Source organism: Chlamydotis macqueenii, chromosome 13, assembly GCF_036417535.1.
Source record: "Chlamydotis macqueenii isolate bChlMac1 chromosome 13, bChlMac1.mat, whole genome shotgun sequence".
Lineage (NCBI taxonomy): Eukaryota > Metazoa > Chordata > Aves > Otidiformes > Otididae > Chlamydotis > Chlamydotis macqueenii.
In genome coordinates, this window is record NC_141568.1 from 9,657,275 (window position 1) to 9,721,488 (window position 64,214).

At 40.2% G+C, this 64,214-nt stretch overlaps 1 protein-coding gene across 1 annotated transcript; it reads left to right on the forward strand.

Moving 5' to 3' along the window:
* Positions 1 to 15,598: 15,598 nt before the first annotated feature.
* CDH5 (cadherin 5) lies at positions 15,599 to 45,034 on the forward strand. The gene is made up of 12 exons (XM_086758220.1): positions 15,599 to 15,756; positions 31,677 to 31,878; positions 34,176 to 34,464; positions 34,556 to 34,672; positions 35,443 to 35,607; positions 36,030 to 36,217; positions 37,977 to 38,230; positions 38,792 to 38,934; positions 39,741 to 39,865; positions 40,922 to 41,030; positions 41,325 to 41,570; positions 42,379 to 45,034. Exons 2-12 carry the CDS (start codon positions 31,687 to 31,689, stop codon positions 42,870 to 42,872), a joined length of 2,322 nt encoding a protein of 773 aa, XP_086614346.1. The 5' UTR covers positions 15,599 to 15,756; positions 31,677 to 31,686; the 3' UTR covers positions 42,873 to 45,034.
* The last annotated feature ends 19,180 nt before the right edge of the window (positions 45,035 to 64,214 follow it).

Genomic DNA, 64,214 nt, shown 5'->3' on the forward strand with positions numbered 1-64,214 from the left:
TCACTGTCACATTAACAGTAAATCTATCAGTAAAGATGGCAGAGCTACAATGATTTAGCAGTTACCAATCCAGACCATTAGAGCCCTATGAGTAACACCAGCGAGCAGCATTACGAGACCAATTCATAGGTTTTCTCATATGGAAAATTAGTCTCTTGAAATTCCTGACCAGTCACAGCTCATTTGGATCAGTTAGGAGGCTACTCAAAATCAGTCGAGTTACCAGAATGTGGGTCTAGCAAGTGTAAAACATTACTCCATTTTCCAGGTTTTAGGGAGATACATCTTGACACAACTTCTACACAAGATCTGAGTGATCTGCTGGCTGTGTTACTCTTACAGTGCCTAAAGACAGACAATTCTTTTTCAGCATCAGACAGGAAATCCTTCTTAGACTCACCTGCACTAGCAGAGCTGAACTGTTTTCAGTCAGACCACTTCCCTGAACCAACTCAGTGAGCATGGTGACGGGTCAGAGGGGACAAGACATAGGACCAGAGTAGCCCCCACTGAGACCAGTTTAAGCTGCCGTGAAGCTAAATACCTAGAGTGGAAACAGCTGAGGACTGATTTCCCCTTCCACACAGCCCCCAGCAGCTGCTGACTGCAAGCACAGATAATGACTTTCCCATGCTGAGGTCTCACACTAAAGCGTTGAGGAATAAGCTGTTGTACTCTTATTTCTCCCATGGAACTTATTTTACTTTAGCTACATTACAGTCTAAGTTTAAGTTAGTATTAATTAAGAATTACATCTGAATTATAAAAATAGATATTAAGTTATAATTTAAAATCCATTTATTAAAAAATATTTCTTTTTAAATTCTTCATTATTGAAAATTGAAAAACGAGTTTAAGTTCCTCTTGCTGCATTCAGTGCCTGCTCTATTTCATTTGTATGTCTTGTCATTTAGTACCTCTTCATTAAAGGTCTTAAACTGATATGTGCTGTATTTTATGTTAGCATCATTTAGCATATCCTTTAACTCATTGAATGTAATAAAAGCCAAGAACTGAAAATTGAAAAAGTAAGCTAAAAAGTCAGGAGAGCAAAAGACTTAAAAACTCAGGTCAAACTAAGTCCTGGGTTAATCTCTCATCTTTTCAGAAAGCCAGCATAATTCTTAAGTTTATCTGTGCTGTGTTTACCAAAAGACAAGTTCTGCTTGTGGGCAACATACCAAGTGTTTTCTTTAGTTGTCAGGATTTTATACCAGGACTTGAACTGCATGCAGCTTAGAGTTGCATGATATCTGAGGCAAAGACATTACTGACTTTGATTCACCCTTCCAAAGGAGTTGCTTTGAAGTAGTTCAGCAACAACAGGCCTACGTGGGATGCATTCAATTTTTATATTTCTTTTCTAATAAAGGATAATCAAGGAATTCTAAACTTGGTAATTCATCTCTTTTTTTTTTTCTGTAATGTGATTAAGAGAACAGTTTCAATACACACTGGAGTAAATAATACTACTGTGTTTGCTTTAAAATGAAGTATGTATTCGTTGTTACAGCAGTGTGATACAACTTCCAAAAAGCAAAAATTATAAGGAAACAATTCTTATTAAGTCTTTGAAAACGTCAGGAAAGGGAACAACATTGGTTTAATTACTTTGGTTCTGTAAATATTTTTCTATTTCACAGAAACATCTCTGGTAGTAGATGGGGGAGAAACTATTGCTTGTGTTAGATTTTCAGTGACGCCCTTCAGGCCTTGCCCACCTGTCAGGAGACTATTTTAATTTTTTTAACTATCATCCTGACTACACAGCATCTCATACAGAAACAGTGCTTTCTTCTTTTCATATTAAGTGAGCTTAATATTGGACAAAGGTGCAAATTTATCTCCCACAGTCTGATGCTTCAGCTTTGATTGAGCTTCTGAATGTTTCAGGCATGTCAGCCCCTTCTTTTTACAGAAAGGCAACAGCTCCAGTTCCACCATGCCGTATTCGTCCCTTAATTCACTGAAAAGGCTGCAAACACAGGTTTAGCAGATGCTACATGGCCCACATACTTGAAACCATTTTTCCTTGGGCACTGAACATTGTTCTTCAGCCACTGCTAGAACAAGTGAAAAACTCCACGGTCCATTACAAATATCCTGAGCTATTTGATCATTCAGATTAAAAAGCCTCTGAAGATTATACACGAAAACACGCTGCTTTACAGTCGGCTGCTTTAGGCTGTATGCTGTATAAATTTGTGCTCAGTGCACTCTGTGAAAAGCTTTCTCAACAGAAGCCAAAACTCTTGTTTCTATCCGACCTCCCCCAATAATAAGTTTCATGGCTGCTTTGTTTTGTTCAGAAACTGGGTAGCCTCTGGCCACAGATAACCATCCGCTAAGTAACCTTCAATGTTATCCTCTCCAGCTTAAAAAAGTGTGTTTAGGATTGCTCTGGCTTTCAGTTCACATTCTTGCATCCTTCCTGAACTCCTGGCTTCCCAGGGGATTCTGCCTGGTGATGAATACAATGTGTTTTTCCTCTTGTTCTTAAAAGACAATTTATTCATCAGACTAGGTGGGGTACATTTTTCAAGCACTGGAATGAGAGCTGGTCAGCATAAAACAGCATGCATGAAAGATAAAACAAAACAAACAAAAAAAATCAACATTTTCTCTCATGTTGGAGGCCTACTCAGGGAAGGCACCCAGAAATAAAACTGCTCAATATACAGCCTGGGTTAGCACTGGCTACGTAACAAACCCAACTTCATAGACAGAAATTATTACAAGTATTTTCCACAAAACTTTTAAATAGAAAATGACTTTTCTTTTCTCCATATATATCTTCTGCTTCATGGTACCTACACTCATCCTCTTAACTCTCCCATGTAACTGCCAAAGAATAGAAAACGCAGACCAACTTTTGTTACAACTGGAGTCGCACGTGCCGTTGTAAGATACGTCTCACCACTCACTTTTCACACTAGAACAAAAAGGAATTAGGATGCAATTCACACACATCAAATAACAAAACTATTCATAAGATTACTGAGAAAATTTCCTTTTAAAATCAGAGGGAATTAGTAACAGTGTTTGCCTTCACACTCTACAGATATCCATACTTGGTAAAAAGTCCTCCGTCATGGAAGATTTGACTGTTGTAAGTACAGCTATGGCTTTGGGACAGGCCACAAAACTCAAGGAATGTAGTTTTCATCTATAGGGTACTTACTATTGCATGGCATATACGTAAGCAAATTGGCTGGTTTAAAACTCAAGTTGCTCATATATGCAAAATGCCAGAACACATGTTGAATTCAGAGCTAAAAGCACCATTGTACTATAGGCATAGAAAAAAAAAACAACCTAAAAATGAAATCTTTCTATTTCTGTTGATTTTCATGTATCACTAATCTACAGGATCTGTCATTTATTCTACCAGTGCTATCATTTATTTTAATGGGCCAGTCCTAATTACATATTTTTAAAAGCTGTCCTTAAATACAGAAAAAAGACAAAGATGTCACAGCCACAGAAGAGACACTAACAGAGCAGAACACGTCTGCCTGCTGAAGTCAGATCAGCATGCAAGGTGACTACCATGTCTTGAGTCACAACAGGAGGGGATTTGAGATGTAGGCAAGGTGAGATACAACCCTTATCTATTGTAGGAAGCTGATACACACAGCAAAGGGAGTACATTTTACTTTTTTTTAATGGGACTCTTCTTTTTCTTCCTCTAAGATCTCCGATTTCTGAAACTTACTGGCATTAACATACTATACCAACAGAGAAAAACAACTTTCTCCTTTTCCTTAAATTTTGCTTCAAGGAAATAACTAATAGCCAGTTTCTAAAGTGTGAAAAAAAACAATACCAATATAGAAAAGCCTACTTTAAATGTATAGGTTTAACTTTTACAACAATCTATACCTTATTTCAGCTAAAGTCCAAACACAATGTGCTTCCTGTCCCAAGCTTTGTTACACAACGGAAATCCTTTCAACAGAAGCATAAATGGGTCAAAACAATCCAGAATTACTGTATTCAGACAGAAAAAAAAAAAGTTCTCATTCCCACATATTATTCTATTCAAAGAGTATTGGTAGCATTTACTGGCATCCAGATTGCATCTTCCTCTTGCACCATGATACATGTCTTCAATTGAATGCCTTCAAAAAGCTGAGAAATTAGTTGCTAATTTTCTCTTCAATAAAAATCTCCCGGTGCGACCAAGGATGGGGGACATTTCGTAAGTCATCCAATAAGTAAGCACATGTGGCAAATGTCATAGGAAATACTAGCCTGGGGTACTTGAACCCCACAGCACCTCCTGGCAATATCAACCCAATTTCCCTCTGTGATGGACAGTCGGAGGTAGCGACAGAGAGGTCATCAAGGAGAAGAATACCTCACACCTGTCTTCATCTGGTTTATTCTACATTTTGCTCTCATGAGCTTCAGAGATTCTTTGGCCCTACATGTCCCTACAATGATCGTTACACTGGAGAATGAACAAGACACCCTTGATAGTAAGCAGGCCTCCCCTGAAGAGACAGTAAGAGTCTAATACATGTAGAGTATTCATCTTTGCAGCATCATCATTTTAGGTTTTTATTGCTGATGAAGTGCTTTGTGAGTATTTGCATCATTTATATATCTGAAAGTAGCTAACACTACAGAGTTCTAAAATGCATATAACAGAATGCAGAGAAATGTTACCAATCCAATTAAAACCAGAAGTCAGCCTCTGCTTTCCAGAAAATGAAAGCAGCATTTGATTTTAAATGGTAATAAAAGCCTTTAAATTCACCATTGTATTTTGTAGTACTTTAGAAACATACACTTGCAGGTTGTAGCAACCTGCAGTAGTAAAGCCAAAATTCAGATCCCCTCACTCGTGCTAGCGGTACTATTGAGGGAAATGGGACAATTCTTCCCAACACAGGGTTAGTGATGTTATCGTAAAATTGTGGGTCATAGATCAGGATCCAGAATGAAAAATCTAAGCCATTCTTAAAGAGATATGGTCTGCAGAAACTAGGAAATCAACAAGAAATAGTATTTGAGTCATTCACAAACAAATTTGTTTCACGGGGCTTCATCTATATTCACTCGTTGAATTTAAAGTAAGCCCACTTTTAAAACTTAATTAAGCTACAGCTGGGTAAGTCCATAAAAAATGTTACCCTAGTGCCTTCAACCGCTTGCGGGAGTAGAAAAAAGAGCCCTTTGTAGACCAAGACTGAACTGAACTGAAGATTTCAAACCATAAGCTGTCTGCACAATTATCAGCACAACAGGGCCCTGTTTCATCCTGGACATCATCATAAACTTGGTCGCAGCAGGTCTAATTTTTCTTTGTGGTACTGCACACGTTTTTGTAGATAAGTTACCAATGGAGCTAAAAAGAGGTGGTTTAGCCCTCAAACATGTAGCACCTGGACAAGCTCCTACATCACCCTGTAGTAGGGCAGCTTATGGCATTTGTATCCAGACATCCCAGAAAATATTTTTGGCATTGGGTAGGCCATATCTATTCCTGCTGTGAAAAATCAGGAAAGTCACATTCAATCACACCAGATTCCCCAGATTCAATCACAGGCAGGGGGACGGCTCCCTTCTGCTCCTCAGAGGTTTGAAGGGCATGGTTTCCTTTGCAGTACAGAACAATCTGGAGGTGCTACAGAAGAAAGCAGGGCAAGAGAAGCTTGCAGGGCAAAAGGAGCTTCAGGAAGGAGCAGGAGAAGAATATTGAGTGCATGGGAACTCACAAGGAAAAAGGAGGAAATGCAGTGTGCTGGATGGAAAAGGCAGGGGTGAGCAGGGAACTCCTAAACAAAAATGAAAAAAAAAAATGCTCAGCTTTGTGACAGGAACACGTGCAATCACCCAACCATCACCACCTGTTTAGTCCCAGCAATTCCCTTCAAAGCAGCACGCCACATCTCTACAAGCCAAGGAATCTCTGCAGCACCCTAGGCTCTTGGCCACACTTTATCAACAAAGGTGTAAGCAAATAAGGCTGCTCAGCCTAAGGGGCACAACTTTTCCTACAGAAGCCACAAAGTCTCTGACCCTCCAGCAATAAGCAGAATGAAGTAAAGATTGTTCCATCACTAAATTATTTTGGTTACACAAACTGTAGATTTAGGCAGCAAACTATAGTTGTTCATATTTATTAACAAAGGCACGCAGCACAGCAGTCTTGTTTTCTCATATGCTAGTTGGTTTCTTGCTCTGAAAAGCCAAATCAAAACCTGGAATTTCTCATTTCCTGGATCTGTGATGCATTAAGCCACTACTGAATAGTTCAGCTCTGAGACTACAGTTGCTCTTCATTTTCCTCTCTACCTCCAGACTGTCAAGTCAAAGTAAAGTATGGCATTTTTGCAAATATAACCTGAGACACCTGAACTGATTAATCACTGCTAAAGAAGTAAATCCCACTTTCAACTATTATTCAAGTTATTGTAAAAAAGTGTGTTTAAACAACTGTTCTTTACAGCCTCTGTAGAAAGTTATTGTATTTACACTTGTACGACTGTCAGAGATCATCTGCTCCAATAGTGTAAATTGACTCACCATAAAAAGCACTTGCTTTGTTAGGGGTTTCATGTACTGTATTAAATACCTCAGCCTGCCCATAGATGCAGCACCACTGTCAAATCATGCTCAGGTACCCATCATTTTAGTCTCAATTTCACTTCTCTTTAAAAAAAAATCTTCATATCATACTTCGTATTGTAGTGTATTTATTTTTCACCTCCAGATAAGACAGGATAGAAAATCTTTGCCAGGACAGTTAGAGAGTGCTGACATGAAAAAAAAAACACTCTGCAACACACAGATGTGCTTCTCTGTTTTGGAGCTACACAAGCTGTTCCATATGGGGCTGGAGAAGGCACCTTTTACCCGCAGTGAAATCCCGTGCAGCCAGGACTCCCTTCCATTGAACTGAAACGCTCTCCCCAGAGCCAGATCACGTGCATTTTCTCCCTCCACCCAGACGGAAGCCACCAAAAAGCACCACCGCAGCCAATGGCACATTCCAGCTTCTTGACTCACTGCTATTGGGTTAGGGGCTTTTTTGTTTCCAACGAGCCAGATTTTTAAAATCTGCTCATATTTAATGCTTACATTTCAGAACACTTCTGCACTCATTCCTACGTGCAGCCCTAGCTGTGATAACGCTCCACAGGGATGATTAGAAACGGCTCATATTTCATCCGAGCCCCCGTAAACCAACCTTTCTGAAGATGTAAAGGAAACACGTAGAAGGCATTTCTCATTGTACTGCTGTACACCTGCAGATGCCGGCCAAGGTCAGGAGAGGAAACAACAGAATTCATCAAGAAAGCCAGTTCCTTTGTCATCTGAACGCTGGCAGGAAACGCTGGAAGAGTCACAAGAAAGTTTTTCTAATGAGATCTTAGCCCGGTCTAGCAGCAGCCAAATACAGATGATCATTGCAGGTTCTTTACAACTGAAATAGTCTGTTCTACTCTATACAGCTTTGAGGAATCAATGCGCTAACATCTAGCTATTTCAGTCCAACATTCAAACAGGCCAGATCTTCACATTCACAGAGGTTTCTGTGCTTCAGAGCCCAGAAACAGCCACAAAACTCTGGTTTGAAGGGAGGGCAGGGTCAAGGTCTGGGTCAGAGCTGCTTTGGTTGAACTGCCCCACTCTCCAAAGAAGGTCCTGGATTCGGGATCTACTGCTCTGGTTTAACCTCAGGCAGTCTTCAGAGAAGGCTATCAGTTATTCTGCAACACAAATATTAATTACCAGCCATTTTATTTCATAGACTCTTGAAGTACATTTTAAAATATTGCATTTAGTGTGCAAATAATACATAAAAGGGTGGGGTTTTTTAACATCAAGTGGTTTAAAATTATGCTTTCTCTTCAAAACAGATTTTTTAAGTTAAATCAGCATAATTTTCTGCTGCATTAAACCAGTGACAAGTCAAAACAACTGCAAATCTACTTGCAGTAATTAATGAACATTTATCTTTCCTGTTGTTCACTGTAAATATATCTATACACAATAAGTTAATTTAGCAACATATTTTTTCAGAAGCGTGCCCAGGAAGATCGATCCTAATAGGAGTGTTCATGCACAATCTTTGCAAACCAGCAGGATCATTCATTTTTCTACTTCTCTGACTTTCCAAAATTAATGTAAATCCTGAAAAGTCAAAGCAAGGATTTAACTGTCTTAAATTTTCCATTGTGCTTTTAAATATAGATATTCTCTCCTTTGAGATTCTGTTTGGATGTTAGTAGCCAACTCTTATTCTTTTTAATCTCTGTAAAAGTGCGCAGGGATGGGCACGACATAACCATTTGTACCTTCAGGATGAAATATCAGCAAAAGAAAATTGTCCAGGGCAGATATATTTCAGCATGAATCATTAATTCCTAAAGCTTGAGTCTTTTCATTATTCATTACACATTTTTCATCCTGCATTATTCCCTCAGTTAGCAGAGTCGCAACGAGACACTTACAGCTCAGAAGTGTTAGCACGTAACTGGGTACACCAGTCCCATGCCTCCGCACTATCAAACCGAGCAATTCACAGGTGACCAGAAGATTAAAAATTACTTTTCCACTGTATTGCAAAGATCACAGTCACTGAAATTTGGCATTTTATAGACCAAGCCCTTCAACTTCTGTGACTAGTTTGCCTGACTATTTGCAGGGTACTTCTTTATGCCAAAATTACAAACAACAAAACCCAAACACAAGTATTTGTATTACCATCAGATTTGTGCTGTCCCTGTGCTGTTACGAATTAAATGCTATTTTATCAGTTCTAGGGAAGGACTGAAACTTTATATTCCACATTTCACTGCAATGGCTAAATTCAATCTAGTGCAAATCAGAGCAGCTTCACTGCAGAGAAGGAGACAGCATCACAGCAGAGAATGGCCTCCAGTGTTTAAATAACGGAAAATACTGGCTGCTGTTGCCTCCACACGGATGGCTCAGCTTCAAGGGGCTGGAGGAAAAAAATCTATACTGACTGATTTCCAAGCCATTAGGAGTTCTTACACATACATTCACTGGCTAAAAGAGGCACAATGCAGACTGCTGAACAGGAACAATCCATGGGGGACCGTCAGTGATACACTTAAACCATCTGCATTTGCAAAGTGTTTGGCAGCAAAACCAGAAATAAGGCAGCCTAGGTCTGGGGGTATAATAAAGGGATTGCATATAAATGAGTAAAAGTCACTGAACCAATTTACAAGGCATTAGTGCATTGGCTCCCAGACTTCAACCCCTCAGCAAGAATTCTTTCCGAGCAGCTCTCTCCACCCTCCTTCTGGCAAACGCTCAGACAGGCTCAGCCCAGCAGACAGATCCACGAACAGCTTTTACAGAAAGCACACGCACCACCTTCCCTTTTCCCATGTGCTATTTTAACAAAACAAACCCCCAGTGTGAAATCGTGTGCCCTTGGGAAAAGAGTGGCAGCAATCGGAGACTCGGGTCCATCTGATCTCTGTCGCAGAAGCCTGTGGAGCCTCACACACAGTCTCTGCCGTGCAGCCGTGCCTGGACCCCATGTCTCGCGCTTCTCCATCCTCTCACTGGCACCTCATGCATCAATAGCAGGGCGTCACGGCCTCTCTCCCACTCCACAAAACCATATGCCAGAGAGATCTGGCCAGCCCCAAGTGTGATCTGCCAACCAGCTGGGGCTGGTGCACCACGGTGCGAGGGCGGCCACGGCTATGCAGCAGTGAGACAGCGCACGTGTCTGTGCGTGTGTGTGCACCTCACCAGGGCCCAGCAGAGCACGGCTGGGACATGCTCCACCTGCAGCAGCAGCGTACTTCTGCCCACCCCTGCGCGATGAAACTGGGGAAGGGAGGGATGATCCGTGACCCAGTGCAGGAGATGCTAACGTCAATGGCAATGGAGATTTAATCACTGGAGTGAAGGAAGTTCCATGTAAAAAGATAAAAGGAAAATCTAGAGACTTCAAGGGGCATCAAGGAAAGCATTTAAGATATGGGTCATCTCATGTCCTGTAAACACTCAGCGCAGCTTCCCTTCCAGAAACTTGTTTATTCGCAGACTCATCTGGCATGAACAAAGCACTAGTGAGACACATCCCTCCCCTGGCAAGGTTACAAGTGGATAGGGTGCACCAGCATCAAGAGAGAGACTGAGGTGAATGGCACCCCAGCATCACCCTGAAAGCAATTCCAGCTCTGTGACCTACTCTTTGTTGCACCCTATTCTTTTCACCTCAATAACTGCTAAATCTTACTCTCAAGATAGAACTCCTCCTGCACTTGATTAGCTACGTGAATCCCAGCATCACAGAGCTATTTGGGTGCTGCAGCTTTTGGGATGACATCTCTCCGATGTCTGGAAGAGCTACTTGGTATATAGCTTGCAGTTCAAGCAGTAATCTGACTTGTTATCTTCCCTAAGGCTCTCGTAGAAGAGTAAGAGGCAGAAAAATTAAGTTTCTATCCTTTTTGAAAGAAAAATCACCATTATTTCAACCTTTTTTTGAAGTTTATCTAAAATCTTCTTCTGTTTTAGAGCTTCCTAGCAGACATTGAACTTCAGAACAAGCCAAACAGCCAGTGTTGCTGAGGGCAGGGACTGAGATCCACTACTCTTGGCCACCCCACCGCTGAACTCAGGAGCTTGCAGCCAAGTTTCAGCTGGCAACACCCGATCCGTTAACGAGAATGTCATATGAAAGCCAGTATCAGGATGGGTGTGTCAGTTATGTAAATAGTGTAGGAAGAAAAGAGACGAGGCCATATCCCTGCTTCTCTCCAGCTCCCTACTCCTGCCACACTGCACCCCTTACAGAGCAACAAATCGCAGCACAGTCAGGACGTGAGCACAATGCCCGGATAAAGACAAGACAGAGCTCAAACAGAAGGGAAACCTCCCCAGTCCCTCCTGCCCCAGCAGCTCCACAGCACTACCTCTCCATCACCTACTGCAGACTTCAGTTCTCTGTATTTTTTAAAGTAATGCCACAGACATAAAGATTGTTTGCACTGCAAACTTTACCAAAAACTAAGATGAATGTTATGCCTGTCATTTCAGACCTGGCATAACAGAGAGAAAGAAACTCTTCTACACCAAAACATGAGCTTCCCATTTACATCACCAGTCAGAGGTGAGATCTGGGCTGCTTCTACAAAAAAAAACCAGCAGTGTTGATGATGGTAGCGATGTACAAATGAAAGGTAACAATTTTCATCATTTTTGTTTAAGTGGGAGAAGAAAAGACTGTGTTGGTTTGGGTTTCTGTTTTAAGGGACACTTCAATTAAAGCAGATATGTTCTTTGGGTGAAAGAACACCAGTGAAAGACTGGTGAAAGTTTCACTGAATCAAGATTGTTCATCAGAAACATTTCTGGAATTTTTTTTATCAGCTTCACGCTTCTGCATTAGACCTGCTCTTCAAACTCAAATCACAGATCAAGGTCAGTGTGCCTGAGTTAGCCTGCAGGCTTGCTTGTTAAAACCCCTGTGGATTCTGTTTTCAATGAACAAATCAAAGGGATTCATGATTCCTTTCTTTCAGTTCAATGGTGAGGAAGTTTCATTTTACAGCTCCTGCTCAGAGTGCTACTAAGAGTTTTAACACAACATGGGTGCGTTTTCTACCATTTATTCTTTCCTGTCATTTCCAAACAAACAAACAAGATCATCTGCGATTATTCCCTGCTGAACATATTAAACACAAATCCTGCAGTCATTAGTCTTTATGCAGCCAGAAGTCTCATATACGATGACAGATCTGCCCTATTAAGGAGCATAGGATTTAACCTTCCATGAGAGATCCAGTTTAATGAAATGTGTATGGTACAGCCATAACAGTACTCTGGAAAAGAATTTCTAAAAAATGCTATTGCGTGTCCCCAGCAAACATTCAATTCCACCAGCTTTAACTAGAATTCCTCAGCAGTTTTTTTTAAATACACCTTACATTTAAAGAAGTTCAGAGCTACATTATTTTGTTTAACAAACTTGACAAAAGGGAGCTAAGTCAGACTGACTCCAGGATACACACCTCAATCTGACAAAAACGAAACCAGTAACCAAGTGGAAATGACTAAGAGCAGTGCACTGCCCTGATTAACAGTTCCAGAAATAACAACACAACGTTCTGCAGAGATTATGTTTTCTGCATTGAGCAGTAATTGTTATTTTTTAAATATTAAGTAAAGTTTCTTCCAGAGAGGCTTCAGACAACCAACAGATACAACTGCACCTTTAAAATGGGAGGGATTTTACAATTAGCTGAGCTCTTCAAAATTAGAATTTCAGGTTTATTTTTATAACTGAAGGAAAGCTTATGCTCTCCCCTACCATAATTCTTAGCTAGTCATAAAAATACTGACACAAGTATTACTGCTGTGACTGAATTTCAGATCTTGGCAGAACTTCACTTCCAACGTGCCTGTACCGTGCTGGTTTTAGCAAGACAGACTACGAGGTCTGACCTTTATCAACTGTTACAAAAGCACTCTTGAGCTGTACTGCCAAGTGTAAAGCCCTTCTCCAGTGAGTCGAGTATTAGGACGATTGATTTGAGAAATTAAAACTTCATTAATTGCAGCTGTGTCGATAAGTGTCTCTGGTTTTGATGACTGTGCTTATTAAGAAGGGCTTATTTACCACGCGGAATTTCAGCGTAACTAGAATTACTAGCGAAGAAAAAAAAAATCCATGCTCACTCAGTGAAAGGCATGGGGTGTTTTGTCAACTTCGCTGGAATTTATGCTGGTTAGGAAAGCAGTGAACTTGTTCTTACGACGACGGTTTCCATGAATTCTTTGAGGAGAAGTTCACAGACCACTGATCAGATGGGACAGCACACAAGCACTACAGTAAAAAACTGAAACAAGATGTTACCAAAAGCTATTATCATAAGAGTCAGCCTGCTTCGCTGGCTACACAGAAAGTAATGAAATTGGAGGTTCAGATCACCTGACCAATTTCCTCAGCAACAGATAAAACATAATTCTGAAGAAAGATGCAAGATTTAATCTCGCATTTATTCTGTGCAGTTATCAATTCCATTAACTTATACTAACCCACTCACAGGTATCTGTGTATAGTGAGAGCATTCAAATTTAATAGATTTAGCATAGTAAATGAGGGCTCTGTTTCTGCCCATTAAAACACATTATTCCTTTCAGCAGTAGCAAGATGACAGTTATTACTTTAGATTCCCATAAACGTCAAATTCAAGCTATGCACAAGCACCTTGAGCAAAGTTGAGTTTCACTCCCTTCATCCATGAAAGGAATGACTATTTTAAACTTTACTAGCATAAGTAGTCTGGAAGATTGCTCAGACGCCAGCATTTAAATAACACAGGCTAACATTATAAAATTTCATAGAAAGAGATGCTAATCAGAACCAGACACATCTAATGCAGGTGCCACAAAGTCAAAAAATAGCAGCTAATGATTTTCTTTGGGAAAACGCAGGGGAAAAAAGCAAATGACCCAGTAGGGACAGCTGGATATAACAGGGAAGAAAACTTGTATAGCAGTGCTGAACAAACCAATGCAAAAGGCCTGGTGTTCTTTGGAAGAAGGAACAGCAGACAAATACACGCTGCTAGGCAGCACAGCAGTGCAAGTGCCCGAGATAAAGCAGAGGGCGTGGGGTGGTCTCAACCATCACGAGCTTTGCTGCCTGGGGAAGAGGGCTGCAAAGACAGGTTCGTCATCTGGTAAAATCTCAACGGACATTTCCTCATAGCCAGAAATAAGACTTAAAGAATCACTCAGCAGCGATGAAATCTATAAAGCATAATGTGGAAGGTTTTGAACTATTAAATCAGGTTTTTAAAATTTAAATGAAAGTATCTTCCTCAAAGCTTATAAATGGTTTTCAATTATTATATTAAGCTCTGAAACAGAGCATGCTGAAAATGCCTTTAGAAACTTTCCTCGAACTTTTCAGTAGAGATAAAACAAGTCAACTAATATAAAGCTTATTTAGCAGGCATCAAAACAGACCTTGATAATCTAGGCCTCGGGGCATATATATAGAGAACGCAGGGTTTTTTCCTACTCTGAGCAGTGGACGTGAAGGGCTCCCTTATCCTCATCCTTTGTTTAGATTAGCTAAACAGCATGCTTACTCCCAAGTCCATAGATATGAACATCAAAGGCTATGCAACGGTTGTAAATACAGTTGAAGTCATTTGCAAAAGTAAATCATATCTGGGACCGTTGTCTGCTGTGGGTACCAGATTATCACTGAGCTGCATCCTGACCAGATAACTGCAGGTCCCTGGAAAACCCCTATCAACATCCTCCCTGCTCTTCTCTCAGCGATGAGACTGGAACGGCTTATTTTCTTGTAAGGAAACTTAACTCTAGTTGCTCTCCTTACATAAGACTTTGAAAAATGTCTCCTCATTAGTTGCTTAACTTTTCTGAATAATTAATGTATCAAATTTTTTAAAAAGCCATTCATCTTTGCTGTTGTACATCACAAAAATGTGAAACAATCTAATCAACTTCAGCCTTCTAGCAAGCCAGGAAATCAATGCCCTCACCTGTGCTGCACTGTGGTGAGAAATAGCGGCAAGAGTGTACTTAACTGTGGAACATTAAAGTCCTACTTAAGATACATTGAACATTTGCCTACATTTATTATAAGTAGTTCAAAAAAAGTGAGTTTTGAGTTAAGTTACACACTTCTCAGATTTTCTTCTGCACTATTTAGTAAAAAAAATTCTTCTTCCATTTGTACTGTACGATGACAGATACACTTTTTCATTCAGTTTTAACACGCAGGTAGGGGTCAGAAAACGGGTGGTGGCACTGAAGAATGCATCGCAGTCCCCCAGAAGGGTTTGGGTTCTCAGGCGAGGCTGTAGAAAAGCCCACCGGCTCATCAGGGCGGGCTCACTGAACAATACCCTGATTTAAGCTTTATGTCGGTGACAGTATTAGAGACACTGACACCTGCGCTTTGGTGAGCCTTCCCCAGGCTGCCACTGCATAACAGGTCAGCCTCAGGAATGTAAGACTAATGCTGAATCTTTCTCTTCTGTCTGCCCTGAGTGGTCTCGAGACTTAAAACATAATCAAAATGTTACAAACATTTTCTCCTTCTGGAAGGCCCACCTACACTGTCTAGTTTCTTGTTTTTACCTATGGAAAAATACAGTTAAATTTCATTTTCACATCCAGCGTTGACAGAGCTTTACAGGAATCCGGTCTCATTCATACAAGGACTCTAGCTTTTTTGCTTGCAGTTATAAAGATCCTTATAGACAGGACATCTCCAAACTGCTTTGAAAATCCTCTTTGTGCAAAACAGGCATAGTTTGTGCTGATCAAGTATCAGACACTATTTAAAATACCATTCAGACATTGGCTAACTTCTAAAACTCTTTATAAAACAATACTAAATAACATATCAACTTTTGTGTTTCTCTCAAAGCTGATTTCCTTTTATTCAGCTCCCTCATTAGAGTCAGCAACAAATAAGTAGGTATAGCAATAATAAGGTTAAGTTTATCTACTTCCTCCACATTACTAAGACTTGGAACAATAACAGGATGCTGGGATGCCTGGATGCAGGATGAGAAAAGGCTGACACCCAGCTGGAAAAGCTTGGAAACTGGAGAGCTGAACACTCCCAGTGTTGCTTAACGAAAAGAGAAGTGGATTTTTCTACTTGATCTTCATTTTCTGTGTAATGATTAATATTTTGGGATACCGTTGATTCTAGTTTGCCTGATCTGGAAACAAACTGAAGCTCCACCGACTCTGACTCAGGTAAGGGATAAACTGTATTTGCTGTCCCTCAGCTATGAAGTTCACTTCAAAGGTTTTTAACTGCCACCAAAAATCTCTTCTAATGCCTTAAATAATTTAGGAAATACTAGCAGACAGACTTTGAATTTTACACATATGCACAGAATCCTTTGGGCCTAACACTGATGGCACTTAAACCAAATAAAGCACAGACAAGAGCAGAGCTGTTTACAATTGACACTAGAAGAGTAAAATCTCTGGCATTCTTAGGTTATCCAATATATATATTCCAATGTATATATTAGAATATATACAATATTCCCAGATTGTTTAAAAGAAGAGACATTTTATGCTTTTTTTAGTTCTGTTTTGTAGTATTTAGATTATGTTGCCAGTGTTCATTCAAAATGGAGAGGGGACAGAAATGATAATGCAAATTGCACCTGTAAACCCTTCAGGAAAGGATTTCATTTGCAGTGTGGACAGTTAGAGGCTCGGTACTGTTTTGAGTGAGCAGGTGTATGCTGTGCTAGGATTTTATGCGATATGTTTTATCAAAGTGGGAGCTGATTTGGTCTCTGCCTTTGAAATGCTATGGCTTTACTGTGACCAATGCCAAAAGGAGGTAAAAGCCATCATGTATAATAGCCAGCTTTGGCATATCTCTCCTGCTAAGAGATTTGTTTAAGGCTTAGAGGGGAGTTTACATAAACATGTCAGTGACTTGGGCTCTAAATCTCAAGTTTACAGTGGCTCAGGTACTTCAACACCCTAACCCTGGACTTTCAAGTTTTACAGCAATTCTTATTTTAGAAGATCCTTGATCTCAGTCATCCAAAAAGAACCATGTTTTCAGACGAGGTATTTTATAAGCAGTGGCTTGATACAAAAAGTTGGTTGAAAAGACTTTTATCTTTTCCTAAAGATAGTGTAGCAAGTCCCTGAGCTAACAAGTTTGCTGTACAGCTTGCAGAGACAAAGCATTTATGCATAAGAGATGAATTGATCCTGCTTTTTCTGTAAGAACCCTATTCTGCAATAGTGGGATTGTCAGTGTGCTCAGTACCTTACTGTGCTGGTTGTCACGCTGTAATAAAGATAAAGGAAGGAAAGAAATGCAAGGAAAAAAGATATGGAAGAAGATGAATCTGTTCCATTCTTAGCTACTGAAAACATTAAAAGTTGGTTGCTACTGCAGTTAACAAAGGTATAGTTAATCAATGTGTCCCTGCCTTCACTGATTATAAATCATTATATCAGCATTTGTAAAAGCATACAGAATTATAAATGTTCATGTAGGAAAAAAAAATATTAGACAAAAGTAAGGATACTTCAATGATTTACAAAAGCTTCTCATCTTAGGTTAATTTGTGCCTTGTAACAACCACCAATATACCAGAAACAAATCACTGAAATGCTGACTTGTGATTTATCTGTGCTATCTCCAGGAGCTACTTTTTATCCTTAAATAAAGGGTGACCAACAGGAGAAAAGGACACAGGATTAATTTAGCATATGAAAGCCTTAGAACAGTACAGTATACTTCTGAAAAGAATGTGAATTTACAAACAATAAAACAAAAGAATTTGAAAGCAAAAGATAAACTCAATTAACAAATCATTCCCTCTTTGTCCGCAAACCTGGGCTTTATTTTTCAGAGTGCTACAGCTGCATGGCACTGCAACAAGAAGTATTTCACAAAGCTTCGCTCTTTAACATAAGATCATAAAACTGTTTCTTAAACATTTTAAAACAAATGCTAACATTGAAATTATGCTGTGAGATAGCTACAAATCACTCAGCAATCTGCAGCTTGCGCAGTGCTAGATGCAGGGCCCGGTGCTGAAGAGGCAGCTTAGGCAGAAGTTCCACCCAAACAGCTAACAGGTTTGCTGCCAGCTTCGCTTCACATCATGTCTGAGTTAAAGCCCACAGACGTTCACAGGAACTGGAACAGCTCAAGAGCTGTGTTTTCCAGAGCTGGGCAAAGACAGGGGAAGGGCAGAAGGGAAATGTATCCATCCATTGCAGGTGTCCACACTCCCTACACTTCAGTTTTGTTACTCTGAGTATATCCAAGTAAAGATTTATAATCACTAAACCAGAAAGAGTCAAGCAGGTGATGGACACTCTGGCAGACTTGTCTCCAGACGAGTATTTTTGTGTGAGATAGACAGCAAAACTGTATTACAAAAGATTTGAAACTGCTTGTGAAAGCATTATCAATTATCATCCATGAAAGGGTCCAGAAATTATAGTGAAAAATGACTGATCTTTTAGAGAAAAGGCAACCATGATTACCTGGGACACAATGCAGAAACTGTATGAGGACCTGTCCAAAAGACCAATGGAGAGGAAAGAGTACTCTCCTGCCCTAATTGCTATCTGAAATGCAAGCAGTTACAGAGGGCCACCATAGTTAGAGATAGATCAAAAGCAGAAATGTTTTAAATTCTTCATTTTTTAAATTTTAAAGAGGTCACTTCTACTGTCCCAGTCTAGTCATCATCAAAACTCTGCTGTTCCTGTGGGATTTCATCCTCTGCCAAAACTTTAGGAGAAAGAGCCCTCTGTTTCTATTACACATTCTTTTAAAAAGCCTACTATCAGTCTCCACAAATTAGCAGTAGCCCATCTAGCTTTGCCCCCCACTGAAGTCATCCATTTCTCTGCATCCTCCTCTCCCCCCAAGTCCATCGGCAACATCTGGAATGGTCTTCCTGACACCTGGCAAAGTTCACAGGGCGCAAGGTGGGTTGTCTGCAGCACGTACAGGCCCTTGTCCTTATTGTGTATGACAGTGTAAAGGGAAATTCCACTTCCACAGTATGTCCAGAGGATACAGTTGAATTCCTTCTCCTGCCTTTGTCCACATTTCTAAGCAACTCTTTGGTAGGATCAGTCTTCCTGTTCCCCTTCCTTTTATGATGCTATCTGCTATGCATTTCTGTTCTGGAAATCCTCTAGGAGTGCAAAGTCTACCTTAGCCCGTACCACTTGAGGAGACTAATGCTGCTTTCATGCAAATGATAGGAAATCCTGCCATTGATGGAAATTGTTCCTGTGATAGGTTCAGCTTCATCGGCAAAATCTCCACCAGCACAGAGCTTTAGGTTAGCTTCTCCATTCTTCTTGTGGGATACTCCCTCCCCCTACCTCCAGTCCTAGACCTTAATTCAGAAGAGATTTGCATTACGTTACTGCCTTTCATTGCCATTGTCTTTCAGATATATATGATCTGTCTGTAAGAGAATCAGTTTACTCATGTAAGGGTTAGGCCAGCCAGTCAATACTACAAATAAGGAATCAGACTTTTCACCACCTAATCTATGAATCCAAACCTACAATGAAATAGTATATGTTGTCTATTTGCTCAGTACTGTTAATTTAAGTTTCTAGGCTGTCATTAAAACATAAACAAATATTGCTACACTATGCACATTTTAGTATCATCCAGATTACCAATGCACTCCACGTAAAACACACACCCAGCACAGAAATTAAGAACCAAGGGCAGAAAGGAGAGCACAAAAAGTAGGAACGCTTTTTGTAATGGGTTCATTTTACAAAGACAATAACGTGACCTTGACAGTGACAAAGCTATTGCAGAGCTCTATCACCCATAGCACCATTTGACAAACACATCTGCTTTGTAAATGAGATTTGTCAGCAGCAGCCTCGCTAAAAGTTTAGGATTAGAACAGATACTGAATCCTCCAGTAACTGCACTTGGAGATGACTTAAGTTTCCAACAGGAAAAAAGGGGCACGGTTCCCTTTGGAATATAATGCGTCATTTTCCTGCTGTGAAATGGTGCGCTGTATTACCTGCCTTATATGGATTTATATTTGGCTTCTTTAAATTAAGAGAAAGGCTTCATTCGCACAAGAAAGGGGTTTTCAGAGGCAATCATTAAAATATGAGCTGTGAGAGAAATAAACGTTCCACTTACACAGCCACTAAGGAGAAAAAAAAATTCCCACCTCCGCTTAAGAAACATCTCCAGCTGTGTTTTGGATTCAGGCAGCAAACCCAGAAGCGCAGCACTGCTGTGAGAAAGGACTTCCCAAGCAGCCAGGTTACTTCAAAGCCGTCAGCTCCCGGGGGGACGCAGGCTGCTCCCGGGCAGCAGGGCAGCAGCAGCCGCCAGCAGTGATCCTGGGTGCTGGCTTGAGTAGGCCTGTGAGCAGAAACGGCCCCGGGCCAGGCAGCCGAAAGCCCCCAGCTCTCACTTTTATCGCTTTCAGAAAGATTTCTTACCACACCTAAACAACAGCACGGCCTGCCTTGACACAGGGCCTCTCCTCCAGTCACGTCCTGCGCGTTGAACCAGCACCTGCTGTGGTTGCAGACTGTTTCACGGAGCAAGCTCTCCCCGGGGTGGGGTTCCCCCATTACCTCTGGACTGGGCTTGTAAAGCTCATCACACTAATGACCTGGGTATGCCAGTACATAGATAACAGAGCAAAGCACAACGTAACGCTGCGTTAAATCACAATCACTGCCACACAGGAAAAAAGTCACAAAACTTACAACAACATTCCTCATCTTTTTAAGCTTCCCTGTGTCCGAGGCCTAAATTTTCAGGCCCCCCAGCTTTCCTGTATCAGTACTGTAAGCTGGAAATTTGCTTCTCTATTTTTATTTTGATTTGAAGATAAGATTTTCTTGACAAGAGCTAAGCTGTAAATAAAAATACTGAAAGGCTCATTGTAAATTCATAAGAGCAGTAATAATATCATTTGTATCATCTCACAACACATGGAGATTATAACAATGGAAATGTTCCAGGAAAAGACTGTAACCATAGGGGTGGGCAGAAAAGGTCTTAAAGTTAATTAAGCCTGGTCTGGAAGTCTAGTTGAGTAAGGGCAGGAAATAGCGAAGAATGAACTGACATTTGAATTAGACATTTTTAAAAGGGAGAAAAATACTGAATACTGATTTAAAAAAAAAATATATCCAGACACACCCTGGTTTTTTAAGCCTCTTGCCCAGCCAGAACACAAGAGATTTATGTATATGTACATGTTTTCTTTATCTGCCACAAAATTAATTTTCAGAGGAAATACTAATGCATTCAGTTACCCAGTAGAATAACCTGGACAAAGGAATCAGAACACATGGCCAGCTAAACGTGGTTTCTCTGCTTCAGATTACTGTTAGTGCAATAAATACCAATTACTGTGACCTATGCATGATCCTTGTGTTCAAGATAGATACTTTTGCTCTTGAGCTTTTGTTGAAGGAAAATGTCAGAAAAATCTTATCAGCTGTAAACACAGCTACACTGTACTTAAAAAAAAAAAAAAAACAAAAAAACAACTAACCACATTTATTGTCTGCAGTTCTGACTGAGTAGCTTTGATTAAGGAAAAGTGGGGACTTTGGGAGAGGGACTTTTCCTTAATCAAAGCTACTCAGTTGGAGCTCTGTGCTAGGAAGCCTCTCTGATATTAAGGCTTTATCTGGAAACAAAGGGGAAGTGGAAAAAGCTCTATAAAACATTGTTCTTTCAGTGTGCCTTATTTTGTTTCAGCTTGACCAAACTCTTAAACACCCAGTGACAGCTTCAGATTATCTCTGTACAGCACAACTAACCAGGGGGCAGTATCAAAACAGATCAATTCTGAAATGCGCACACAATTTATTGTAGGAAACAAAGTTTCTGGTTAGAGATGCTTGAAAAATCTTTTTAGTGATCACAAACATCTCCAACATACCCAAACTGTTCCACTTCTGCACTGGGATGGGCCAAATAATTATTGGAGGATCCCTTTGTCCCCTTCTCACCCAAACCCCTGCTCCCCAAAAATCAAATCAAAACATCCGAGTGTGGGAGGTGCTGGGGATGAGGGAGGCTCAGTGCTGAGACACCTGCACCTCTGTCTCTCCTACGGGAGCCACCACAGTTTGGGCTAAGCGAAAGAAAATTGGCTCAAAGCAAGTGAGAAAGAAGCTGGATCTACAGCTGTGTAAATATGCCACTGAGACTGACAGAGCCTCAATCATTCTTCGACATCAGTGAGACCCTTCACAGGAATGAGTACACCTGACTGCAAGATCATCCCTGAAACTACTTTCTGGATAAAAGGAAGAGAACAAGTTCTTTGCCTGTCTGTAACACTGACACTTCATCACTATTTTAGCGTCTGTCCTTATCAATAATAAATCTGGATGGGAGATATCATCCTCTTAGCTTTATATTTTAGACAAAGAATTCATAGGGGAAAACGTTTGCAGTTCCAAACTATGCACGCAGGGTTTATCCCACCCATCTTATTAGCTCACTTCAGAACAGGAGGGCTGTATTTACCGCAAAGTTAACCCCCCAAAATAGCTCAGATTTCAACAGCATTTGGCAACCATCATCAAAAAACATGTGGCCAAGAACAAATTTTCTGTCACTTGTTAGTTTCACCTCTGCAACATCTGCAAAGCAAATAAATCATACTAGTCATAGGTACTATATTCTTCCTAATTTTAAAAAATGGAACACTCTAAATCAAAAGAGCACAGAATCTATATGGCACAATGATGATGAGGTGATAATATTCTGTACCAACACCCAAACTCTGCTTGTGAGTTTGACTCACTAAAAATCAGAATGTTCCTGCTCGTTAGGAGTCATTCAGCCCTCATATACGTGCTCCCAAAACTCAGAAACTGTAAACAGCCATAGGAGAGTAGCTTATGACCTTAAAGTCAATGCTGCCCATGCAGTCAACAACTAAGAGAAAGCCAAAATCTTCTGTTTATTATAATATATTTGTTATGAAACAGGGTCACAAATTGGCCTAATAATTTAATCACAAATGAGCTTCAAAATATTTTAGCAGCTAGGTTTATACTGGGCACTGTGCTTAAGCACATTTTATCCCTTGTTATATTTTGTACTAACATATTTGTATGCAAAGTAGAAGGCTTTATGCATGGAAAGACTGGCCAATACCATTTGCTTCTTCTTTAAAGCACTCTAATCAATTTTGAGGTCACTTCAGCTAAAGTTTCTGTAGCAAAGCATTTTATGACTATGGCCAGAGTAAGAACTCTTAAGCAGCACCAGAACATATATGCTTCAGTGCTTCATGTACCGTATCTGTTCATTTCAATTGGTTATCATCAGCTCTCAAGTATCTCTACAGCCTCTCTGATGACAAATAATATCATCGTGAAAAATGAGTAAAGATACTGATTCTGCACCTGGCAGGATACATGATCTGCATGCTGAGAGTGTGAAATGACGAAGATTCTTAACACTCACCTAATGATTCAGTGTGGCTCTGACAAACCTTCATACGTATTTCTCTCCTGGGCAAGGTAGAAGGCCAGCAGTTTTACTATGAGTGGTGGATTACTTGCTAGACATACAAGGCTATTCCTATGAAAAGAAAACAGTCATCCATTAAATTAACAATCAGACTGCACAACTGATCTGATGAGGAGAAAGTCAGTGCTCTCACCACTCATATTAATGATTTCAAAGTAACGTTTTACCTTCACCACATATCTCATACTCACCACAGCAAACAACCCTTACTTAAACAGTGCACTGTCATTTCAACAACAGAAGTGATTCAATAATTATTATCTAGTCTGAAAATAATGTTTCCTTAAAGTCCGTTAGGAGACCAGCCCAGTAACTAAAAAATTTATTTAATTTTCTTCTCAATTATCAGATTTGCAAGTAAGAAACTCAGATAAGAAACAAGTTACTATAGATGGACGGAAAAATTATTTAATTAAAGATTAGACTAGGAATCATAGCTTGTGCACATGAAACACAGAAGCAGTCCTTCTTGGTTGGATAACTTTACTATGTAAGATTTTTTACGTGCTGCAAAAAAAAAAAAATCCCCTAGCTTCTCTCTGACCTATGTGGAAGTTGCATACTTTTGTACATACTGTACAGGTACACAGAAATACAGCCACTTGTTTTACTAGATCATGTATGAGATTCATTTCCACAAACAGAAATGTTTCAGATCTGCAGACATGCTTAAACTAACACTATTGACTAAAGGCTACCAGTCCCTAAAGAACACAGAATAACCAGGCACAATCTATCAGCCCATCTCTTCCAAATTTTCCCAGAAAAAGATATTGTTTGAGATTTTCTTGAACTCTAACAGAAGCCAAATTCAGAGCTGACTGTGAGCAGTACAGGTGCTATGTACAGGTAAATCAAGATCTATGCCAAACAGGAAACTGAATCTGAACCTACACCAGCTACACACATTCAATGGTTTTATAACTAATACATTCTTTATCAGATTGGAGTCATGTAGCAAAGCAGACAGCACTCTCCAAACTGCAAACATGTTTTTGTAAGTTTTTGGAAAACACACGTTAAGATAAGGTTAACTAGAAATTCAGATAAATGAACAAAAGTTAGATGTCCTCCTACCTTTGCAATTTTGGGCCTTGGTGCTTGACTGTCCAATAGATTTGCTCCTGAATCCTCTCAACTAAATCAGCATTTATCAGCAAAGGATTTTTGTGAGCCCAAGTGAGATCGTGATTGTGTCTTGCACACCCAGCTAACAGGCAGTAAATTTTACCAGTCTACAGATAAAGCTATCAGGACACTTTTGAAGGTTAGTGCTGTAAGGAACAGTATTTGAGCTGAAGTACCACCATCACCAAAATTGTTTCCCTGTTTGTCCCGGAGGTCAGGCCTGTATATAATGGGTTAGATTCAAAGCAATTCAGAGCCAAGATGGAAAATAGCATGAAGCACAACATTTCTGGCCTACTATGATGGCTGACTGCATCTGTAGTACTGCACTGTTCATGGATAAGATTCATTCAAAATAAGCAAAGCCTGCTAAGTCTTTCCTCATTCATGCCAATATTTTTATTTTTGTTAATCTACCCAGCTAAAATATTATCAAGCACATCATCAATGTAAAACAAACTACAGGAAAATCAGGAGAATTTGCTGATGCAAGATCAGATACTGCAACTGACTCATCCTGCTTCTCTTTCAGATCAGTGATGAGGGGACTTGTAGCAAACAAGCTGCAAATCTATACATCCCTTTTCCATAAAGCTTCTTGGCAAGGAACAAAGGAGATCTTTGTGACCTCTTACAATTTTCTTCCTCATTCATTTCCCTAAAATCGTTCTGTTTACAGTAAATGTCTTCTTAGACCATACATTTCTTATTTTCAGTTCACATTCAGGCTTATACGCACTTCGCTCAGTATTTACTGCAGCACTTTAATCCTGGAGTCAGCAAGTCACCTGCTAAAATGCAAGCAGGGGTGTCAGGAAGCTCTGGGAGGACATTCAGGAAGATTTCATTATTGCAGCTCACTCGTCTTCAGTGCACAAGCCCTCACTCACTACCTTCCAGGATGGCTTTGTTTCTTTACCAAAAAAAAAAAAAAAAAAAAAAGAAGCCAAACCAGTGCTTGCCTCCCCCATTTTTAGCCAGTTCTGTATCTGAGATAACAGAAAGACTGAGACCAATTTGTCTGCCTGCTTTCCACCAGGCAGTGAATCTTTAGCATATACACAGTAACTATTTGTACATCTTTTATAACCAAATTTCTTCATTTCTGAAAGAGGCATCTGTCCCCGCTGATGAGATGGAGTTGTATTTTGTATCATCCAGCAGGGAATTTTCTGGTGAGTTGAACAGACAAGGAAAAAATCATGAATATACTTTCCCCAGATCTACCAGAAACTTGGAGCTGAAATCACAAAGAACTTTCAGATTAGAGTTTTTGTCCTTTTTCCCTTGAAAAAAAATACGAGAAGCCAAAATCAGAAGTGCTGAATTATGTCCTCAGCTATAGTGACATACAGTGCTGCAGCACCAACAGCAAGAACTGAACAGCACCAAATGCACGCGAGAGTGCTCTGATAATACTGAGTGGGTTTTTTCTTAAAGTAGCAAGTTTATTTAAGATATTGCTGAAGTGGCTATTCATTCAAAGGTACTATCACAAGTATAAAATGTCATTTTATAATAAGTTTTCAGGCAGGCATTTGCACGCTAGATTGTTTAGTCATCAAAGTGGCTATTTACTCAAAGGTACTATAATGCATATAAAGTCATTTTATAATCAGTTTTCAGGTGGGCATTTGCACTCCAGACTGTTTAGTCATCAGTGGAAACCACTTCTCAGATGCATAAAATTGACATGAGGACAATCAAAAACATAATAGCACATAGTGAGGCACTAGGCCCATTTAAACGCAAAAGCAGCACCGTGTTCTCAGGAAAGGCCTATTTAAAAATGAGTCATTGTACTCTGCTGAGGACACAGCTTTAATACGAAATAAGAGAAACATTGAGTAACCACCTGAAGCAAATTATATCTGAAAATGCAACCAAAAAAAGATTGCTCCAAGTCAAATGTTGCACAATTTACTTAGGTTTTTTCAGTGATGGTACTAAAGTTGAACCCTAGTTCCCCTTCTCACTGTACTCACTATTTGCCCTCAACTCTTCTCACACTGCAAAGTCCAGGCAGCGAAGGAGGATCACAGTTTTGCAACTTAGATGCCAAGCAGAAACTGGAGTGATGGTAACAACTACACCTATGTGATTCCTTTGCTGCTGGGTCTCTCTGGGTTTGTTAGAAGCTGGTTACAGCAGTGCTGTCTAATGATGAGATGAAGAAACCAGAAGAATAAAATCTGAGACTGTTACTCCTGACCCTGGTCCACTGTCAGGAGATGGCAGACACATTTAAGTGCTCTGTGCTTCAAATTTACCTTTTGAAAGGAATATCGCTTTTTATCTAGCTGCAGTACTTTTCAGAGCAATGAGGAGGCTTTATCAATTCATGTTTGCACAGCTGTTTGAAGTCCCTGAAAGGCAGCGTTAAGTACTGCTAGGACTATTTCCTTTTGACAGTGTTTTTTCCTGCTTACCAAAACTACAGGCATTGCAAAGAAAAAGTTAATTTATTCCCCTCCTGTGTTTGGTATGTTACCTTTCTATTTCTCAATGAATGCTCACTGCATTCACACATTTACCTGTCGTCTTAAACATCACAGAGATGAGAAATTAATGTTAAATACAGATTCTGTGTGGCAGGGTTGCTCAGGGTGGTTTTGTTACCTGACACTGGGTCAAATTCTGCTTTCTTTACCTATCATGGCTCCATTGAGCATAGTAATTTCGGAGGTGTTTAGCTGGTGTATCAAAGTAAACTTTTTGCAGCTTAAAAAAAAAAATTTAAGTGTTGTCTACTCTGTATTGTAGGGTTTACTCCACTGGAAATTCAACAGAATTTTTTGCACAGAGCTACTTAGGAATACTGGGAAGGGTGCAGCAGTCAGCAGGGGCAAAGATAGTCAGAAAATATTTATTAAACTGAACTAAAGCCATCCAAAGTCAACTTTTCTGAAAAAAAAAACTTTTGTGAAGAATGTTTTCCTAGTTCTCTTCCTCTTTTAGCCCAGCCAATGTGTCTCCGGGTGCACGCACCCGTCCCAGCACCCCGCTCCCCGGGCACCACGGGGCAGGGCCTGCACCCACGTCCACACCCACACCCACAGCAAGGGCCGGTCCAGCGGAGCAAGCGCCCTCCCTCAAGCTCCACATTTCTGCTGAGTGACTGAACACAGTATTTCAGATATTTAGTATATCCTACAGCTATGTGGCTGCAGACATGACAGCTGAGGCTTGATTAACAACCAGAAACAGCAAAACTGTGGCACAGAATAGATTATGTCCTGTAGTACTGATTTATTAGTAATTTTGTTAATATTTTCTGCTTTGAGGAAACTATTTTTTTGCATGGGATTTTTCATTTCTATTGTTCAGATTCCATTCAAGATATTGTAAGCAAAAATAATCATTACATTTCCAGCTCAATCATCAATAAAATTCCATTTACAGCTTTTCTGACAATCAGGTATGCAAATTATCTGAACAATATAGGCACAAACTTTTAAAAATATATTTCTGTTCTGGTGTATTATAGCCATTGTAAGCAAATTTCTCTCTCAGGATGTTCCTTATCACTATTTCTACCACTATTTCTGGTTTTTATATGCTGAAAAAGAAGAATTCTCAAAGATTACCATAAGATTTTAGTCCGATCAACCACAAAAATATATAATTTCAGCTACAACTTTCTCCTCATTTACTGAAGTCTCCATACAAAAACCTGGTTTAACTTCTATTTAACATAAAAGCATAAAACAAATTTCTTTGCTAACTAAACTAACCTTGTATAAGCACTGATATGCATTTTTACAGTGAGAAGTAACCAGATAAGAGGCAAATATCAGAAAAAAAACCCCACACAAATGTTCATAAGAATCTCATAAAATATGTTTTCATTACAGAGACCTTATTTATATTAGCTGCTCATCAACCTTACAGTTGACTATTTACCAAAAAACTTGTAAAATGCCAACTTTTAATTAGTACAGTATTGTCTGTATCTCCACGTGGTATTTTTTTAATAATTACTCCCAATATGTGAGAAGAAACTACACTGTATGAATCATGTGTTGCATAAATCAGTTTGAATACCAGAATTTCTCAGTTAACTGTCTGTAGTACCCTGCAGACCAAGAATTATTTGCTAAAATAATTCAACTCATAAAAAGAATAATGTTGGTGGGAAAACTATCATTTGCTAAAACAAAATTTAAGAGCAAAGCAAGAAAATCAGCTATTTGAATAAACCATCCTCCTGCTAACTTTTAAGGAACATTTATGGTCCCTGCTTAAATTGAAAAGAAGTTTGAATTATTGGCCTAATCAGTTAGAGACAGAGGAGACTGGAGACTGTACACTAAGGCAGACCAGCGATGGGACCTCACGGCAGCATGCCAGGGAGAGCCGCACATGGGACAGATCGGCCATAGCACGGGCTGTGCTGTCCCCTTCTCCGGAAGCATGTGGCCACAGGGATCAGTACTTGAAGGTCTGCATCTTATTTCCTTTTTCTCAGTCCTGGCTGCCACAGCAGACATAAGAAGAAATGAAAAGCCAATCCCTACATTCATCCACCTGTCATCCCTTAGAAACTTTCTTGCTTCTGACTCCATGGGATGCATTCCCCTGCTCAGGCATGGGAGTATCTCTCTTCTGCGACTACCTCTGGCATTTCAAATGAGATCTGCTGGAAAGGAAAACTACCGTGGCCAGAAAAAGAGAGAGCATTTAGTACAGCTTGTCAAGAGCTAACATCCACGGAGCGTGGCCTTCCCACCAGGACAGTGCACTTATCCAGTTACTGCTCGGCAGGGCCCTGCTTCTGAAGTGTTTGTATGTGCTGTCGAAGAAGGGTATTCTTAAATATTGTGATGAATTCAGCTACAGATTCAACAGCGATGGACTTCCAGCTGCCAAATGGAAAACTTGCACGATATCACAGAGGAAGTCTTTTCAGAGTCAGACTGCCCTATGGAGCAACGCTCATCAAATGTCCCTAGAAAAGTCAGCAAGCAAAGGGCTCGAGTGTGCAGCGTTACTTCTACCAAAACGACAAGTTTTGAAAGATGCTGAAGACAAAGCAGAAGTCATTTTTTGCATGAGGCTCTTCTGTCTCAGCCTGTGTTTGACCTACAGTGCATACCAGAGGGCTGACCCAACTCCACCGAACTGCTCACAAAGGAACCGTTAACTTACCAAGGAGGCTGGACAAGTATTAACAAGGAATCCAGTAGTGAGGAGTTAAAGGAAGTGAAGCCACCTTAAAATCTAAGAACACAAAGACAGATCAGCTGAGTGGAACGCATAGCCTAAGTTTCAGCTGATAGGTGCAGATATTTAAAAAGATTCAGTCTAGCACTTTCTGTATTAATGGCCAAGCTCTCAAACAAGACCTGAACTGCGAAACAGGCCACCTACTGCAAAGGAGAGTTTGCATTGGCTGCATGGATCCTCAGGAATAACCAGGCTCTTACCACAGTCCCAGAGCTCCTATACAGATAACAGTACTCTCCTTACAAACTTGAGCCTTCCATTTCCAATAAGCACCGAAGGTCCCAGAGTTGCTGTTACTGGTCACCACTCCCAGCAACAGCGAGAGAAGCACCCTGAGGAGTTTGACAGAGGGCATGGCAATCTCTGAACTGAGCATTAATAAACAGAGAGGCAAATACTAGGAAAACATTACTGGGACACAAAACTTCTCTTTAAAAAGTAGATTTATACTGAGACCAGTATACTTTAGTGGAGATTTGACTATTTAAGTTAAAAATGCTTTCTGCAAGGATGTCTGTAAACCTATCACCTCCAGTGAAAGGAACAGTAACTGAAGCGGGCAGGCTTGTCTGCAGTTTTCCCAACTGATCTCTTCACTACAGCAGGACAGATCTCCACTGTACCAGAGCAACAAGAGAAAATGACTTTTTAAACACCACAGTCCGTTTTTTCAAAAACTACAGTCTGTACTACTTGACATTAACCAACTGGTTTCCTTTGGTTATCACGTTTTGTAATTTTATGAATAAAAGACAGACTTACACGATCACAACAAAATCATATCAATCCCTTCCAGTTTGCAGTTGTAAAATGCCCACGTACACAATCAAAAGCAAAGCAAATAAATCTCCCATTTCTTTAAAGAAATACAGAGCCAAAATAAGTGCATAGAATACCAAAAAAAATAGCTAAAGCAAAAAGTTTTTTATGAATCCAGAAAACTGTATAAAACACAGTTTATCTATTAAAAAGCAACCTCAAAGCCACATTATTTGGTCATTTCCTACACAATCACAAAGAAGGAACATTTCTCAGCTTATGTACAACAATGTAGAAGAGAGAAAAAGTACAGGAAAGCAAAATTTCACAGTAAAAGATTTTTTTTTTCCTGACAATGCTGCTGCACCATGGAGTAACACTGATTGCCTAGTTACCAAAGAGTAATTCTGGAAACGTCTCAGCACCTTCCTGCCGAAAACATCAATTGAATCTCACATCTAGCAACCTGTGTGATGTCAACTTCTCTATCCTATCACAATTAACAGGTTTATTTTCTATGTGCATGCTCATAGGTCCTAAAAGCTAATGGAAAGTCATTTATGTGTAATTTAAAGTCTGATTATTTGAGTGTTAAAGTTCCCTGACAGTCCTTTATATTGTGAAGGAGAAATTTAGTAAGAAAACAAATCAGCTTTGGCACATTAAAATAACTTCTCAATCTGACATGAAATCAGGCCTAAATTTTGCTAATATTAACATATAATGCAAAAATATGGTTTCACCTGAGAATAATTTCACAAATTATCATTTTGTAGATGCTATAACCTGAGAATAGGGGATAAAGAAACCTTATATGTGTCTTCAAACATTTCAAAAGACAAGGAATTGAATCAATAAATGAGCTGAGCAAGATAATTTGCTACATTGTACTTGGAATTGAATGAAAATTTCACATGAATCATTTCTTCCACCAAAAAACAGATTTCATTTTAAATCAATATTTTCCATATGAAAATATTGACTACTGTATATTTCGTGTCAGAGCAAATCAACACATCGTATTTGGGTTTGCCAAGCTGGAACATTTCATTTCAAGTTGAGTTAACATAACCTTTGATCAGGCTCAGCCCTGGTGTTGCTTCCCACAGCCGCCCTCCCCACGAGCCGTGCCCTGCAGCCGGACCGCACCTTCGTAACGCACCAGGGCTGAGCTTCACTCCTCAGTCTTCTCTTCAGATCAAGTATGGCAGCTCAAGTGGACACTGGATTTTATGCTGCCTTTCAAAACTTGCACATTTTTTATTTCATTAAAATATTTTTCTTGGTTTTTACAGTTGTCATCCAGTTAAAACTGTTTCATGGAAGGAAGAAGTCTGATATTTCAAATTTCAATGCTAAGGCAGATGAAAAGAAATACAGAAAGTAATCAAACTTTCCTATAGAAGGAAAGTACATTTGCACTTCTACATGTGCTCTCTCTGATTAAACTGATTCTGCTGTTATTTATATAGTTTTCATATTTTATATTATTTTCTAGGCTACAGAAGATGATGAACCACCTTATTCTACTCTTCTCATTGGTCTTGGCTCCAGCATTTGCCAACAAAGAAAGTCAGAATACAAACCAAAACTTTTATTCATACAATGCTGGTCATAAACGACTGAAAAGAGACTGGATATGGAACCAAATGCATATCAAAGAAGAGATTGATACACCACTACCACACCATGTTGGCAAGGTAAATAGCAGTCTGTTAGCAATGGATAATTAGAAAGGCAGACAGCAAATTACTATCTTGAAAAATATTACTTCTTTGCAGTCCAGGCAGAATAGAAGAGAAAAAAAGGAAACAGAAATGGGACTTAATACCAACATACTAATGTGTTAAAATGTATAAGAACGTGAACACAGAGTAAATCAAGAATAATGTCAAAGGGATTCTAATTCATTTGAAGAATACAAATTAATTTTAGAGAATGGCAAATACGGAGCATCCGCAGTGCAGAAACAATTGCATCGCATGCAGGTGCACCGTTAGGAAGGAAGTCTGGCAGCTGATGTATGTCAATATTTTTCTGGCAGCTCAAGATTCTTTCAAAAACCTAGGAGATTAGCTAATAAAAACATGCATTAAAACCATACAGTTTACACCTCTCAGCTTGGATACAAAACAAAAGTGCTATGTTTAGGAATACTGTCACACAATCAAAAAACTTGTTTAACAAAGTGAAAGAAAATAATTTTTAAAAATACTAACAAGCATTGACCTGCTTGCAAACTCATTTTCTTCAGGGCAGCACTCATAAAATCCTATTATTAACTGCATATCACCCAGACAAAGTTCCACCGATCTAGTCTTTCAAACTGAACTACTTTGACACTTTTCAGATAAATGCAGTTGTAGGTTTTCCTCCCATGTACAACAATCAGCATCTGTCAAGGCTGTCTCGGCAAAGTGAAACAGACCTTTCCGGATCAGTGCCGCTCGCCGGCAGAAAGCACGGGAGAGAGAGAAAAGCGGCCACAGGGTACCCTCAGCTAACACAGGGTATCTCTGTTTCATTTCAGACCAATTCAGCAGCAGATTGAGGAGAAGGCTTCTATTCCTGGAGCTGTCCTAAATAAGAGTAATTCACTTTGTACTGTGTTCTGTGGTCTTTCAACACTGGAATGCTTCTGATTACTTTTGCAATGGCTGTGTTCGGTGCATTGCATTTGCAGGATTGAACTCTTGATAAACCCTTTAAAAAAGGCCACAGGAGCAGCATGGCAGAGCTGAGTGACAGCGACAGGAATATGCTGATACATTTCGATTTTATCTTTCACGACCTTGGATGCTTTCCTTTGTATGTTCATCCTCAGTCTTACAAAAGGCAATCTTGGAACTCTATACCTCTTACACTGAATAAGTAAATAAAAATAGAGAAAAGCGGCACAGATTATCCTATCTTTGAGACAAGGGTGAGGTTATTTCTCATGTTACACCTCTGTAGTTGTAAACTGTTCTTCAACAGCCTCAGCAGCCAGAAGCATGATTAAGTATGTGAATGAGGGAAGGAAATTTTAATGGCACGTTTCAAAATAGAAAACAGAAATGAAATAATGTTCAACAGTAAATGACATCTACAGGATAAATCAAATCCTGAACACCACACAGCTGCAATTTATGATAACATCAGTTACAAAAGACTAGAAATTCTTGGTCAAACCCAGCAGTTATTGATAAATAGCTCACTGAAACAAGGGTGCTGATACAGCCTATGGAAAACTGTGGTTTAAACCTTCTATCAGTGTCCTTAGATGGGTGAAGGTATAGAAACGGAAAAATCATCAGATTATCTGCAGATTAAATAATGTGCAAAACCATTTGAGATTGGATTAGATTACATTTTTATTCCATCCCTTTCTCACTGCATATAGTCTTAAATTTTAAAATCTATGGGGTGGAAATTTAATCTTCCTGTCATAGCATGAGCCTAAAGACTGACTATAAAAAAAATTCCATGTGTCTAAACACAGGAAAGCTGTCAACTATGGCAGGAATTCTGCTAAATGCCAAGTAATAGAGACTAATGCTGAATAATGACAGTAGCCATGAATATAGATTTGATTCTGTGATCCTGTGAAATCTAAGCAAAATCTCTGCTAAGTCCAGGAGGTTACTTGCAAACAAGAGCAGCTCAAACTGAACATAGTGACGTGTGTTATTTCAGATATAATGAGGTTAATGATTTATATGTGTTAACTGCACGAACAATTTCTATCTTTAGGAAATAGGAGATATTCTTTTTAAAAATGTTTCTTGATATACAAGCAAGCGTCAGTCTGGATGCAAGTTTCATCCTACAAACCTGCATGGCTGTAGCTGCTGTGGTGCTGTTCATAATACTCCAGCTGACATCAAAAGTTCTCATGGCTATTCTGTCTTCACACTGAGTCTGAAGAAGTCCTGATTGTGTGCATCTTCTGGTAGAAACTGTGTTGCATCTGGATGCCAAAGCCCACTTTTATCTCTGAATTATACTTTCCTTCTAGATCACATCAAGCGTAAGGAACAACAACGCTAAGTATATTATTGAAGGTGAATATGCCAACACCATTTTTAAAGTGGAAGAAACTAGTGGTGATGTATATGCCTTTGAGAGGCTAGATAGAGAAAAGAAAGCAGAGTATGAGCTGACAGCTCTCATTATTGACAGAAGAAACAACCAGTCACTGGAACCCCCATCGAAATTCATTATCAAGGTTTATGATATTAATGACAACGTCCCCGTGTTTGTACAAAAAGTATTCAATGGATCTGTCCCAGAAATGTCACCAGTAGGTACGTTCTTCCATAACTCCTTTCCCTTTGTGTCTCTCTGGTTAAAAAGCAGAATTTATACTAAATATGCCATTTGAAAATCCTTTTCTAGGAACCTCGGTCACCAAAGTGACGGCTGTAGATGCTGACGACCCAACAGTTACAGGTCATGCCACAGTTACCTACCAAGTCATTAAAGGAGACGAATACTTCACAGTTGATGACTCTGGTATGTCAGATAAGCAAATGTCCTTACACTTTGTCCTTATCTTACTTAGACTTTGAAGAAAACATAGTTTTAAGCATTTTTCATTCTGGACAAGGGGGATAATAATTTAAAAATATAATTTTAACCAAAATTTAGAAAGATTTTTCATTCACACTCACACAATGCCACTGTCTGCATCTGGAAATGAACTAATAAAGTCAGGATATCAGGTGCCATGAACTAAATGAGAATATAAAAGGTCATTTTTTTCCCACTGATGAAGAAACTGACTAGGAACTAATACAAGTTCATGTTTTCAGTTTATCATCGATACCATTCCTTTGACCAAACAAGAAAATGCAATACATAAATTCTGAAGCAGCATTCAATAATCAATAATTCAACCTTTTGCTTTCCTAAACTTCCTTGTTTAAATTTTGCCAGTTTTATAAATAATGTCAGTATCTCTTGTAACCGTACTAACCATCCTCTGGAGCAAGTACCTCAGATAAAGACGTGCTCAGACAAACTCTCTAGATGCTGTAGTGACCAAGTTTAGACATCATTAGACTGCTTCTAAGCAGCAAAGATCAGTTTAGAGGGATGTATTATACAAAATCTCCCAATCATTATGTAGAAAGATTTCCAACATTTCTAGCCATAGAAAAATACCACTGTAAAAATGCTACTTAAAGCCGAATACGTGGCACAAGACAAAAATTTGCTGTCAAAATTAAGAGATGTTGGACATGCTGCAAAATCTAATCATAGTCAATGTTATTCTTTCAAAGGTCTGATTTCTACAGCAAGGGCTGATTTAGACAGAGAGACTCAATCAACATATGAAATTATTATTAAAGCAAAAGATGGTCCAGGGTCTTCTGGAGATTCAAGCACAGCCACAGTCATCATCACTTTAACCGACATCAATGACAACTTCCCAGTATTCAAACACCGTAAGTATAATGCAAGTGCTGTATCATTTGCAAACCAAGGGTTGACATAACTACAACGAATTTATGTCAGAGTTCGTAACAGTTCAACTTTTCTTAAAAGTGAATAAAAGAATCTTACATATTCAGAAGGTCTTCTGTATTTCAGCCTGAGCTACATTTCCTGGGTGATGCACACCTAGAGGAGAAAATAAAAATCAGCATTAATTTCATCACTTTGTACAAGATCTTGACAATTTTAAAAATTAATTCTACTTTTATAAAAAATACATCAAAGTGCTGTCTGTAAAAATATATAATTGCTGAATTCTCAATGAAACATTTTTCTACATGTCTATAAACTAAGAATATTTTTTAACTAAGTTCTAACTTCCATGCACAGATTCTTCATGTCTTTTTTGTTTGTTTGTTTGTTTGTTTAACAGCATCATTTTACTTTAAAGTTCCTGAAAACATTTCAGTAGGAGGAGAAGTTGGCAGAGTCAAAGTAGAAGATGTTGATGAACCACAAAACAGACATACGAAATACAGTTTTGTCAGAGGAGATTACAGGGACACCTTTGAAATTGTAGCAAATCCATTCACAAATGAAGGAATCATTAGGCCAAAGAAGGTACTTTTCCCAGTAACAAATATTATTATTTTCTTTTTCTGTGTGTAACAAGAGTGTTTGATTCAGTTTAGGACTAGCGGCAGGAAAAAATGGAAATGCGTGGAAGTCAGCATGAAATACATTCATCCTGAAAACCCTGCTCTGTAAGCTCTGTGAGAAGAGCTGGTGATTTACTAATCCGTTTCAACTGCCAGTCCCCGGAGAATCTAGAATCACTGCAGAGTGCACTGGGACTCTGTCAGATATTCGGGTTACATACTTTGGGCTCCTCTCAAACTTCAGGTACTTGGATGCTTCAAAGAGTCAGTGATTTTAAGAGTTGAACCAAATGATCAAGCCCAAGAATCTTTACTTTCTGCAGCCCAAGTGAAACCAAAGTAGAAAATGTGAACAAGTCCACCCGACCACTCTTCTAAAAGTGCTCTTGAGCCACAGCTCCCTTTCTTTCCTGTAAGGGTGTTTCCACAGCTTCCCCACTAATTCCTTATAACTCTTTCAGAGGGCTCAGACTCTCCAAAGCCTTTGTTACGGTTTGCTCCTTGTTTTTTAATTCTCAGATCTACCTGACTTGTACCAAGGGACATTCCTGTGTTGTGCAGAGCACGGCCAAGCCAAGAGTTCATTGATTTCATTGACTTACAGGTTTTTTTTTAAAAAAAAAAACCACACACAGAGGAGGGAGGACTATAAATCACCTCCTGTAATCCTCAGATTGACAGGAATGTGTTTTTCACTTCCAAATGACTCTCTGTAACTGTTAAGACTAGAAATGCCATTAAGAGAAAATTTAAGGGAAAAAAAGTACAAGTATTCCAAGACCAGCAATAGTGTCTTCAGCTGTGGTCACACCAGGTGTAAGCAGCTTTCCTTCACCAAATGCAGCCCTTCCCCTGGTCTTTCCAGGACCTGAGGAACGCATTGCTTGCAACTTCTGCCCAGAGGAGGAGCAATAAGAGACCCTACACATATACACACGGGGTGATTTGGAATCATCTCATCTTTTAACATGCAGTAGGCAAAGCTCACTCCACTGTTTTGTAACATGCTTTTGGCCATGCATATGATTTTAAATATGCAGCCACATGAGATAAAATTTCAGCTGCTGGATAAGCACTATCACTTCCATTTGCAATGTCTAGCCAGAGAGAAAAACAAGAGTTATCACAATTAACTACTGTGCATTTCACAGCGCTTTCATCATCTCAGGCGACAGTGCAAAGGGACCCAAACTTTGAAAGGAGCAATAGCCTGGGCATTTTTAGTGCCCTAGCCCCCGGCCTTCCTTCCATTGTGTGATTCCTTTTATAATGTCAGTCAATGGGAAAAACAAGGAAGCGGATGTCATTTATCACTAATGCCCCAGCCGTCAGTCAGTGCAGCTACGAAGTCTGCCTTGAGCAACTGCAGAACAGAAATCCTAGCCAAGGAGAGGAGAATCTGGTCCCCAACCTTTGAGAAAAGGGAGCTAAACAAGTTTTGGTAGCTACAAAATTATAAAAAGAAAATTATTTAAACCTAGAAATACTTGCTGAACTTAGAATACTGGATGAATCTGTTCAAAACCGGAAGCTGCTCAAGTCACGCTATGAAAGAGAAGTTCAGTTTGGAAATGCTCTCCCAAGAGCCTGGCGAAGACGCAACTTGGTAGTATTTCCAAACATGAATTAGAGCACAGAGATTAAATTTGCATAGATAGCTAAGGTAAAGTTTACTTAGACATCTCCAAAGGAAGCACATCTGTGTTTGTCTTTTTTTCTAGCCCCTGGACTTCGAAAACGTAGCAGAATACAGGTTTGATATTGAAGCAACAGATCCCACAATTGATCTTCGCTATTTTAAATCCAGTGGCTCTAGGAGCATTTCAACAGTCACCATCGAAGTCACTGATGTTGATGAGCCTCCTGTCTTCACTAAACTACCATATGAATTTAAAGTAAAGGAAAATGATCCAGAAATCAGAACACTTGGTTCAGTTTGGGCACATGACCCTGATGCAGCTAAACGGAAAATCAGGTAATACAATGCCAGCTTTAGTCATTCTGTTTAAAGCGGAGAATTTGTTAACGATTCCAAGTATTTGACAAAGAACTGAGACACTGGCCCTATTTTTTAGAATCTGCACACTAAAAAAAAAAAAAAAAAAAATCTAATTTTATTTTTCTAGCACTGCAGCCATGGATTTATATGGTAACGAACAAATACGAACATAAATTACATTTACCCATGTAATTACCACATAAACTTACTGACAAAACATTTGCACATTTACGGGAAATATCTTTACATGGTTATAATTTATTGTTACATTTTTTATTGTAATAACTCTCTCAAGCATACGCTTTGAAAAGAAACTAGCCTTCTGAAACAGCAAAAGGCAATAATCTGGAAACTCTTCCAACAGATATATTTCGCTCTCACAGCTTGCATATTTTTAGGGAAATATTCTGAGACTGCCTGGTCAAGATATTAATGTAATTTGTCACACAAGAACTCTTTGACCTTCCACTATGAAGAACTGAATTGAAACACAGTTTCACCCTTGCATTGACGTATCTCTTTTTAAACAAAAACCAGATTTACTCGACGAAGAGCTAGTCCTAATGGCGACTATATTAGGGTATCGGACACTGGAATTATTCAACTTCCCAAGCCCCTGGACAGAGAATTCAGTTCCTCATACAACATCACTGTAGCAGCTCAGGAAATCCTTGAAGATGGTAAGTGACATCCACTTCCCTATTTGAAATAAATCAGCATACACCTTTACAGCAGGACTGTAGCTTATCAAAGAGGAAAGCTGCAAGCTGACAGCCTGTCTCCACCAAGCCATGAACAAAACGGGTGCTTGCAGAGTTTGCACAATAATCTTCCAATATGTCAAGTACGATTTTAAGATTTGGCCCCTATCTATTATGAAAACGCATTCAGTTTGTTACAAGGAATAAAAAGGGCACGAGAAGAGGAAGCAGCTTAGGAAACAGGAATAAGCCTGTGGTTAGAGCAGAAACATCCGAGCCAGCTTCCCCCACTTACGCAGAGTTACAAAATCCCCCTCCCTCGCTGCCGCCCAGGGAGCCCCCCTGCACAGGCATCCCCGCATGGCTTCGCTCGGGCGCTGGAAGCAGGGCAGGCCCGGGGCCAGCCCCGAGTCGGTTTAGGGGAGGTTGGGCTTTCCTGGAGGGTGAGAGGTATTTAAAAATATAGACACGGCCTGTTCTGTGCCTGTAGCTTAGTGCCAGAGAATGATGCTGGATCCCATGGCCACACAGTGAGAAGAATCAGGAGGCCATAAGCAATTGTCATTTTCTTCCTCATAGATCCTTGATGACTTAACCCAATAGGAGGGTTTTTAGGAAAATATCTGAATCTGTCAAAGGAAAAGTTTAAATTAATGGTGGAGCTAGAAACTGTCTGTATTCATGATGTAGGAGGCACAAAGGTGAAGACAAACAATGGAAAGGCGGGGCTAGACAGCAGTGAGATCCCAGACACCTCAGACACCTGACTGTTGTTGTCATTTCAGGCCGTCTTTCTGACAGAGAATCACATGCCCAAGTTCACGTAATAGTTACTGATGAAAATGACAACGCTCCAGAACTTGTTTATCCTGAGGAACCCAGAGTGTGTGAAAATGCTGCGCCAGGAAAGGTGAGACAGGAGGGAGAGTTTTTCCCTTAAACCTAAATTACTTACTTGCAAGCTCAAGCGAAAGATGTCTTTTAATAAAAGTTAGTCTCAGTTTTCATACCCAAGCAGCTGATCATTTCACTGATTTACAAAACGTCAGTGGTCAGAAATCTCTCTTCAGGACTTTACACTGCTGAAATATTGACTTTTATCTGCTTACACACATGGGCTGCACAGTTCCTCCAGGCTTTTAAGTGTGTACGTGCATTAGCAATTGAACCGTGAAGTACAGTCGAGCCTTGCAGAGCAAAAATTAGCAATTCAGTTCTATCACACAGATGTTCATACATGATACTGAGAATGAAACCATTTCAAAATACTAAGAGAAACATTGCTGCATATGACATCATTGTAGTATTCATCAGAGTGCAAGTATCTGCATGCACAAATAGTGTCAGTGTTTGTGGTTTTAGATGTTTGGCCTCAGACACAAGTATTCAGCCCATATACGTAATGGTTGCTTAATTAAGAGACTGTGTCACAGACTGGACTCTCTGGTGGACTCTGTTAGAACACACAAGGTATTACTTCACCTTTAATTTATTTTTTTAAATACCTTTGGGACATAATCATACACATTTTTTGTATTTTATACATGTAATCTACCACAGGTTGAGGTTTTCAAAAACAAGCATGTCATTCAGGAGTGGCATGACATTCAATGAATGAAAGTCATACTTGTAAGTCGAACACTTTAGAAAACGGCCACCTTAGGTATTTAAATAAGCCATATGTCTTTGAGCATAAGACTTTTTTACGCTTTAATTACACAAGATACCCTCTTTTGTTTCCCACCTGTGAATGAAGGGGCAAGACTGCTCTTTTTGAAACCTACAGGGACATGACTTGCCCTGGAAGAACTTGAAGAGGAGCATCAAAAGATATCTTTCCCCTGCCCTTTACTGAAGGGTTATACAGGATACATAGCCCAGCTCTAACTTAAATACTCTATGCGGTTTTATCACTGGACACTGGACACTGAACACTGAAAATTGTGACATCTTCCATGTTTTGTAGGTAATCATCACAATTTCAGCTACTGACAAGGATGAATTATCACCTAGAGGTTTCTTCAGCTACTCCCTGGCCACAGAAGACAGCAACTTCTCCTTGGTTGAGAACTACGGTACCGTATCCCTGCAATGCATTTTCTGACCTAGCCAAAGTGAGACACTAGGAGATTGGGGAGAAAAGCTGCAGCAGTGACCTATGATTGGTCTGGCTGAGCTAAGTAAAAATTTATTTTTAAAGGCTTAACATACGGAAAAAAAAAAAAAAAAGTTGTTTGTTGCCACCCACATTTCACTGGATTCCCCAAAGGCTGGCCCTGTCCAAGGGGAAGATGTACCAACTGACTGATAATCTATAAGGAAAATCTGGTAGAGATTATCATCTAATTAGATGTCATTACTTCTTCCAGATAACACAGCTAATATCACTGTCAAATATGGACAGTTTAATCGTGAACTTGCCAAAATCCACTACCTGCCTATCATCATCTCAGACAACGGTGATCCTGAGCTCAGCAGCACAAATACACTTGTCATCAGTGTCTGCAAGTGTAATGAAAAAGGCAGCTTCACTTTTTGTGAGGAAAGAGCTAAACAAGTTGGAGTTAGTGTACAAGCACTGGTGGCAATTTTTATCTGCATCTTCACAATCATTGGTAAGTATTTTACTTTTGTAGTGTTCTCTGAGTTAAATGTGGATTTATGTTTTTTTCTTAAATGAAATCTACAAAAGCTTTGTGGCTATAAAATGGTCACAAAGGCAGAAATACTGTAAATATTTGATTAATCTCGCTTGCTCTTTCTATTTGGCCTGCTAACATAGTTTCAGCTACAATGCTCTTCATTCTATTGGAAAGGCTGAGTCATAGGAAAGGTTATTGCACATATTCATAATATACTTGATTTACCGTTACAAGGCTCACATGCAGCTATAAAACAAGAAATTTTTGCTGAGGCAACAAGATCCCTGTTTCCAAAGGCTGAACTAGTCTGGAAACCCTATAAACAGTACAGTGAACATATATACATAAATAAATCTGTAACAAATCAGCAGACCAGTACCCATTTGCTGCATCTGGAATCTATCAGAGAAGGGGCAGCATTTTTTCTTGCTTGAGAAAAGGCCTCCTTTGCAATTACCATATAAGTAGGACTTGATGCCTGGCATTAAAAGATTTACCAGTTCAAGGCAGCGGTTGATTCAATGAACTTGTGACACTATGCATTTGTATTTGTGATTCCAGCTCAAGAGTCAGTTGTACAATTCCTGTACAGACTGAATTGCTTTGAGAACATACAAATCCTACACTTAAACAGTATTGTTAATGATTTTTTAAATAAATATTTTTTTTTAAATTCACTCCAGAAAAAAAAACCTTCAGACTGCGTTACGTAACTTAAATGTAATTTGTTTTACTTCCTTACTTCTCTATTTACACATGCTCATCTAAGTTTTCTTTGCAGTAATCACATTGCTAATTCTTCTAAGAAAGAGACACAAGAAGGATTTGAGCGGTCTTGGGAGGAGTGTGGCAGAGATTCATGAGCAGCTTGTCACTTACGATGAAGAAGGTGGTGGTGAAATGGACACCACCAGCTACGATGTCTCTGTACTCAACTCTGTCCGCAAGAATGGTATAAAGCCCGAAGCAGTTCCCTCTCCGTATGCACAAGTCCAAAAGCCTCCTGGAAATATAACTTCTGGTGCTGGAGAAATGGAAATGATGATTGAGGTTAAGAAGGATGAAGCTGACAACGACAGGGATTTGCTGCCATACGACACACTTCACATTTATGGCTACGAAGGTGCCGAGTCCATCGCAGAATCTCTCAGTTCTTTGGAATCAGGCTCCTCAGACTCAGATATTGATTATGACTTTCTAAATGACTGGGGACCCAGGTTTAAAATGTTAGCTGAGCTGTATGGATCAGAACCAAATGACGACCTTGTGTATTAAGTTCAAATTAGCTATGAATTTTCTCCCTCCCACTACAGACATTAAGAGCCTGCCAATGGCCAAAGAAGAACACACAGCTCTTCTCCCAAGCTGTACTAAGATTTCAAACAGACATTTTAAAAAAACCAGCAGCAGTAGGGTTAAAAACAAGCATACAGATCACATATATTGACTTCCCCCAGCACTGGTATCCTTGCTAAAATTCTGTTCTTTCCCCAAAATTGCTGCTCTAGGACCTGCTCAAGTCTTCTCGGATACAACTTCTCTCTTTATCCAGACAGACGCTTCTCCCTAAAAAGTTGTTTTGTCCCCAGTTTCTCCTTCCTTCCTCTCCCCCTGTACTGTTTTCATCAATATGCATTCAAGGTCACCATCCTCTGGAAGAGAGAGGTTCAGAGGCATTGGGAAGGAATGTTTTGAATAACCTTCCGTATCTCCAGCCAGCTGGTTTGCCTGGCCCTCTTGGAACATCTTTATTGATATTCCACGCTTATGCTTACCCAGCAGAGGAGAGGAGGAACATATGGTCCATCACTTAATATTAGAAATTATTCTATCACTTTCAAAAAGAGGCATGATTCTTCCTTCTTTCCAATCTATTAATTATTCTTGCTTTATAGTCTTCATCTACATACATGAGTTACTAACGATAAAATTAGACAGGATTTTTAGATGCACAATCTGGTTTCATCTGTCGTTTTTAACAGCCTTATGATGATTTCAGGCACCTTTCTGGCATGCTAGAATTTGCTCTAGCTAGCAGCAAAATTGTGTTTTCTTCCTGTAAATAGGATCTCAGTGTTACTCAATGGAACACATCCTGCAGGGCAGGAAATGCGGAGACCAGGGGAATGTTAAGACTCCAATATTGTACATCTCTCCAGGTGGCAACACAGGTCTCTAGATTTCTAAAGAGGCTGAATAGGTTTTTTATTCAGCATTATTAAACCAATTTTATTTTTTCAGGGACAAACAAATGAAGGGCCTCATTACTGTGAAACTGTTTTGATTTTTTTCTAAGCAGGTACTGTAAAACGGGTATTTTCCACCTAGGAAAATATTGTAGACTTCCAAACCAAAATGATACAGGCCCACACGTTGGTCTGCATAAAGAATGGCAACTGTAAGTAAGGTCTTGGAGCTCCAGCTACAATGTCCCTGGCAAGCGTGTGTTTTGTTTCTCACCTGATGAAGAGCCACAGAATGAGCAGAACGAAAGTTCTCATGCAGGAAGTGACCCAGCTAAATACATTTTGTAAAAAGTGGGTCTCTTAGGACAATAGCCTGTCTCTGGCTTCCGGCGATGCAGATTCCTGTTGCCTTCAACAGGAACAGAGCCCTACCACACAGACTCTCAATTGTGCAGAATCTGTGCTGGAGATGTATGTATTAGTTTAGTTGATTTGATTATTTAAATTTGGTAGCTAACCAAATAACACTAAATCTTTTTTTTTTTTTTTTTCTAAACCAGTGGAGTGGAACCTCACAAATTTGTTTTTCACTTATTCATGTCATCTCTAATTTACACTCCCTTCCTCCCAACTTTCTTGGCAGGAAATAGCAATGCACTGTACTATGGTCTCGCATTAGTCCTCACTGCTGCAAAAAGTTGTCCAATATAATACTGAGCTGGACACTAATGCCTACGATCACCAATAATGCAATCACTCAAATTTTCAAACATGAACTCAAGGAAAATTAAGGAGAATTCTGCCCCTTAGTCAAATCAGCTTTGAATCACATCCCTTTATAAAAGAAGTACATTTTGGGATGACAGCCTTGGATTTATTTTTAATGTGTTCATTCATGTGTTTTGCTTGATCCAGTCAACAGCGTATGCTATTGAGGTTCCATGTCAGTATATTATAAAGAATGCTAACTAATAATACTTACAGTTTAAGGTTTTCATCAGTAATTAAGGTATTGGCTATCAACAGGTAAAGTTAGTTATGGAATTATTTAGTGCAGTAAGTAAAGTACTTTGGTAAGCATCATCCAGATAGTATTACCTGTAATCGCTATTTTTAAGCCTGTTTATAAAGCTATTTTAAGGAACACTGTACCAATTTCCATTGTATAAAGATGTTTGCACTGGATAGTTTCTTTTTATATTCCTGTACTGTATTTTTTTTAAGAACATAAAAGTCAATCTCAGATTTGGATTTTCTGTGCGTTAATGAGTTTCACACAAGACAACACCAGGCTCTCTACCACACTGAACTCATCTACGCTCTAAGCGAACTCAGATTAGATACAAATTCACCAAAGGACTTTCTGCAGAAGAAGTTTTCTCCCACTCTTTGGAAAGCTGTCAGTAAAGCTCCCAGCGTAAGGAAGAGGAAAGCCCCAACAGTGCAGTCTGGTTTCAGCAGCTGGTAAGGTTGAACCCCTCTGACTTTGGAGGACCCCTGTCTGCCAGTGCTACAGGATGCATTCAGTTTCTGAGCAGATGTTCGGTGTTTTAGCAGCCAGGCATCAGAGTGATTCTGAACCATCATGTTTACAGAGATCCTGCCCTTTTTTTCCTACTGGAAAAGTACTCGTCAAATGGGAAAGGACACACTGCAGAGCAGAAAGTGCTAACCCCCCCCGGTCAGTACATACCACCCACCTACACCCACCGCCTGACTGGTCTACCAGTGTCACCTCAGCGGGAAAAAAGGCTGACAGCACCGGCACCACCACCCTGGCCCCTGGCCTGCTATCTTCCTCTTCTCTGTTCGCTGCTACAGACATACGCAAGCAGGATTACTCTGTAACGTGCAAAAAGCTCCAGCTTCCTCATAGTCCGGGATTTAGATAGCACATGACAGAACAGCACACATCTGTGGCAGGAAAAAAAAAATGACCCCTAAATTTGAAGCTTTAGGTAGCACAGTTTCTTACCATTTCTTTTTGCTACTAATAATGACTACCCCAATATATTCCCAAGATTATTCTAGCACTTTAAAAAAAATCACACCAATTTTCCCCAGATATCACACTTACAATTCACAAAGCCTGAAATAAAGCAAAAAGTTCAATACCTTCGCTGCTAATTGCCATGAGCAAACTCCAGATCAAACACACTTTAGCACAAGTTGTATTAAAAACACAATAGATGTGCTAATTATGTTATAATGGAATGCATTTTTCCATAGAAATAATTTGATTAAACAGCTACTTGCAACTTGTAGCAAATTCTCATAAAGGTTTTCATTATTCATTTAATTAATATGCATTTTAATCTCTTCTTCCTAAAAATACATCATAAAATATTATTTTATTACATTCAGATGCAGAAGTTCATGCCATTTAATAAAGGTTTTTCACTCCCACCCTATTAGAAATTTTTATGAAAGAATGACTTGTGATCAGAATCCTCGACACATATCAAAGCAGCGATGAGAAGCTGTTTGAATATTAACACCCGGTACACTGCCGCACTTCCCAGATAGGTCAGGTGAGCTAAGGTCCCGTCAGCAAAACTGATTTCCACTGTTCAGAGGAAAAAATAACAACGGTATCAGGTATCATCCGATTACAGTCCAGTACTACTGATACTCTGTCAGGAAGAACAGAACAGCAAATCCAGTAAAAACAGAAGGATTAATTACAAAAGGGGAAAAAAAATCATGTTTTTTGAGTTCTTTTTCTTCAATCGGCGGGTTCTTCCCTTTTCTCCTTTCAGCAACAAGGGCTCAGAATAGCACCAGAAGGGACCAGCCAACCTGGCAAGCAGACCTGCTCAAGAAGCACAGATATTGTCATCGGCCAGAGCTAATCGGACTGTTTGGATTGCTGGAGCTTAGAGTTCAGAGTACAGATCCACCTATATACATTTATTTTAAATGTTTTCACTCCTGTGCATATGTCCCATGCAGGGGAAATGCTCATGGTGGTAGTAAACATGCAGATACACTACTCTGCTTGGCTATAAGGAACAGTTATACTTATTTCCATTATATTTCAGGTGGGGCTATGACAGAAAAAAAAGAACAATCGCCATCTTTTCTGACCTATTCTCCCCTTCTACATTTTTTTAAATAAATGTTTCAAGTTTGATGGAGTAAGAAATAAAACTCTTGTGGTTTTTACCTTCACATGCTTCCTGGAATGAAAGAAATCACCAAGGTGAGATCTTTCCCATTTAAGAAGCTATTTTACTGTAGCACAAGTCATCAAGTCTTACAGGAACTGAGTAAGAGTCTGATCGGATCAAAGTGGATGATTTAGCCTAAATCTAGTCCATAGAAAAAGCATGACAGAAAACAAAACAGCAAAGACATTCTTTCAGTCTGCATCAGAACAGAGAAAGAACAAAACCGGCAAAACTCTTTTATGAGCAATTAAAAAACACGGATCTTTGCTGACCTCTCTCAGCTTCCTGACTTTGTTCCTGCCTGGCCTGAAAGAAAAGGGAAAAACAGCATTTCCTTCCCAGTATCACTGGCTGTCCCACCTGCTTTCCCACAAGACTCTTACTTCATTTGAGTTAACCCCTTCATCAACGCCACAATCGGTCCTAAACCTCTGCAATTCTTTCATTCCTCATTAAAAACAAATCTCCCCTTCAACGCCAATGCTGTGAATGAAGTTACCCAAACAAGCAGAACAAAGCAAGGCAGAGTTCACCAGGCACACACCTCTGAAAAATAAACCAAACAAGGTTTTTCAGAAATCACTAACAGCTGGACTGCAGACGGCCCAGAGAGCTTTCCTGGCAGCCTCTCTGGAGCTCCAGGCCTGGCCTGCACAAAGCGGAGCATCTCCAAAGGAAAGGGGCACAAGGAGGCACCAGGTCGCTGCTCTGCCCTGTGGGTATTTCCTGGGACAGTCCCTGGCCCTACCAACCACTCCTGTGCAACTGGGGCAGTGCAGAGAAAACAGGCTGAAATGTTAGTCCAAATGCCATCATTTTAAAATGTCTTTTTTTCTGAACTGCCCATGGTGTCCTCTCCCCATTTAAAGAGCAAACCCAAAGAACCCAAAAATGCCAAAAAGCTGACAGGAACCTGAAGCGCCAGATTTTACCGCTGCCTGTACTGCACCCGGTATGTCGCGCAGCACAGACGTGTAAAACGCACGCTAGTGCAAAGCAGAGAACGACCAGCGCATCTAGCGGGAAGCAACGCTGCCGTGCCCCGGCCATTTCGGGACGGGGACGGGGGGAGACTCGAACCCCCGGCCGCGGGAGCACCCGCGGGTGCCATGGCCAGGAGCCGCCGCCCGGTGGCGCCCGAGGGCAGCGCTGCGGCGGGGACGGCCCCGCGCTTCGGCCCCTGCCGGCTCCCCGCCCGCCGCTCCGCTCCGCTCCGCTCGCCCGGCTCCCAGCGGCGTCCCGCTCCTGTCCCGTAAAGCCAGGGCTCCCAGAAAGCCACCTCAGTCAGTGTCACGCTTCAGCGCTGAGTTCACAAAAATACTCAGAACCCTCCAGAAGCCAGAAAGGCTATGAAGCCTGAATTTACAAAGGAAAAACTGGGGGTCTTCTTGAGGCAGGAGGTTTGAAGGACAAAAAGAGCAGGGAAAGCGCTCTGGGGAAAGGATGCAAGCTCCAGATGTCCGCTTCATTCCAGCGTCAGGCCAGATCACCCTGCCTGGGGCGTGCTTGCCTGTTTGCCAGGGAGTCAAATACTCAGCCCTGCTAGTTTGTCGTGACATTGAAATCTGGTTTCGATGACAAAGATGTTGTCCAATCCTACTTCTTTAGAATATTTTTCCTTCCAAACTAATTGGGATTTTCTCAAGTAAGACCAAATAATTTTTATTTTCATATTGCCAGCACTATGACAAGGGACTTGGCAGCAGCCACCACCTCTCCAATCCCCCCTCAATCACTCCTTAATTACTTTTTTCCCATGCTACGGACCGAGCTCTCCCTCCCATGTCACACTCAATCCCCCAAACACAACATTCTCCTGATCCTCTGCCATTGCCAGCACCAGTCTGCAAAGCCAGGAGGGTTGGGAGCCCCCGCACTCCCGCTTGGCTCCCTACCCACTGCCACCACCTCTGCCACCTCCCCTCGAATGCTTGGTGACTTTGCAAAACTTTGCATAAGAATATGCCCTAAAACAGCTCCTTAATAGCAAGCAAACCTTGCCAGGATGAGGAGAGAGGAGAAAAACAAAACACAGCAGCACGTGGATAGAAAAAAAAAGTTATTTCTCCCTCTGATCCCAAAAGTTATGTTATAACAAGTAGAAATCGTAGCAAATTCTCTGTAAGCGAAGACTTGCCTGAGGGACACGGCTTCCTCACTCCTCAGCACAGCTGAGCACCCCAGCCTGCGCAGCTCACGCATCTGCTCCCCTGACGCACGCGGGTCCCATCCTGCGCCATCTGCTCCTCTTGCCTCCCACAGACGCCGCGTCCGGCACAGCCAGCGACCTGCTGTGCTGTGCCAGCAAACCAGAGGCTGACCCGGCGCCGGTCCCACCCTGCCAGGCCTCCTTCTCCTTGAGAGAACCAGAGCGCATTTCTCCAGCACTTTGTGCAGCTGACAATAGCTGAGCCCAGCAGAACGGACAAACGGAGGCCTCCATCTAGGTCAGCAGATCCCACACCGCTTGCAGGGTGGGATCCCACCCTGCTTGCACAGCTTGGCCTGCTCCAAGGGCAGCAAGTGGCATTTTGTGCACCTTCCCAGAGCAGCCAGCACGACTGCCGGTGAAGCTGCCGCTGTGATTTACCACGCGTTGGTGTACAGCAGAGTAGGTGGCTTCCTGGTTGAGGAATTACTGCTCAAACAGGAGGGAGGATGGATAGAGATGATGTATGTAACACAGCTGGGGAGACTGCAAAGCTCTCCCCTGTATCACTGAGCTGGGTAAGAGACATCCACGTGGCTACTGAGACTTCCCAAATGTCACTGCTAGCTACTCCAGCTTTGAGTGCCTGACAATTCCCCAGACCTGGAGTATTCTGCCATTGCAAACACGGAGGGCAAGCAGAGGCAAGCAACTCCTAACAGTACTATGCTTGAGAACGACATGAGCTCTGCAACTGCAGCCAGGTAAGGATCCAGAGCTGCAAAAGCCACAACCTTTGTGACCAATGCAGCCCGGACAAGGGTCAGGAACACACGCTGGCCAGGCCCAGTTGTGCTGCCTTCTAGTACTCAACAGCAACCGACAGCAGAAGCAGAAGGCAAGGCTAGCAGGGATCCACCGAGAAAGTCAACCATGCAAAGGAGCTGGCATCAAGGAACACACCTAGAAAGCTAGCAAAGAGCGAGACGCAGGGCAGGCAGGAATACCAGGCAGCAGAGCTATGTCTCATGCTGACACGAAATCATTATCCCATTCTGGTGATTTGGCAGTGCTCACTCGTCACCTGACTGAGTAATCGCATCTTGAACAGACTCCGGTCTGTCTCTCAGTACCTGCATGGATCTGGCAAAACTGCTCATCAAGCCAGGCAGAGAGATCGCTTTGAGTAAGTGAAAAGCATTATACCCACACTGAAGTGTTAGAATATAGCCAGCCTTCTCTTCTTCCTTTAGCAAAAGAGCTTCGAGTTAGCTAGAAAAATTAAGTGATTCTCTTCAATCCTAGCAAAACAATCTCTACAATTAATTCCTTCCTATAAATAGATGATTAAGCATCAACCCTAATCAGAACAAGGTTTCTTGGATTTTGTCGCAACATCTGGATTTTTTTTGGATGTTGATGCAAGTACTTAGCAAGCAGACAAGGCATTCTATGGGCATAGCTGAGCGTAATCCATCTGTTGTCACATACATCACTTCTGAGTGACCTGGAAGCACCACACCTTCCAAGAGAAGGATATCCAGCAGAACATTAAACGGTCACCACAAAACCTATGCAAAGCTGACTGCCTTTGATGCAGACATACTTCAGGAGGAAATTTGTGACTTCTAAATAATATCCACTAATAAAGCCTATTTGCAAGAGCAGAACTCCAGGCACATATCCTAGCTGTGACACAAGACTTCCCTTTTCATCTCAGGTACATCGTGTAGGCCCAGATTTTTGCTTTTATGCATCAAGTCTTCAAAGTGAGACTCCCTTCTGAAAGGTTATCCGGCCATTGTCTTCCCCTTCATGTGCCATAGCAACCATACATACACACTTCCCCACATCATCGCAAGGATTAGTTAATATGCATAAAACTATTCTGAATAAGTAGCATTCTCTAAAGCTTATGCATTTTAAGGATGAAAGCTTTAGTACTATTCATTATTTTACAACACACTCTCAAGCACGAGAGATTTTTGCCAAACATCTACAAAGACTTATAACACCCTCCCTTGCACATATTTACAGCTCTGCATGATGTACACGGTATTATTCCCATTGCAATTAACAGAGAACCTGTAGCGTAAGGCATAAGTAGAACCTGCATTTCACAGGTCGCTGTGAGCAGGAGTGGTGGGTAACACAGCTCCTAGGAGGGAGAGTTAGAGCAAAGTAGTCACGTACACATCTGGAAGTTAAAATTACCATGTTAGACATTTAAAATCTATGCCATAGCCAAAGAGTATTTATTGCCTGCAGAAAACACTGGCGAGAAATAAAGCGCAGACTTTATTTTTATGAGATGCTAAATGTATGACCAACATACCTCATGTGGCTCCATACGGGATGGAAAAAGACTTGTATTTCATCAAGGGACTCAAGTTTCAGTGCCTTTTCATTAGTTCAGTTCTGCCTCTAAGAAACTTGTTTATTTTAGCCATTCATACTACTTACAACAGTCCTTCATTGCAGCTGCCCAAATTAGCCCATTTTAGACCACAACAAATAATCAACACTCAGCTGTTCTTCTTGCATGGCTCTAAGATTAGCTTTTTTAATTTCTACCCATCTCTGATGTTTTTAGTCACCAGGTTCAGAGGCCCTCTGGTTCAAATTCTTTGCAGCACAAGAAAGGACTCATGAAACACACTCACCTCTAGTTAATATTTCCTTTGACCACAGAAAGCTCATCCCAGACCCCAAAGAATAGCGGAACAGTTGGGCAAGTTTTCATTTCTGTGACAGCAGCTGTTTGGGCTACCATCCAAGGGATCCGCCTTGAACGCATTCGCATGTATAAACTAAACTTAAGAACTGACATACTTCAAATGGGGCTAAACTGGACTCCAATGAGGTAGAGAACAAAAAGTAACATGCACAACCACAGTTCCACACTGTTTGTGTTTATGCAGTGCATTTTATTTTGATGCTTCTCAAAGGTGCCTAGAATTGCGCCACTATAAACAGGACCTACTTCTAGTCGTCACTGGAGCAACAGGAGCTGTGGCTGCATAAGCTGCTACGGAGAATCACCATGGCATGTCCCCAACGCGCCGTTAACACAGGCACTGTTTACACGGTACTCATCTCAGAGACTTGCTTACAGCAGGCAGTATTAAAGAGGCATTGTCTCAGAACTTTTCTTTTTTGCTAGGAAAGGAGAGGCCTTCACACACCAGCGTTCATATGAAGCACAGTAATAAGCAAATTCTAGTCCAGAATTGCTATAGACTTCAGTTTAAAGCTCTGGACTGGCTAGCAAAAACCCTGAATGAACATTATACCTTATTTATTTATTGCTGGGACTCTGAAATATCTGTATTAATCCCAAAGGAGATGAGAGAGACTGAACTCCAGGATAGCTAAGCTGATAGCATCAAGTTCCTGAAAGAAAACTGAACCGTACATCCACCGATTCTCAGAAACAGCACAAAATGCCAAGCACCTTCAATAGCCCAGGAAAGCATCCTTGAGTTCACATGCTGAGTGCAAGAGTATTGTTAACGTGCTGCCTTTAGAAGCTAAAGCTTTTCTGAGGGTTCCTTGCTTTCTGAAAAAAAAAAGACTGGACATGCCTAAAGAGAATGCCTGCCTCAGTCATCGACAAGCACCCAGCGTGTGCAGAAATTCAAGTTTACTGAGTCACTTTCTTCTCACAGCGATGAACTAGCAATCTTCTCCAGGTCCCTTATCAGATGAAGTATTTTGAGTGCAGATTCAAACTTCTGCCCGCCTACATGTGCTAATGCACGTTCAGTGGCTGTTGGATTCTCTTAACTCTGAGGGACTTTCCAGTACCGCATATGGAGAGAAAGAGACTGGTGCTGATTACATTCCTCCTCACGCAGACGAGATGAAATAGGAATCAGACCGTGACTGTCAGTCCACTGCAATTTTCCTGCCCTCTTCCAAGCACTGCACAACTACTTAATCATGCAGGGATAAGGCTCTTACTGGAGACCAATGCTGTGATTTCACTACACCCGCATGTTCAGCTGCCCGTTTCCGCACAGGCAGGACAGTCTGCAAAGAGTCAACGCTGTCCGCGGGACTCTGGAATGCAGACACTGCTCTGCGCGCCTCTGAGCTGAGCAAGGCTCCACCACTATGAGAGCGCAACTTCACACCATAATCTTTGGACAAAGATTTTTAAATCACAGCACGGTCTATTGCGAGCACCAAATAAAGATTTCAAAGCTGGGTTATAGGACCCTGAAGATAGGTTTATCATAGAAATGCTGGTGGAAGCTTAATTACAGTGATACTACTATACACTGCTCTGCTAGGCAAGCTATTTAAGTCCTTTCAATAATGTTTTGCTGTAATGGGAGCAGTTCAAGCTGCAATAGCAGGTTTGTGACATAGAAAACATTATAGCAGTTGATCTTACTCCTTCCAATGCACTCATTTTAATAGGTTCTTTTCTGCTGCTCCACCTATCACTTGCCTTTATCTCTAGAGAGCACAATTGCCTTTTTTTCTGCCATTTCCAGTTAGTTATGATTTTCAGATTCAGCTTAGAGGAGCTTCACTCAATCTAAAATAAGCCTATCTTTTTCACATATCTCATTTATTTGAGGAAACTGAAGGGTTCTTACTGAACACTGAGCATGTGATTGTGCTGCACCCAAGTAACTCTTTTCTGCTAGGTAATAAAGAGCTGCAACATTTGACCTACCAATAAGCCTGAGAAAATGAAATACCCACGAGATATTTCTACAGAAGTAGCCAAAGGAAGAAATAAGACAGTATGAGTGGGTGTCACCTAGAGGAACAGATAGTGGGATGCCAAAAAAAGAATAAGAGGTATCTCCTCTTAAAACAAGGTTTGGACTTGCTGAGCTTCAACTTTTTTTTTTCTTCATCCTACTTTCCCAAACTAGGACCTGTTCCCTCCATCCATGCTGCCACACACATTTCTCCTCCCTTATACCCCACCTTTTCCAAACAAGATCCCAAACCCATCTCCTTGTCACACCTTTACCCATCCAAACAATCCTCTCACCCACACTTCCCCACATCTTTACAAATAATACCATGAGGTTCCTATCAAAATTCATAAAATCCCACGTGCCTTGTTTTTCTGCAATCCTATCTCATATTCACCTAACTCAAGAAACAGACACTTTGTACAATGGAAGATAGGGCAATAGAGCCTACAGGGAAATCAAGCCCACTTTGTCAACATAAAATTCACAAATGCCAGCGACAGCAAAACTTTGCAAAATACAGTAAAAATACATTATTCAGATGACAGCTTTATATTTGCTTGTGTCTTGCTACATCCTTTTTTTTTTTTTTTGCATTAGCAATTAATTCAGTTCAAGAGCAGGAAAATAATTTTCATAAAATGATCACTTTGATAAGAATTTATAAGTGAACTAACCAGGCTTGGCTCTCCTTACATAACAAAACTTGAAATATTAAGTGTCAGGCATAAAGGTATGTTGTTACTGTACCTCTTGTAAGCTTCTAAAGTCACATGCAAGCCCACATAAATAATGGTGGTGACATGCCTGGTTCCCCTGGCTTTCCCCATCTCTCGTATTCATTTCATCCATGCAGATTACAAGACCTTCTAGGGAAGCACCATGCAGTTCCCAAATCCAAGTTCATGTCCAGCCTGGCTAGGGGCCGCTTCAGGATAGACAGACTCTGAAAATAAATCTCTTCACAGCAACACTAATCCCTTTCCATCAATAAAAGGAGTGTTCTTCTTTACTCTGCCTCATCTTGGAACTCATGCCCCACAGGCTTACATCTCCAGTAATTTAAATGCAGCTGGATATTGGTTTCTAGTAAGTGTAAGATCTACATCCAGTCCCTCACATGGGGCAACTAAAGGGAAAAAAAAAAAGAAAAAACATGTACAAAAAACCCTAAGTGGGTGGGACACATTTTCATTTTGTTGTCAGTTCACATCGTCAAAAACAAAATGATTTTGAAAGTAATAGAAAATCAGTGTAATAACACTGTCCTCAGTATCGCTTTGAAATCCATTTATGGGAGCCCCACCGGTAAAGCACGTATATAACTGCAAGTGAAGCTGTATTTAGCTCCAGACTAAACACCATCATGAGGCAGCGTGTTAAATAATGCATTTCCCTAGTGCTTTTTACTGAGTATGTGATCATTTCATGCATTAAATGTATTGTTTTGATAATACATTCCAGTGGCTTCACAGCCAATGCACATACACTTTCCGAAGATTTCAGTGAAGCAGGAAGTATCCGCACCCTGAGAAGCCACCACAGATAACACAAAAATTTCACTGTGCTTCAGCTGCACTCTCCCTGCTTCACCTGGGACATAACCTAGCCCCCCGAGAACTAGCAGTATTCAGGGAAAGAAGGGCCCCTTGCTGTTCACAGTCTCATCAACTCTATAATGTGCAAAGGTTTCCCCACCGGACTCTGGGCAACAAGGGTGGTGTAGTCCACAGGCTGATTTCTCAGGTGGAGGCGTGAGAAGAGTGAGCAAGCAACAACTCCGGTTGCTCTGCTAGCATTGTTGCTGCAAGGAATGTTATCTCAGCATATATAAAACATAAACAAGGCTTCCTATCTTTTTATAGCATGCACCAACTCTCTCCATATCTTTCTTCTTTCTCAGAGACTGTCTCTCTATATACTCACAGGGTTTTTTTCATTTTGACTTGAAGACCAAGCCCCACCAGTAAATTTTTAATCAGTATTTTCCATGCCAGATGCACATGTGTGTCAGCTGGCATTGGCTTTCATGTTGCCAAAATAACAGTAAATCAACAAAAGGCAGCAGGTAGAGTGGTGATAGCAGCTATTTTCTGGACAGTTATCATGGGAATATCCTCGTCAATTTAATATGACATTTCAGAGCAGAGTGGAGACATGTTCTTCCATTTTAAAGTGTGGTCACTGGAAATTGGCTAGATAAATTGACATTGCACTCTCTGTATTTATTCTTTCTCTGTTACTAATGTTTCTTGTTTTTACAAGACAAGAAATTAATTTTCCCTGTCAGAACAGCAAATGCATCTGGAACTTCAAAAATCCCCATTTTCCCTTTTTGTTCTTAAATCCTGGGAGTTTACAACCACTCCTTCTAGTTGCACCATCTGTTACAATTGCTCCATAGCGATTATCTCAAAATCTGGTACTAGAGATCAGATAGAGTCATTACTTTAAATATAGATAAAAATAAATAAATCTTTTCAATGGTAAGATTTAATAGCTATTTGGTTTTGGTCTTGACTTAGTACCTTACTTTAGTACTAAAATAAATGCGTTACCTTCACTTTGACCATAGATGTTACCCAGAAGATTGACGTGCCATCAATTTATTAAATAGAAATTACCCAAGTCTGCTACTGTATAAATAGCTTCTGAACACAGCAGGATTCACATTTCCTTGTGCACCAGCTAAACTTGATCTTTGTTCGTTCAGCAGTGGCAGTTGCGGCTAAAATACAGCAGATGGCACCGAAAGCAGTTTACCATTGACGCGACTGTCGACTTCCCTTAAACACTGACACAGCATCTTACAAGCCCAGCTTCCAACAGGAGTGGACCCTGGAGTTTTACATGATCCACAGTGGGTGTGGATACAAAGAAATAACCAACGGATGATACACAGATGAACACACTAGTAGGTCTTGGTGTGTCACTGCAGAAATCCTTACAGTTACTTGGGTGGCAGCAACAATCCAAGCACCCCAGAATAAGCAAGACTCAACTTTCTTGATACATTCCAAACCCAGAAGAATTGTGGGTTTGCTTTTTGTTTGTTTGTTTGTTTTTTAAAACCTGTCTCTCAGACTCATTTACAGTGTCTCATACAGGATCTAGAAGCAGAAGGCGGCACAGGTTGAGTTCTTTTCCTGTGTAATGATGGATCGAGCAAAGGTGACACTTTCAGAAATTATAAAATAGGCTCGAGTGGTTTTTTGGCACCGGCAGGGAATACTGTGAAGTAGTTTTAGATTTGCTTGGAAATCAGCAGTTTATACTATGATTTTATTTAGTTTTGTTCCCTCTGTATGCTCATATTCTTTTGTTCCCTCTGTATGCTCATATTCTTAAACACAGGTGACAACCAGTGGAAAAGACAAGGATGCTGGCTGGGGATGCTGACTGAAGGCATCACTCACAAGCCTGTACTCAGCTGTGCAGCTGCAGCCACTGCCAGAATACACAGCCTGGGGAAACATGGGGGGAGGCAACAGGGAGGGGAAACAGAAGGGACAGAATTTCTGTCCATGTCCCTCACATCTTCATTGCTCGTCCATTTTTTGTTCTAGCCATCCTTACACTCCCAAGACCTTTAGATATACAATAGCTGAAATATTAGTGGTAGTGAAAAACCTAAAATGAAGGAGATGATATAGAATTTGCTCTCATTACTTCTCCTTACAGCAAAGCTTCATCTGCTGGGAAGAGATCCAGGTAAGGCGGTGGAATAAAATCCATGCTACAGAAGTGCACAAGTAAATGCCATATTAGTGGTGCCTTATGCTCCTAGTCATGTCAACACTGGATCACATCCTTGTTTCCAATGCCAAATGATCTGAAAAGAAAAATATAGGTATCTGGGACAACAGCTTTTTTTTTTTTTCCTAGTGCACTTGCTTACATTGTTGTGTAGCAGATCTGAAAAGCTAACTGCTGGATCATACAGGAAAAAAAAGAAAGATTTATGTAGCCAAACATTCCAAAAGTGAACACATCTTTTAACAAATAATGACAACAAGGCCCAATTCTGAAGCCTGTTAGGGTAAACTGAATACTTCACTTACAGTATTTAACAGATGCTCATCTTGGGACACTTTGTAGATCTGTGCTGCCTTGGGATCTGTTGTTTTGTTTTTGTTTTTTTTTTTGTTAGACCACTGAAACAAAGCAGAATTGGAGCTAATTGACACTCAGAACAGAATCTGCACACTAAGTTCATGTGTATACTTTAATCTTTAACGACAGCTACTTACTGATAGGAACTTTCAATAATCTCAATAAAGGAGTCCTTAAAATACTAACCCATTCCAAATAATAAAGTACAAAGCGTGTACTTAAATTCTTAAAAAAGTTCATTTTCAAGCTAACAACCAAAGAAGAAAAAAAAAAAACAAACACCACAATAAAGCCTAGTTGCCCTTTGCTTTCTTTCACATCTGTTTGACAGTCAGTACATTTTCAGTTAAGCTTGGAGCAAATTTGGATTAGCAACAAAGCCATGCTCATCTGTCCAGCTTGTAATGTAAAGTAATGAGAGCAAGAGTGGTGGAGAGACAACTCAGGTGCATGCATTTCTACCATTTTATTTTTTCTATTTGGCTTTTGATAAAAGCCAATTGTCCTTCTCCGTACTAAGGAGCGCAAAAGTATTCTTCATGATTATAAGGCACTAACTCAAGCAGCCCATGGCTTCCTTCCCCTTCAATTCCTTTCTGCTTCTCCGTTTATACTTAACCACAATTCCCCTCTTCAGACGGAAGCCAGTTGTACTGGCTTTTGCTCATCTATACCCTAGAGTGGTCATTCACAACTGCTCCTTTATAATTTCATCCACAATTTTGAGAAGATCTTGTTTTGTCAAAAGGATACACAAAGGCTGACTAGAAATTGAGGCAGCTGATCTCTTAAATGTGGTCTCACTCACCAACCTTTCAAGTGTTGCAGCAACCCAGTTCATCCGATTTCTTTTTGGTATCTTTTTACTAGTTTGTGCCACTGTATTGTTTGCTCTTTCCACTGCATTAAACACCATGCCCAAGCTGTCAGAGACAAAGTTTTATCCTAAACCCCAGTACAATCTTTTAGTATTGTAAAACCCTCAGGGTCCATTCCTTTTTCTTTGCTTTGCTCTGTTCCTTTTGTCCTCAAGCCCGCCTTACATTTCTCTTCAAGTGAATTGCATAAGCCACTTAACCGCCCCGGTTTCCCACCTCTCCAAATCATTTATCACTGTGCTTCTCTTTCCTAGCAAGTGAACTTCTCTGCTCTTGAGGTTTAAAATTAATTGCCAGTTTGCTTATCCCACTGCACATTTATTTCCACAGGTTAGAACTATTAAGCAAGAGAATATGCTACATCCTTACTGTAACTATTAATAGTTTTTTAAAAAATAGGTCTCACTTCATAGGTGGTGCCAGTCTGGCAGGATACAGGGAGAAACACAACCTGGTGGTTGCTGGGTGTTTTTGGTTAGGTTTTTTTTTGTTGGTTTTTTTTTTTTTAATCCATTTCATATAAAATCTGGCTGCATTTGAATTTTCCTCTGTGCAATTTCTTTTCTGTGACAGGTTTCTGCTTCCCGAGCAATTCCTCTCAGGCAGGAGCCTCACCATTACATAAGACTGAGTGCTACTTCCAGGGCCTTATTTTACCTCAACTTCTGCCAGTGAAACCAGGTTTGAGTTGCACAAGGGTTTCACGAGCATGAGGGTACATCCCCAAGTGTTCTGGTCTCCAGTCTGCATATTTTCCTTACTGTTACGAAAAACAGTCACAGTTCCAGTGAGGAACTTTGGGCCTTGGTGTATTTATACATTTTTTACCATCTTCCAGAGGTCCTACAGATTCACAAACATTTCCTAAATAAAATAGTAGTAAAATGGAGAGATGCTGATTTGTGTATTCATTGTTAAAACACAAAAGACATTGAGTTACAGGGTTCGTACTTCACCAAGGTGCACTAAGCATGTCTTGCTAGTACACAAACAGTTTCAGAAAGATAAAATCAATTTTGGGTCACATACATATTTTCTTTTGCTGCTATACTGGCTTTTTCTCATTCATGCTTTTCTTTCAGATTAACAACTGCATTGCCAGATTCATATGCTTGCCTACACTAGTAATACTGTAGGGTATGCCTTTTTTCCCCAAGAACTCTCTATCAAAAGCCTCTTTTAAAAAGATTACTGATTGTAAGTGACAAATCCTTTACTTTAGTGTCCATCTGTAAAAAATAAGAAGAGAATTATAAAACTCCTGACCTCCACAAGGGTTACACCGACCAACAATATTTTAAATAGTCAATAAACTAGTCTGTAGTATGAAGCTTTCTTTCATTTAATTTTTCTTTTCTCCTTCCCCACGACATCTGATGCACACAGGCAGGGCTCTCTGCCTTAGCTGAGTTTTGCCTGTACGGAATGTGGCCTGCACATGGAGGAACCAGCTTTCAAGCATGGTTCCCCAGAGACCACAGATATCCTCCCCTTAGGAACAGGTATCAGTGTTTTATGGGACCACAAGTGGATCTGATCATCCAGACATAGGATTTTTAGCACTGGCTGCAACACCTTGGTCGAAGAGTGGACCTACAACACAAAATGTTTTGTAATATTCTGACGTGCAGAATTACCATTATTACTGGTGGTACTGGTGTTACCCAATTTTAAATGCTGTGTATGACATAATTCAGTGTTTCTTTTTATATACTTGTGTTTATTTATAGTTATGTATCTCCAGGGACACATTATTATTTGTTAGTAATCCATTGGCCATCTTTAATTCCAAAAGTACCATTACAATTTATGATAAATTCATACAAAGACTCATGGAAATAAACACTGAGACTCTGCATTCACTGTCAGATGCTTTATGGTCCTTGAAAGGTCAACACAAAATAAATGGCATAATTAACTATAAATTTAATTAAGGAGTCACAGAATGAGAGGGAAAAGAACACCGAGATCAAATTTTCCATTCTGCATCCTTACCATTAACTCAGCTGGCATCAGGAAGATTGAAATCACAGACAGACAGTTAGGGGAAATATTATTGCCTTTTCAATAACCATCTTATACCCAATTATTTCCTAGTGCATACATACATATTAAAAAAAAATATGTACAGAAGCTAAGAACAGCATAATTCAACATCTTGCTCAGAAGTCTGTAAGCAGGTGAATAAATGATAAACTAAATCTGGCCTCATTCCAAAGCCTAAGAGCATCTTTTGTACCACAGAAAAAGACAGTTGGTAGCTTTAAAAAATGAGAAAAATAGCCTCTGAGAATTTGGGCACAACATAAAATTCCTACAGAATACTTCCCTGACAGAGCAACTACAGAAACAGAATGAAGAGCCTCTTCATTCTAGAATTCATTTCTTTACATGGCACGTAAAAGAACATGACTTCTGGCTTTGGGCCTTGGTGCTGCTGTAAAATATTTTTTATTGATATGTTTCACCTATATTAATAATTCAAAATTATTTTTCCTCTTGACAGATTTTATGCCAAACGAGATAAATCACTTGATTTAAACCTTTAGAAAATATCTTTCAAAATAAATTTAACTGTCCTATAAATGCTAGCTGAACAATATTATACAGTAACTTTAAATATTTAAAATTCCACTCTTTTCATTAAAATAGCTTTTAGCACGAATTTCCTTTTGTTAGTAATTCTACAATATGTCCAAACTCAGAAAACCTTTAGGATTTTTCTGCGAATTCATTTTACTTTGATCATATTCAAATACATTTGTTCAACATTGCTAATCTGAAAACTGAAAACTATCTTCGCCCTAAGATTTCTTAGAAGTGTGATTTAGTGAATATTAAATAAACAAATTAATTTTAAAATCTAACCACCCATCCTAATGGTTAAGGAATTCCATTCACAATAGATCTCAAAACCATAACTGATCTCATTGCTTCCCATTACCCCTACTTGAAAGACAGCATAAAAATGTAAGAAAAAACAATGAAAATGAGGAAAGTAAAATGTGGGCAAGTATCACACGCAGAGTGGCCTGAACAAAGGGAATTATACAGCAGTTGTGCTAAAATCCAAGCTACAATATGCATGTAGTATCTCATACTCTCTTATTTAAAATAAAGTAAAATCCTTGCCCACATGAGGCTAATCCTGCTCACTATACTCGTGCAAGCAGCTCCACAGGCAGTGAAACGATTTCTTGCACAAGGCAAACAGAAGTTGCCTTGAACCTGAAATCAGGCAGAACTGCTCCTCTTCCATTTAAACCCGGCAGCAAGTGAGCTCATCAACTGAAAGCACAGTACTTAACATCAAACAATATCTATTGCAACAACATCAAAAAATATGCATTGCTTGTAGTCATTATACTGAAATGTAAAAGGGTAACTTCTGGAAATGAGCTCAGTATCAAACTGGTTATTTAACCGAAAAAAAAGACTTTCCAAAACACTCTTCAGAAGGGACTCGAGTCATCTAAGCAGGTTCCAATACAAACACAACATATCTCTCCTGTGAGAATAAGAAACTCAAGCTAAATAAAAAAATAACATAACAAAACAACAAAAAACTACTGAAGTGATATGCAAAAAGTACCTATGTGGATTCCTGCCTTCCTTCTACTGAGTTACTATTCCCCTCAATTCAGCACTCAAGCGAGAGACCACATCTGGAGCATTACGAGCACCTCCAGGCTCCCCAGTACAAGACAGACACTGATACACTGGAGTGCACCCAGCGCAGGGCAACCAAGACGGTGAGGGGGCTGGAGTGTCTCTGTACAAGGAGAGACTGAGCATATCGGATTTTTCAACCTGGAGAAGGCTTGAGGGGGATCCCATTGCTGCCTTCAGCTCCATATCAGGAGGACAGAAAGATGGAGGGAGACTCTCTCCGGAGATACAATGATAAGAGGCAATGGATACATGTAACAACACAGACAACATGGATTAGATAAAAGGAAAAAAATTTCACCATGAGAATAGTTATCATGGGCATAGGGGCCAGAGAGATTTGAGTCTCCCATCTTGGAGATATCCAACTCAACTGGGCAAGGCTCTGGACAACCTCCAACCAGATCTGCTTGTAGTCAAGAGGATGAACAAGGTGACCCTCAGAAGTCTCACAGAGATCAGTGGGAAATGTCTTCAACAGAACGATGGGAGCAAGGACAGTAAAAAAATAATTAGTGCACAAATTTATGCCTACAAATATCAAGTTTGTACTGCTGCTCCATTCTTTAATGGAAAATGATGTTAAAAACATTTGAAAAACATTTTCAAAAAATTTGAGTCTTTTCACAAAAATTAAGTTGAAAATAAAAGTTAGGCATTAAGACTCTCCAAGTGAAAATGACTGTCTTTTTTTTTTTTTTTTTTTGTATTTTAAGTAAATTTTTGAGAAAGCAGAATGAACATGTTTTTTAAAGAGGGTAATTTGAATTTTTTTCCTTCAAAGGATTCTTTTTATTATATTTCAGAACAAAGCAGGCTGGGAAAGCATGAGATGGTTCCTATCAAATTCCAGTCCCACTTTTCCTGGCCTTTTTTGTTTTCAGCAGCAAGCACAGATTTACACAGCCTGGTCCACCACAGTGGAAACTCCCAGCAAGGTACTACCTTAGCCCAGAGCCTGGTGTAATCAGCTTGCCCAGAAACGGCAAAGCGCGGGGAATGCCCAGCACTCCTGGCACTGCTGGTCTAGCACAGGTGCTGGGCAAGCTGAGCTGGCGTAAGACCTGGCCAAGCAACGGGAAGGCAAACGTATCTGCCTACATTTGTTGATGAGACTCCTACAGCAGCTAGCACTGATGAAGTCTCCCTGCTACTAGATCAACGCTATTACCACTGACAAGGCACAAAATTTTCTACACAGAAAAGACCTTCCTGTTCCCATAAACAACAGTTAATCAGTTTTGCTCATCCTGAGGCATTTTATCTAAGACTAATTGTATTATCCAACTGATATTTATTTCATTACCATCTTTTCCATTAAAAAAGATGTGATGAACTGTATCCCCCAAAGTCTCAGTACTAATACACAAAAATTCTCAGTTAAAAAGAGATCTCATTATGGCAGTAAAATTTGTTTTGCCTTACAAAAATTGGCTCTCACAAAAAGTCCACGCAGGTAGCATAGCAGCTAGCACACTGAGGCATCAGCTCAGCACTGAGCTCCAAGAATCTCAAATGAAACCACAGGAGATGGCAAGCCGAGTTGAGGAGGTCTGTCACTTCAGCAGACTGCACTAACAGTACAGTTTTATAATGAAGTCCCTAGATCGAAGAAAATGTAAAATCATCCAAGAATAAAATTATCTCTCTTCAGCAAGGGTTTCTCACTGATTTCCCCGTACCAGTAAATTCAAAAACACCCACTGAGGAGAGCAATCTTGTACAGTTCCATCC

Coding starts and splice junctions, on each gene's coding strand:
- CDH5 (XM_086758220.1), top strand. CDS start 31,687: ATGATGAACCACCTTATTCTACTCTTCTCATTGGTCTTGGCTCCAGCA. Junction 34,673..35,442: donor CTTCACAGTTGATGACTCTG/GTATGTCAGATA, acceptor ATTCTTTCAAAG/GTCTGATTTCTACAGCAAGG. Junction 38,935..39,740: donor TCAGGAAATCCTTGAAGATG/GTAAGTGACATC, acceptor TTGTCATTTCAG/GCCGTCTTTCTGACAGAGAA.